At 32.3% G+C, this 69,208-nt stretch overlaps 12 protein-coding genes and 1 non-coding gene across 16 annotated transcripts in view; 10 read left to right on the top strand and 3 right to left on the bottom strand.

Moving 5' to 3' along the window:
• LOC122583588 (casein kinase 1-like protein HD16) overlaps positions 1 to 1,367 on the top strand; it is a 2,815-nt gene extending 1,448 nt beyond the window's left edge. Inside the window, exons 4-6 of the mRNA XM_043755976.1 lie at positions 48 to 205; positions 592 to 780; positions 991 to 1,367. Of these exons, the coding sequence (XP_043611911.1) occupies positions 48 to 205; positions 592 to 780; positions 991 to 1,050 (407 nt within the window). The 3' untranslated portion in view covers positions 1,051 to 1,367. The remainder of the gene's footprint in view (positions 1 to 47; positions 206 to 591; positions 781 to 990) is intronic.
• Positions 1,368 to 2,446: 1,079 nt separating this feature from the next.
• On the top strand, positions 2,447 to 7,642 carry LOC122582400 (norbelladine synthase-like). Of its 2 annotated transcripts, XM_043754788.1 has the most exons (3): positions 2,458 to 2,959; positions 5,980 to 6,129; positions 7,250 to 7,642. In XM_043754788.1, the coding sequence occupies exons 1-3, from the start codon at positions 2,785 to 2,787 to the stop codon at positions 7,543 to 7,545; spliced, it is 621 nt and encodes a 206-aa protein (XP_043610723.1). In that variant the 5' UTR covers positions 2,458 to 2,784; the 3' UTR covers positions 7,546 to 7,642. The 2 variants fall into 2 exon arrangements, with proteins under 2 accessions (XP_043610724.1, XP_043610723.1); XM_043754789.1 differs by lacking the exons at positions 5,980 to 6,129; positions 7,250 to 7,642 and adding an exon at positions 3,906 to 4,412 and having other exon boundaries at positions 2,447 to 2,959.
• A 485-nt stretch (positions 7,643 to 8,127) lies between these two features.
• Positions 8,128 to 9,711, top strand: LOC122580812 (norbelladine synthase-like). The gene is made up of 2 exons (XM_043752975.1): positions 8,128 to 8,337; positions 9,232 to 9,711. Exons 1-2 carry the CDS (start codon positions 8,163 to 8,165, stop codon positions 9,522 to 9,524), a joined length of 468 nt encoding a protein of 155 aa, XP_043608910.1. The 5' UTR covers positions 8,128 to 8,162; the 3' UTR covers positions 9,525 to 9,711.
• A 1,088-nt stretch (positions 9,712 to 10,799) lies between these two features.
• Positions 10,800 to 11,597, top strand: LOC122583587 (norbelladine synthase-like). Its single transcript, XM_043755975.1, has 2 exons — positions 10,800 to 10,974; positions 11,305 to 11,597. Exons 1-2 carry the CDS (start codon positions 10,800 to 10,802, stop codon positions 11,595 to 11,597), a joined length of 468 nt encoding a protein of 155 aa, XP_043611910.1.
• Positions 11,598 to 16,708: 5,111 nt separating this feature from the next.
• Positions 16,709 to 21,125, top strand: LOC122582570. 2 transcript variants are annotated; one of them, XM_043754981.1, is made up of 12 exons: positions 16,709 to 16,877; positions 17,089 to 17,124; positions 17,510 to 17,596; positions 18,514 to 18,612; positions 19,131 to 19,226; positions 19,399 to 19,464; positions 19,877 to 19,967; positions 20,122 to 20,189; positions 20,279 to 20,344; positions 20,463 to 20,513; positions 20,627 to 20,691; positions 20,853 to 21,125. In XM_043754981.1, exons 1-12 carry the CDS (start codon positions 16,848 to 16,850, stop codon positions 20,908 to 20,910), a joined length of 813 nt encoding a protein of 270 aa, XP_043610916.1. In that variant the 5' UTR covers positions 16,709 to 16,847; the 3' UTR covers positions 20,911 to 21,125. The 2 variants fall into 2 exon arrangements, with proteins under 2 accessions (XP_043610916.1, XP_043610917.1); XM_043754982.1 differs by lacking the exon at positions 17,510 to 17,596.
• A 5,687-nt stretch (positions 21,126 to 26,812) lies between these two features.
• LOC122581985 lies at positions 26,813 to 28,665 on the bottom strand. The gene is made up of 4 exons (XM_043754322.1): positions 28,150 to 28,665; positions 27,804 to 28,044; positions 27,587 to 27,664; positions 26,813 to 26,955 (listed from the first exon to the last, which is right to left on the bottom strand). Exons 1-4 carry the CDS (start codon positions 28,401 to 28,403, stop codon positions 26,905 to 26,907), a joined length of 624 nt encoding a protein of 207 aa, XP_043610257.1. The 5' UTR covers positions 28,404 to 28,665; the 3' UTR covers positions 26,813 to 26,904.
• A 4,255-nt stretch (positions 28,666 to 32,920) lies between these two features.
• On the top strand, positions 32,921 to 33,347 carry LOC122582381 (arabinogalactan protein 12-like). The gene has a single exon (XM_043754765.1). It carries the CDS (start codon positions 33,022 to 33,024, stop codon positions 33,205 to 33,207), a length of 186 nt encoding a protein of 61 aa, XP_043610700.1. The 5' UTR covers positions 32,921 to 33,021; the 3' UTR covers positions 33,208 to 33,347.
• A 2,891-nt stretch (positions 33,348 to 36,238) lies between these two features.
• LOC122584094 lies at positions 36,239 to 36,369 on the top strand. Its single transcript, XR_006321444.1, has one exon. It is a non-coding gene; the product is annotated as a small nucleolar RNA snoR138 (small nucleolar RNA).
• A 6,116-nt stretch (positions 36,370 to 42,485) lies between these two features.
• Positions 42,486 to 45,739, top strand: LOC122583819 (tubulin alpha-5 chain-like). The gene is made up of 4 exons (XM_043756198.1): positions 42,486 to 42,683; positions 43,881 to 44,095; positions 44,252 to 44,960; positions 45,198 to 45,739. Exons 1-4 carry the CDS (start codon positions 42,571 to 42,573, stop codon positions 45,505 to 45,507), a joined length of 1,347 nt encoding a protein of 448 aa, XP_043612133.1. The 5' UTR covers positions 42,486 to 42,570; the 3' UTR covers positions 45,508 to 45,739.
• A 773-nt stretch (positions 45,740 to 46,512) lies between these two features.
• On the bottom strand, positions 46,513 to 49,801 carry LOC122581909 (40S ribosomal protein S5-like). The gene is made up of 5 exons (XM_043754226.1): positions 49,691 to 49,801; positions 49,476 to 49,577; positions 47,452 to 47,723; positions 47,165 to 47,368; positions 46,513 to 46,736 (listed from the first exon to the last, which is right to left on the bottom strand). The coding sequence occupies exons 2-5, from the start codon at positions 49,557 to 49,559 to the stop codon at positions 46,682 to 46,684; spliced, it is 615 nt and encodes a 204-aa protein (XP_043610161.1). The 5' UTR covers positions 49,560 to 49,577; positions 49,691 to 49,801; the 3' UTR covers positions 46,513 to 46,681.
• Positions 49,802 to 52,007: 2,206 nt separating this feature from the next.
• LOC122581911 (mediator of RNA polymerase II transcription subunit 7a-like) lies at positions 52,008 to 55,911 on the top strand. Of its 2 annotated transcripts, none has more exons than XM_043754227.1 (6): positions 52,008 to 52,265; positions 53,435 to 53,589; positions 54,402 to 54,471; positions 54,621 to 54,787; positions 54,866 to 54,939; positions 55,729 to 55,911. In XM_043754227.1, exons 2-6 carry the CDS (start codon positions 53,455 to 53,457, stop codon positions 55,787 to 55,789), a joined length of 507 nt encoding a protein of 168 aa, XP_043610162.1. In that variant the 5' UTR covers positions 52,008 to 52,265; positions 53,435 to 53,454; the 3' UTR covers positions 55,790 to 55,911. The 2 variants fall into 2 exon arrangements, with proteins under 2 accessions (XP_043610162.1, XP_043610163.1); XM_043754228.1 differs by having other exon boundaries at positions 52,008 to 52,268; positions 53,436 to 53,589.
• An 861-nt stretch (positions 55,912 to 56,772) lies between these two features.
• LOC122583586 (serine/arginine-rich SC35-like splicing factor SCL30A) lies at positions 56,773 to 59,913 on the top strand. The gene is made up of 6 exons (XM_043755974.1): positions 56,773 to 56,811; positions 56,865 to 56,984; positions 57,787 to 57,923; positions 58,563 to 58,727; positions 59,092 to 59,211; positions 59,564 to 59,913. The coding sequence occupies exons 1-6, from the start codon at positions 56,773 to 56,775 to the stop codon at positions 59,682 to 59,684; spliced, it is 702 nt and encodes a 233-aa protein (XP_043611909.1). The 3' UTR covers positions 59,685 to 59,913.
• A 1,611-nt stretch (positions 59,914 to 61,524) lies between these two features.
• On the bottom strand, positions 61,525 to 62,865 carry LOC122581322 (F-box/kelch-repeat protein At2g44130-like). The gene has a single exon (XM_043753535.1). The coding sequence runs from the start codon at positions 62,770 to 62,772 to the stop codon at positions 61,711 to 61,713; it is 1,062 nt and encodes a 353-aa protein (XP_043609470.1). The 5' UTR covers positions 62,773 to 62,865; the 3' UTR covers positions 61,525 to 61,710.
• Positions 62,866 to 69,208: the final 6,343 nt, after the last annotated feature.

Genomic DNA, 69,208 nt, shown 5'->3' with positions numbered 1-69,208 from the left:
GTGTTTTTTTCTTGAAAACTAAAGGGTGTTGTGTTCTGTTATATCAGGAACACCTTACACCCAACAGTCTTATAAAGTGAGTGAGTCATTTCCATTCAAGTGGATCAGCAAAAAGTGGAAAGAAGGTTTTCATGTCACTTCTATGACGACAGCTGGCAGTCGCTGGGGTGTTGTGATGTCCAGAAACGCTGGATTCTCTGAACAGGTACTACTGCATTTTCATACTTGTAATGTTTTGTCGTTTTGATTCTTAAATGCATAAGTGAGTGCATCTGTAGAGGTCACAATTGTAATCCAGTATTCACAAAGAGTCGATTTGGGTTATATTTTATCTTCAACGAGTCAGATAAATGAAGTTTGCCATAAAAGGAAATTGATCTAGCTGATCAAAACTCGGCCAATATGTTTGTTAAAATATAATCTCCTTTTTTCAAGTAGTTGCGTATTTTCTGTAATACTATATTATTTGTAGTCTTAATTATCAGAATAAACAGATTTATATAGCACAAAAAGTGTTTGTTTTCTACAAAACCATACTATATTCGCCTCCAGTCACCAGAAGTTATAAACATGTCTATGTGATGATCCCAGGTTGTGGAGCTTGATTTTCTGTACCCAAGTGAAGGAATACATCGTCGATGGGAGAGTGGATACAGGATCACATCTATGGCTGCTACACCAGATCAAGCGGCGTTCATACTGAGCATACCCAGGCGCAAGATGATGGATGAGACCCAAGAAACATTGCGAACATCTGCCTTTCCAAGCACCCATGTGAAGGTAAAGTTTTGGTATTTTTAGCTTTTTTTACGTTGTTTGCATCTCAAACTAGACGCTGATCAAGATAAAACAGGGAATCAGTCTAGTGTTATTAGAGTGGGGTAGTTGGGGTGCTTAGGAGTGTTGTAATATTACAAAACGGGTAGTACTTAATTACTTAGTTGTGACTGCCTGTTAGATCTCTTATGAATTTTTTTGCTCATTTTGCAGGATAAGTGGTCAAAGAATCTCTACATTGCATCCATCTGTTATGGCCGAACAGTCTGCTGATTGATGTTGGAAGTGCTCCTTGTTTTGCTGTGAAACTGACGAGAAAGTCACCTGTATTTTGGGCGAGGTGTTTTTTGTTGTATGAGCACATGTGACAATTGTAAATCTTCTAGTTATGATGCTTACAATGGGAAGAGATTTGATTATTGAAAGAACAAAGTGAGACATAGAAGCAAGATAAATGCGTGCCAAGCATGCGTGCTTTAAGTTATGACGCATGACTTGGGACATGTTGTTTCTAGCTAGATTTGGTTCACAAGTATTGTACTCTTTTAAGAATCATGGAATGGGGAAATCAAAATTGTTCGGGTATTTTATACTTTGTGTGCAATTTGATCAGCCTATTCTTATTTTCTATAGCTAGATGACGAGTTTCCCAATTTTGGCTATTTCTTCCACTGTAAATGGTTCATTTCTTATGACAGAATCTCTTGTGTTCGTATAGCGTACGAGGATATATAAATGAACAAAAGTACAAAACACACAAACAAACATTTACGAACATAAACAGAACAAGACATGTTCGTGCTTGTTTGCTCAATTAAAAGAATGGGAAATATTGTTCGTGTTTGTCCATTAAATAAAAAACTTCTCACCGAACAACAAACTGATTCCGAGTTTCGAATTATGTACTTGTTCAATTACTGTGTATGGGCCGATCCTTGTTGCCATATAAATGTAACTAGATTATTACCCGCGTAATACGCGGGAAACATATATAATTAATGACATGTTAAATTTTATAATATCATAAGTTGAAAAATATTTAACCAGGTGAGAATTAAACCATTAAAAAACATGAAGTTGCATTAGTAGTCGTTTGAATTCCGGTTAACAGTGACTATATAGTTGAAAGATGGTTAGATGGATACATCATCTATTAGATGTCTCTCTAAGTAAGGTTTTCGTTTCTTTGGATGTCTTTCATTCATCCGGATATGTCTGCATTGTCATTATACTTGTGCTTTAACGTATTGCTCAAATAAATTAGTTATACACTAAAATTACTAAGCAATTTAATTATCAATCTATATATCGCATGTTGTGTTAATCTAACTTAAAATTATTCATAATATCATTGCAATTTTCACACAATTATTTTTAATAAAAATATTATACAAAGATATAATTTAATAAAAACGTATTACATTAAAAAAATTTTTATTGTAAAAACATTAAAAATTACGAGTAAATTTAAAAATAAAAAAAATGATATAGAATATAAAAATATTAGTTTCCATAATTATATCATTAACTTGGATTCATATTTTCTCAATTATGAATTAAGATATTTCTTCTCTTTTATATATATTTAAAGATACTAAAAAATATCTGTTAAACAATTTGTCTCCACCACACATGGACTATCTTCTTATCTTTAAATTCTCAAATTAGTTATGAATTAATGGTTCATGCCAGGAAACTAAAAGGGAGGGACTCAAGCTCAACTTTCAAAACCCTTTTGAGTAGAGTATGTGTTTTTGGAAAGTTAGGCGTGGAAATGCCAAAATTGATAAAGGAAGTGAAGAGGGTATTATAATTAGAAACGACCTAATTACCATAGTGATAAAAGAAGACGATACTCCACTCCCACCTAATATATGAAAACTTGATTTCCATATATATATATATCCACTTGTTCAACCAAATAAGTTGTCCATTCTCATCACATTTACACAAAAGTAAAAAAACACAACAAAAAAAAAATAAAAATAAAAAAACAAACCAATTAAAATGTTTGGAACGTTGTCGGAAGAAGTTGAAGTCAAGGTTGCAGCAAACAAAGCCTGGCGGCTTTATAACTCACTCGAGCTTGGAAAACTCGTCGCTAAGCATTTCCTTGATAAACTCGAAGTCATTGAAGGTGATGGTGGTGTTGGTACTATTCTCGAGCTTACATATAAACCTGGTATGTACGTACCCTTACAATATGATGAAGTAATCAAGTAGTACCCAATATCATATTTCACGAGTCATAAGACCTCTATTTGCTAAGACGTAAGGATCAAACTTTTGATTTCTGTCTCTAAAGGAAAGGCTTATTCACTTTTTTTAAATCTTGCTTATATAAGATGAAGTGAAACATATATATAAGTTAATAGTATTTAAGTTTATTTTTAAGGGATTAGTTTCCTATAATGTAAGAAACTTTGAATGAATGTCTATAATAGAAAATACCTAAAGTTGTGTGTATTGTATGTAAACAACTCGAAATAATGTTTATTGTATGTTTATAGTAGAAAATACCTAAAGTGGCACCTGTATATGGTTGTCACGTATGTTTTCTTACATACAATAAACATTTTTTTGAGTTGCTTACATACAATATACATAACTTTAGTTTTTTCCTACTATAGACATTCGGTCAAAGATATTTATAGTTACATTCCAGGAAACTAATCCCTGTTTTTAAATAGGGTTTAGTATCTGGAAGTGTAAAAAACTTTTACACTTTTCCTATTGTATGAATATAACTTAAATTTGGTGCATAGCAGGAAATAACTTTATAAAACTGTTCAAATAATGTAAAAGTGTATACGTGACAAATTATATGAGCTAGCACGTGTAATTTTTCGATTGGTGCATGTCAAAATGTTACATTATTTGAACAGTTTTACAAAGTTTTTTCCTACAATGCACCAAATGTAAGTTACATTCATACAATAGAAAAAGTGTAAAAGTTCATTACACTTATAAATTCTAAACCCTTTTAAATATTGTTTATGTCATTCACTGTTTTTTTAGTTGCTTGACTTTAAATTGTGGTATTTTGATATTAATGAATCTTTTTCATTAAGATATGATGATATATTACCACCTAGCTAATTATTAACATGATATTATTACATGTGTAGAGTATGGTCTTTCTCCGTGTAAAGAGAAGTTCATGAAGATCGATAACGAGGAAATGGTGAAAGAAGTAGAGGTTGTGGAAGGAGGGTTTTTTGATATTGGATTTACGCTTTATAGGGTGAGGATCACGATTAAAGCAAATCCAAATGACGAAAATATGGGTGAATCTTGTATTGTGCAATCAACGGTCGAGTATGAGGTAAAAGAAGAGGCAGCTTCAAATGCTTCTTTGGTGACTATGGAGGCACTGATGATCGTTATGAAGGTTGCTAACGAACATCTCATCAATTCTGGTTGAGCTATATATATATAGCAAATAATATCTCTATGTTTTTAAAGTAAGTAGCACTCAATGACGTTTTTACGTGTTTTGAGTCTAATTGGAAGAGGTTGAAATGTAAACAGTCTTACCCCTACTTAAGGTAGAATGAATGATTCAAAGTTTTACCAAAAATTTAAAAGTACATCCAATTATTGGTGTATGTAATATATATAATACAAGTTTAGTTTGACTCGAACAATGTTAAGTCAAATCGAATGATGTTATATCATCTATATATAGATATGTGAAGTACGTAATATATGTACTAACAAACTAATTTGTATAATTAGTCGATTTCATCCTTTATTTAAAAGGCTACACAAAAGATTAATAGATATATTATGGTAAATTATAATCGATCGATTAATTGTGATTTATATAAAATTTATTATGTAACTATGCATTGCTAATGAGTAATGGTGGACCTGAAGTAACATTCCTAATTAATGCTCGATCTGATGAACGAAATGAATGTGTGTTGTTGGCATCTATGTGTCATTTTAATTAGAACGAGATATGTCATCCGGGCGTTGCCTCAGGAGACGTTATACCTCGGGAGACGTTATATTTATTGTATTTTATACGAGGTAAAATTTATAACATGTTTTCAGAAACATTATATAGTTTGAATAACTGAGTTGATATTGATCTTTTAATAAATAAGCTATTATTAAGCAAAGAAATTTGGCAATATAAATCATAAACTAAAATAAATCTAAAACTAATAAGTATTACAAATTAATAGTCGGAGATGCTTACGTGTATATATCTGAAGCGTACCTACTACTGTTACTTATAGTTTATTTATATAGAACGTAATAGTTTACGTCTAATAAGATGAGATAATCTTAAAAATGTAACAAACTAAGAAAAATGATACTCCGTAATATACAATTAAAATAAGTCATCTTTGGAAACAATTTAAAAAATCAAACAAAACATAAGGGCCAAAAAAAACTAAATATGTTCGGCCTAAAATTAAAAAAAACTAAAGGTGGACCCAGATAAAATAAAGTTGGCCAGTTAGTCAAGCCCAAATTTAAAAAACTAAAAACAGACCCAAATAAAATGAAAATGGTCCGTTAAAAAAATGAAACCGGGCCAAAAAAAATAAAAGTGGCCCGATACTATTCTTTACACGCAAATCGATAACTTTGTTTTTAATATATATACTAATGTGAGAAAACTGAGATTAGAAAAGAACAAAAAAAAAGAATAAGGTATAATCGTATGAGAAGCGACCTTACCATTAGAGTATTCACACTACTATTGTTCCTCAATAGTCCTTGACCCGTTCTTCACTAAAGGACGAGTGCACACCACTAGGTGTGACTCGTCCTTGACTTGTCCTTGGCTCATCCGTCCCCGTAGCTAGGGAAAAATCTCGTCCATGATTTTTTTGTCTTTTTCCTTTTAGATAGAAGTTTAAAGTGAAATAAAATGTGAGTCTTAGACTAGTTCTGGTAATCTGGTATTGTGGGTGTTTTGGGGGATTAGTTCTTGGGTTGATATGGAGCTGATGTGGTACTGACATGGACTAATTTTTGAAGGATAAGTGAATGCTTTAATGCTTTGTTATAAACGAAAACAAGATTCTACCTCCGGCCGTCTGTTTAAATTCCTCGTCATAAACAAATATTTATAAAATATAAGAAAACTTGATATCCATAACCAATTATTCAACCAAACTTGATTGCCCGTTCACATGTGCATTGAAAAAACAAACAATATGTTTGGAACATTATCGGAAGAAGTTGAAGTCAAGGTTGCAGCAAGCAAAGCCTGGAAGCTTTATAGCTCACTGGAGCTTGGAAAACTTGTTGCTAAACATTTTCTTGATAAAATAGAACTCGTTGAAGGTGATGGCGGTGTTGGTACTATTCTCAAGCTTACATATAAACCCGGTATGTACCGTTACATTATATTGTTACAGCTTTTAAAGGTGAAACTGCTGGAAAGTATATATGAAGTGATTATATCTCATTAGTTAATTTATATTAATGTTATGTACGTTAAACTTGTAAGCATTCTATTGCTTGCAAAAGTTAGAAAAGTGATCGAGTTGATTAATTATTATGTTTTCTATATATAGGAGAGATAGCGTTAATATCTTGGGTTATCTAGCTAGCTACTTATTCCGATTTAAAGTATGAAAATGATTATATCATCTCTAAATAATCCAATAATATATGTACGTGTAGTTTATTTCATGATTTGTTTGTTTTAGCTATATATTCTTTGACTTTATAAATATTAAGAAAGTACTTTTTTAATTATTAACGATTTTTAACATCAATGATATTTTTTATTGTTTTTTTTTTTTTTCTTGTTTCTAATGGTGTTTGTACACCAAACCGAGATTTGGTTTAGAAGAGGGGAGTGATGGGTGTTTTTGGTTGTTTGTTGGCGATTTCCCAAAGGTAGAGTGAATCTCTTTACGCCACTTGATGCATATGTAACGTGTGACCGATTATGATCGTACTTATTGAACGGGTTTTAAGTCTGGTTGATTGCGTTTAGGATGTATTCTGAATGAACTATAATGTCCTCGTGAGGTCCTATGAATCTCCTTTTATAGGGATAACTTTGGCTTGAGAAATAAGCCAAGATTTAGGGTTTTCCTAAGAGTATAATTTCCATAATTGTCGGCTTCTTTGATAAGAACAAATCCCGAATTTTGTAGAGAAGCGATTCTTATCCTCTTTTATTTTCTATGCGACCTTTGTTACGTACAACCTCCGTAGCGTGCTTCGTACCTCAGGCAGGGTGTTTCATCAAATGGCTAATATTATAAACTAGCTAATGTTTCTATTTAAAACTTAAAAATCAATAAACATAGAGTCTAGTTATCATTATAATAATTATTAAATTTATTATTATAATTATATGTGATTATATGAACATTATGGACATCACGTACTCTTCATGTGAAGCTAATTGTGGCTTCTGTTATTGATTATTATTGTTCTTTCCATTTTGTACAACTATATATGGTCTTAAGCTAACATGGTATTGCATGTGTAGAGTATGGTATTTCGCCGTACAAAGAGAAGTTCACGAAGATCGATAATGATAAAATGGTGAAAGAAGTCGAGATTGTAGAAGGAGGGTTTCTAGATATTGGATTTACACTTTATAGAGTGAGGTTTGCGATTAAAGCAAACCCAAATGACGAATTCACGGATGAATCTTGTATCGTGCAATCAACGATTGAGTATGAGGTAAAAGAAGAGGCACTTTCAAATGTCTCTTTGGTCACCATGGAGCCACTGATGATCGTTATGAACGTTGCTAACCAACATCTCATAAATTCTAGTTAAGCGCTATAGCAATTATATCTATTTTTAATTTTTCTTTTTTATCTAAGTAATATAACGTGACATAAGTGAATGGAGGATCAAACACGTACTTTTGTTAGCTCAAAGCCTCAAATACACAATATATTTTTATTATGATATGATTTGATATATATAAAGGATTTTAGAATCCTATACTTTAAAAGCGTATGAACTTACATAAGCTCGTTTATGAAGTTATAGATTGAATTGTAGGCTCAAATGTGTAAGTTGTGTAAATTTGGTTTACAAGCTTATTCCAATCTGAAACCCCCCAATCTGTTCGTTTAGTTGTTTACCACGCCGGCCTTTAACTTTCTTATTTACAATTTGCATCCTTACAAATAAAATAAACCCACATGGCCGTATGACATCATATCACCATCTGATCAATCAAAACTTCGAATATACAGCCAATTAATTTTGGATTTTTATTTACTAGAAACATAATTACATTACAATTAATTAATCTTGTTTCGAACAAAAGCATATTAAGATGCTCTTCCAAACCCTTGCCATCATCTATTGACTTTGCCTATATTCAATACAAATATATACCCATTTTAGATCAATTTGATCAACCAACATTGTAATCAAACAAAATGTTTGGAACATTGGTGTCGGAAGATGTAGAAATTAAGGTTGAACCAAGCAAAGCATGGAAGTTTTGGAGCTCACTTGACTTTGTCAAAGTCGTGTCTAAAGAAACACTCGATAAACTTGAAGTAGAGGGCGATGGTGGTGTTGGCACCATTCTCAACCTCATCTTTAAACCTGGTATGTGTCGCTACAACTTACGTATATTTATTAGATACTCAAAAAGAAAGTAAAATTATCGTTTCATAATTTCCATGATCCGTACAAAATTTTAGAAAAAAAGCTTAATTAGTTTTGCGAGATCAGTTCCATTCCTTAACTCCAACTATTATTATCGAACATATCCTTAATTACGACTTCCTGGTCATAGGTAATTAGTTTTGCAACACACATCCAATCAACACCATGAAATACATTGGATGGTTGTTGAACCATCTGATCTAAAGTAACTTATAATGTCGTCTTCAACGGTGTGTAGTGGGGTGGTTGAAATGTAGGACAGTTTTACCCCACCAAAGGTAGAGAGACTGTTTTTATGTTCTATCAAAGGTAGAAAAGGACCTCCAGCCTTGTTGGACATGAGGATCGAACTCATAACCTCTGTCTTCAGAGACAAGAGCTCCAACCACGGATCCAACCCAATTAATTTGAAACATCTGATCAAGTTTTGGTATATTTAGCATTCTGTCATTACTCGATTAGTCGATTACCCAACTAAATAAAAGAAACACTCGGACCAAAAAATTGTGAAATAAGCCCCATCTTAACTCTTAACTCTTAAGATACCTTTTTAACCATTTTTGACACATATATATTACATGTATTACACATATCAATAAATGAGTAATGATAAAGAAGTGTGTAATTTATTTCTAAGTTTCTTCCCTTTATATAAATTCAACAAAAATGTTAACTACAGCTATAGGGGCTTTAATTAGCGTGTATAGAAAAAAATATACATTACATAACCAAAGTCCACCCTGAATATCTAAAACGTATAACTATTTTATGCGCTAAAACGACAACCTATATATACACCCTAGATTCAATTGGTGAGTGTTGTTACATGTGTAGGGTTTTGGGTTCCATCGTACAAAGAGAAGTTCGTGAAGGTCGACCATGAGAATATGGTGAAAGAAGCAGAGGTTGTGGAAGGAGGGTTTCTCGATATTGGATTTAGTCTCTATAGAGCGCGGATTGAGATTAAAGTGAACCCAAAGGATGAAACGGGCTCATCATGTGTGGTGAAAGCAACGATTGAGTATGAGGTTAAGGAAGAAGCTGCTTCAAATGTTTCTCTAGTCAACATGGATCGATTGGTTTACGCTATAAAGATTGCCGGCCAACATCTTGAGAATTCTAGTTAATTAGTAAAACATCGGTCATTAATTACGTCGGCCGTTTCTTATATATGTTCTATGTTTGTTTCGATTGTATTTTACTGCTTATGTGAGTACGTGTAGAAGTTAAGAAGCAAGCTTGGTGTGACTCGAATGATCGAGTTCGATATAAATGGATAAATGCCAAGCAATTCAATTTTGTAAAAATGTACCTTTTAACGGTGTAAAACTCCCTATTTTGTAGTAGTGGTATATAAGCTAGCTATAGCAAATATCTAACTTTCTCACTTTTATATATGTTAGATTCCATATACAGGTGTTTTCGAATTATTGTGTCAAATAAATTGAATGGATGTATATAGAAAGAGTATACAATAATCATCTCTAAATAGATGAATTGAAATAATATATAATAAGCAAACTTTGTATTTATAGTCTATTTAATCCATAATTCAAAAGGCTACATATATAGATTTTTTTTTTTTTTTTTTTTTTTTATGAATTTTATTGAGTAACTAAGGATTTGGTTATGGACATATCACTTCGCATGCATATGCTCGAACTCCAGCAATAAGAAAAATATAAACAAACATACACGATACAATGTGTTGGTTAAACTGGCTCATCAATAATTGATATAGACAACAAGAACAATATACAAATCTACAATACGTATAGTGTACTACTATACTGTGAGGTACGATAATAGACCCAAATTCGAATATATAATTATAGAGGATTTTCAGATCCTATTTAGAGCTTATGACTTTATGAGCTGACTAATAAGCTCACTTAAAATTCGGTTAAAAAACTTATTTTTAATTTGAAATTTTTTTTTTGAACAACAAATTTGGATCAGACGGACCACTAGAGTATCATCGTACCACTATGGTACCATCCGATCAAATCCCTACTAAGCAATATAATATCAATACACCAATTCAGTAGGAAATTCATTAAATATAAGAAAACCCTTGTGTAAGTTTTGAACCCCCCGCCCTTTTACCAAACACACACACCAAGAAAAAGAACAAAATCAGGAAAAACCCAATCTGTATAGTTTTTCTTTTTTATTACACCGCCGGCCTTTAACTTACTTATTTGCAATTTTGCATACTTAATCAAACATGAAACATGAATATACAACCAATTATTTTGGAATTTTATTTACTAGAAACAAATTAAATTAAGATGCTCCTACTAACCCTTTGCATCTATTTCAATTGCCTATATATCTCCTTCAATACCAAATATATATCCATTTTACGTCAATTTGATCAACCAACATTGTAATCAAACAAAATGTTTGGAACATTAGTGTCGGAAGACGTAGAAATTAAGGTTGAACCAAGCAAAGCATGGAAGCTTTGGAGCACACTCGACTTTGTCACAGTCGTGTCTAAAGAAATACTCGATAAACTTGAAGTAGAGGGGGATGGTGGTGTTGGTACCGTTCTCAACCTCATCTTTAAACCTGGTATGTGTCGCTACAACTTACATATCTGCTATTAGATATTCAGAAAGAAAGTTTAATTACCGGTTTCAAATTTTCTTATACCACAACATATAAGTTTTGAAATTAGAACTCGTAATTTTAAGAAAAAAAAAGTTGTTATAACATTATAATTAAATAAATGAAAAGGAATTACTGTAATTTTTAAGAGAATATTTGGATGTGTCATGTAAGTAATTTCTATAAAATGTTTACATGTTTTAGCATGTCAATAGTTTTTACTTAAATGAGTGATAGAAGTGTGTAGTGTAAATTAATTATTTGTAAAGTTAATTCCCTCTGGTACATGTGTAGGGTTTTGGGTTTCATCGTACAAGGAAAAGTTCGTGAAGATCGACCATGAGAATATGACGAAAGAAGCAGAGGTTGTGGAAGGTGGGTTTCTCGATATTGGATTTAGCCTCTACAGATGTCGGTTTGAGATTAAAGAGAACCCAAAGGACAAAACGGGCTCATCATGTGTGGTGAAAGCAACAATTGAGTATGAGGTCAAGGAGGAAGCGACTTCGAACGTTTCTCTAGTCAACATGGATCAATTGGTTTACGCTATCAAGGTTGCCGGCCAACATCTTGAGAATTCTAGTTAAGTAATTAAGACGTCGATTAATTGGTCATTACATCGGGTATTCCTATGTTCTATGTTTGGTTCGATTGTGTATTTCACTGCTTATGCGACTACTTGTATAAGTTAATTAAGAAGCAAGTTTGGTGTGACTCAACTTTGGTGTGAATTGAATGATTTTCGATAATTCAAATGGATAAATGCCTAGCAATTCAAGATGCATATACATTTCTGAGTTTGCATACTGACTTCTTTGTCCCTAATTACAGTAAAATGACATCTTTTTATTTCATATTTACCTTTTCGTATTTACGTTAGGACTTACAGGTTTATCGATCATAAATATGGGTATTTGTTGAAACAAGCCCATACTAGGTATTAATGTTATGATCGGTGACCCGCACAATACAGCTACGGGCCGGCGGTGGTGGTGCGTGGTGGTGGGTGGCGGCAATGGAGATGACGGGTGGCGACAACGGCGTTGGTGGCGGCAACGTGGTTATTAATGTAAAAGTAATTGACATAAAAATAAGGGTAGTTACTTAAAAAATTCATAAAAAAATAACCTATTTACATGAATTTCCTATTAAAGGTAACCTATTTTGTTTTCGTCTATTTAAAGGATCATATTTTCTAAAAGTTCCTAATAAAGGGTATCACGTTAATTTTTGACAGACGGGGCTCGTTAAGTGCTACGTCATCGATGCCACATCATCAGTTTTGCTGACGTGGCACTTTGACTTTGACGTGACACTTGACTTGACTTGACTTGACTTAAAGTCAAGTGTCACGTCAGAAAAACTGATGACGTGACATCGATGATGTGACACTTAACGAGTTCCGTCTGTCAAAAACTAACGAGATACCCTTTATTATGAATTTTTTGAAAATAGGATCCTTATACGAAAACAAAATATGTTACCTTTAATAAGAAATTCGTGTAAATAGGTTATCTTTTTATGGATTTAACCCTTATTTTAAAGGTTAAGATGTATACAAATAACATCATTAATGTTATTATATTTATATCACGGGAGATATTTAAATTATTGAATTAAAAAAAATAGTTTAGTTATTTCAAAGACTAAAAGTTTAAAAAAAAAATAAATAGTTTGTTTTCTTTAAGAATAAAAATATGAGGTTAATTGCAAATGATCATAAATGTCTAAAATGTTTGCTTAAGAATAATTGTAAGATTTATATCAAGATAAATCTCAAGATTAAAAATCATTTAAAAATCAACACTTATTTTGAGACAAACTAAGGTAGAAAAGTGAACACGTATTAGTTATTACCTTTATGATCTTCATTTTTTTTAAAAGCTAGTTTCGATTCAGATGTGTTAGAGACAATTTTAACCAGCGATTTGTTGGCCCTCTAACTCTCTATTCATAAAAAATACCTTGAGATGAGAAACCCAAGGCTCGAACCTGAGGCCTTGGGAAAAACTCACCTCTAGAGCCTACGTAGTGGATTTAAAAGATACATCTGGCCAACTCACTTAAGTAGACGTATTAGTGATTACATTTATGATCTTCATGAAACATGTTTTATTACTGTTAAGCTTTAACTAATGTTTTCTTTTCGACTAACTAGCACGGTATCTAAATAATGCGGCAGTGGTTGCGATAGTGATAATGTGGTTGTGTGGGCGACTTATGGTAGTGGATAATGTTTCGAGTGGTATTGATAATTGATACAAAAGGTTAATTGAGATATATTAAAAGATAAAAGATTAATAGTGTAATTTAATCATTAATGATAAAAGGTACGTGTTGGTAAAAATATTTTAAGTGGTGAGAGGTAATATTATTATTTATTTTCAACACTTCTAATTTCTAAATATAGGGTGGTGTTCTTTTTATAAGATAGAATAGATAGATATGATCGTAAACGGCATGAAAGATGTTACTTGTTTATAAAATGGATTCTCTCAGAGAAAAAACAGGCATGACCATACAAAAGATGGCATCATGAAAGTTTAGCATCAAATTTTCAACTATTTTACATTTGAAAATCCTATGTCTATGACAGAGAAATAGTCCTTAACTGATTATTTGTAACTTGTACGCTCAACCGTATATTAAATTTTACCGTTACTCAAACAATTCTGAAAAATAAAGTTTGATATGCTAAAATCAAAGACAACATAACTAAAAATGTCAGAAATGTATTTTATTTTGTTATTGTTTTTAGGGAAAATTCATAAAAAGATAATGTTTTACTTAAAATTTCTAATCTAAGGAAACTATTTAGTTTTCGTCTATCAAAAGTATTTCTTTTTAAAAAATTTCTCAATAAAAATAATATCGTTAGTTTTTAACGCTAGACTTACGTTAAGTGTCACGTCGTCTTGTCACGTTATTAAAAAAATCTAACGTGGACATCTGACCCGACAATTATCATTATCCTCACCAATTTTTTTCCGACAAAAATTCTAATAAAGCATGTACAAATAATACACACGAGTTACATACTTATGTTTAAAGGATTATCACAAAATAGCCAACAAAGTTGCAATATTCTGTAAAAATCGCAATGATATTTGTGTTCAAGTCTTGGGATGGACATGAGAAGTATCTCTATGAATGTTGGCTTAGGTATAACTCAAGTTCAAGTCTGAGGGGCAGAGAGATTAATCGTCATGTATTCGGACGGATTAGTAGGTGGTTTTCCCCTCATCGGGTACTTGAAATAGACATTTTAACTTCGAAGAAGCTCTCTAGCACGAACTGGTTAAAACAACATATGTTATATCTTACGCTGTCAAATCACGACACGAAATTTCAGACAGATTTCATTTTAAAAAAAAATTATTTTCAAATGGGTAATGATATATATGCCTAAATTTAGACCTAAAAACATGCCTAATACATTTATTAACACTATGTTCTTGAGTTTTTTTTAGGTAGGAATAGAAATGAATCCAAATGATTTTTGTGTGAATTGAGTTCTTGAGTTTTTTTTAATGATAGAAAAGAAATGAAGTGATATGATTTGAAAGGATTTTTTAGTTGTTTTTGTTTTAAAAATCTTCCTCTCATATTTGGGATGATTTGAAAGGATTATATCTTTTCTTTTCTCATCTCATCATTTCAATTATTTTCCTTTAAAATGGAACTCAAGAACATAGTGTAAATGACATGTAGATGATACTCATTTTTTTTCTTAATCTATATCTTTAATCATGTCACAAATCAACTCTAAGTTAAGACATTTTACGCATATAAATCGTTTTCCTTTTCAAATACTTTTGTAAACGGTTAAGCCAGGCAACATAAAACACGTAATCGGTGGGCGTGTGTGTGCGACTATAAAACACCCACCAATAGCATCATGTTCCGAAATCATTTCATTTCAATTGAATTCAACTAAATTGAAAACCGTTTTTCAAACACACGTCACCCCACTTTCCCAAATTTATCAAACCCTAATCAAAACCAAATCTCAAAATTAAAAATTAATCATCATCATCATATCATATCAATAATAAATAAGAAATTGAAGAAGGAAGGAAGAAGAAGATGGTGATGAACAGTCCATTAGTAGTATCTGTAGCGAACATATCAGCAGATATATGTCAATACATAGCTTGTAATCCTGAAAGATTAGACAGCCAACATGTTTTACATCTCATTTTTGTTTTTCCTTTTCAACAGTTTCGCAGGTTCACACTTTGTCTGTGGACCTTTTTCTGTTTTCCTGTTGTTGATTCTGATCATCCTTTTTCGTCTTCAGACGATGACGATTCGCACTCTGATTAATTGTCTATTCATTCATCAATGAATTTGCCTGTAGTGTAATGTCATCTCATTTTGTGCAAATTATAAAATGTGCACTACTTTGATGTAATTAGCTCTTTTCGTTATAATGCCTTGTTTAGATTTTGATTATTTTGTCCTGCTGTCTTGTTTAGATTTTGATGTAATTAGCTCTTTTCGTTATATTGTTTTTTTTTTTTTTTGTACTGCTGCTTGTTTTCAGAGTATTTTGTTTTAGTTTCAACACATGACCTGTTGTCATTTTTTATTTTTATCTCGAACAATGTTTTTGTATGTAGCAGTCGAGTATTACTCTTCAACATTATGTTATTACAAAGTCGCATGATTAATTCAAAGACCTAGGGGTATGTACTTCTATGTATAATCATTAAGGTCGTTCACAACCCAGCTTGTCGGTAGTGTATTCATGGTCGTCTATAATCATAAGGTCGTTTACAACCCCATGTACTCTAGGAGAGTACTAGTATGTGATCGAATTTTCTAATTATCCATATGAAGATAGATATGTAGGTCTTTAAGTTGATTCAGGTTGTTGAAGAGTCATGCTAGAGTGAGTCAAGACCGTGGAACCCATGATATCGTGTGTGGTTCCTGAATATGATATAGGTAGCAATTGATAGCGTATGAGAGGACACCTTGTGATGCATACAGGACGCATACAGAACAATCAATCCGTGTAACCTATGAAAAAGTTTTGAATATGTCGGTTTCAAAAGTTAGCCCTTGTTGCAATCCTGTATCGGTACTAACAGTTAGATCAAATTGAATATTTCATATGGCGATGCGTTGGCACTGATCACGCTCGGAATATTTGTAAGTAGCTTTCGACCTTGGTGTATCAGCAAAGCTGGATGCTCATGGAAGTTGTTGCTTATAGTCGCACTTGCGAATTATTCATGTTGATATCTAAACTAAAGTTCTTGCCTTTTGGAGATATTAAGAGTTGCAATACAGATATAAGCACATAAAGTTGCAATGCAGCAATAAAAGACGTACGATAATTGCATTGAATTATTAAAAAGGAAAATAATCAACCTAAAACCCTAAAAAATTAATATATAATTAGATTGATTTTTAGGTACATAAATCTTATACTTACAACTTACTTTATTAATATATTTTCTTTTTTTTAAACAACAATATATTTTTCTTCTAGTCAAGTGATTGAATAATTCACACATTTTAACATATTACTCGATTAACAGATTATCACACGAATCACAAAATGGTAGTTACACAATGAGAAAACAAATTCTGTAATCATTTTGTTATAATACAAAGTCTTGTCAATTGATATTTTTCTTTTTTCTTTTTTCTTTCTTTCAACATACAAAAAAAAAAAGTCGTATATAATAAGTTGACAAATTTTGATGTTAGTCAATTCCGGAGTATTCACTTTAATTTAAAAATATTTCAGAAATTGTAGTTGTTGCTTCATTCAACAACCATTTTCATTTCTACTCTTTCCCCACCAATCGCCACCCTCTTCCGCCATGGCTTCATCAGCCCAAGCCCCTTCTCAGGTAGTCACTCATTTTCTAAAATCATTTTTCATTATTTTTTAAAATTTTTATCAATTTAATATATTTCAAGTTACAAATGATCACCCATAATAATAAAAATATACCACTAGGATAATTATTTTATATGGGTCTTAATATTTTTGTTAGTTTTGTATATAATATCTGCTATGAAAATAATGAGATTCTTTTTTGTTGATATTTATTTTAATAGAGTGATGAAGTATATCAGCTGATCAAAGCTCATCAGGTACTCTTTTTTTTTTTTGGTTTTTAACATATAAATTAGTTTCTACTATGTGTTTGTGTTATATATATAATTTTTAAAAATTACATTATATGTTATACGGGTTAGGTGCCTGGAAACGTATGAAACTATAATTCGATATCTATGTATCAAACTATACCTGTTGCTACCCGATGGTACTTTTTTTGACGTGGCAACTTATTTGGATGTCACGTCAGTAAAAGTACCATTGAATATGTACAAAAACAATATTTGAAAGTTGGATGCAGATAATAGACTTTAAGTTAGATAGAAAGGTTTTAAGTTAGATACAGATAATAGACTTTGGCATTAATGGATAATAATCCGTATATCTATCGTGTTGTGTCAACTTTGTTTATTTATGTAGGAAAAGGCTGCTAGACTGCCTCCCATAGAAGAAATAAAAACTATCCTTGTTCATAGTATTCGTGGCATGATTTCTACCTTCTCTCAGGTTCGTTTTTTAATCATTTGCAATTACATTGTTTTTTGTTTGGAAACATGTCATGGATTTTCTTTTTCTGATGCATAATATTGATGGTTTGGATCTTGAGGTTCTTATGATGTATCCAATACAAACAAGAAGTTTGGATTTGGGATATAGTGCTTGGTTAAGTTAAATTTAGGATGTACGGGTTATGATTAACTTAAGTATTCGGTATTACCAAACAAATAATCACTGCATTGCAGTCATTACAGAATTAGGCTGAAAGATTACACCTTTATTGTTGAATGGTGTTGGGCCAGTAATGGGTGATTAGTTATACATTTTAGAACTGATTGTTGTGGATTTAATAGTAAGAAACTAAGAATGATAACCAGGTAATAGATCTGATTAAAGATAGAGATACAAGGCTATTCTCAAACCACCACTAAGGTGGCCTAGTGGTAAAGAGGCCTATTTCCTTACCATGTTTTATCTTAATTTTCGCCGTCTAATTGCATGGATACAAGGCTAGTCTCAATTATCAGATTTCCTAAAACAATTGCTTCACTTCTTGAAATCTAGTTATTATAATCATATTAAACTTTATCTAAATATCACATTTATCTGCTGCAAATTCCGTCGGGTCATGAGCATTTGAAGAAAAAATAGTGTCGATTTACTTATGTACTTGGTTTCTTCTTAGTAAAAACATGGTGCCAAAATTGAGGCTTTGCAATGATAATCAGACAATCACATACTTGCCTATAAAGTTCCCAAATGTGTGCCCACTTTTAGAGCATAAGTAATATGATGACTTGATTATATGTTCTCTTGGCCTAAAAGATTTATTCATGTTTCAATGGAGATGGTTTTACTTATTTGTCTAATGTTTGTTTTTTTATAGTAAATAGAGGGCCATTATTATTACTTCCTCTATTGTGCAGAAGCATGAGGGTTATCCCTCAGGATCAATGGTCGATTTTGCTTGTGATGCCAATGGTTCTCCAATATTAGCAGTCAGTAATTTGGCAATTCATACAAAGGTTCGTAAAGTTTGATTCTAAAAATATGCTTAATGTTTTGGGCAAATGACTTAAAATGCAACAATGGTTCTTTTTCTTACCAACTTATGCAGCAAAGTGGGTATTTGTGCCTTTTTGTTCTTTCGTGTTTCAACTTATTACTATTTATGAACACACAAAAAAATGACTGGGGCAGAAGGTTGCGATTAGATGTAATATAACAAATTTACTTCGTTGCGTAAGTTTTTATAAAAGATGGTAACAACTTGATTTCTTGAAACTTGAACACATAATATGGTAAAAAGAAAATTTAAAAGAAAAAACCAAGAGGGAAAGAAAAGAATCCAAATTATTGCATACCAATCCCGCCGCTGAGATAATCAGTTGACTCCTTAACCTTGATAGGAAGATGGCTTATTCAATAACTTATGCATGAGGGTAAACAACTTTGGATGGACTAATGCTGATAGGTGTAATTTGCCCATGTCTCTTTAAACAAAGATAATTTGCAGGCTCATAGAAAAGTTGGTATTCTGCAGGATCTCTTGGCTAATCCCAAATGTTCTTTGCTTGTTGCTAAAGATCCAGAGGATAGAACAGATTTAATTATAACTCTACATGGCGATGTTGTTTCTGTAAGCCATTACTTTCTGCGCCTTAGAAAACTAGGAACTTTTTTCTGCCTAATATCTATTTGAAAATTAGCATTTCGTTTTCAACTAGTCGTATTTCATCTAATTTGTAATGCATGATGACATTTTTTCCATTTTAATACCGAGACATCCATAATTCTGATCAATTCTGTAGGTTCCTGAAATGCAGAGAGGAGATGTTCGTGCGTCATATTTGGCGAAGCATCCTGATGCAGTTTGGGTAAAATTTACTTTTGACTTACATTTCACATTGGAGGGGGCAAATTGGGTTGTTCATTGGTCAGTATCATGTAAAATATGATAAGAATTCAGGTCGAAATGGCGGGTCGTTGGTCCTGTTGACCGGTTCTCTTTGTATATGTTAATAAGTATTCAATATGCTCGTTATGATACAAAAACATTCTTATTATAAGTATAATCTGAAGTTTTGAAGAGCATAAATGATTTGGGAGATTCTATGCATTAGATTTAGGCATTCAAAGAATTTTAATGTCTAATTAAGTTGTTTGAGTCTTAAGATAAAAACGCAGCCTAAATCGGCCAATTAAAGTAAATGGGTCAAAATGGCCTTCTCTACTTCAAGTCTGTATTCTTACACTTCCAATCTGATGATAAACTTGCATATGATGAAGGTTGACTTTGATGACTTCCAATTTTTACGCATTGAACCAAAATTTGTATGCTTTGTTTCTGGTGTTGCAACAGCTCTGTTGCGAACAGAAGGTTTGGTTTTTTTTTTTTTTTTTCAGAACTAGCAGTAATCAATCAACAAAGATAGTTTATGTTGAAAAAATGTTGTCAAGCAAGAATTAAGAAGGCCTTGAAAATGGTATGGTGACATTTCTCAGAGTTTCTTGTATTTCCTTGTTCTCTACAGAATTTACTAACAAGGAGTTTAAAGAAGCAAATGTAGATCAAATATATCAGTTTTCAAAGCCTATATCGGTATTATTTATCACCTTTTTTTCAACTGCTATATACTTGATACACATTGTTGATGTTACTATTAAACAACCTATTATGTTTTCTTGCAGTCTCACATGAATAAAGACCATTTAAATGACACAAAGCTCATAGTTCAACACTCAACATCAGTTCTGGTAATCTATAATCTTTAGTTACTTGTGTTCTATATATTTTTTGTTCTTTTGCCAGAGATAGATCGTTTCTTTGTCTGAGAGTTTTGTGTTGACATGTGAACATAACTCAAATTTACAGGTAGACTCTGCATACATGTTAGATGTTGACAGCCTTGGCTTCAATGTAAAGGTGAATGCCAGTTTCTATTCTGTTTAACTCCTCTTTGTTGTTAAATATACTTCCCTTCAAATACATGCTGAAATTGTGATTCTTGCCATTTTCCTTTTTCATTTTTATGGTAGGCTGGTTATCAAGATAACTACTTAAAGCTTCGCATTCCATTCCCTAGACGTGCAGAAGAAAGAAAGTAAGTCATCAAAAACGTCTCTTGTGTTCATTACGGCCTACCATGTTCATCTTATGGAACTATTTTTTTTTGATACCAAGAAATTACGACTCCCATCACATATGACAATTGGGAGTTATTCCAGTTCATGAGCTTTTACCTTTGTTTTATCATTCTTGTAGGGATGTAAAGACACTTATAATTGAAATGCTTCAAGCCGCCAAGTCTCGAGCTGATTGATTGTGCCAACAAGCGGCACACAAACAGATAAATACTGTCTTTAACCCTTTCCGACCGGTGCTTGTGCTAGTATATACTGGTTGTAAACATTGTGCAACATACAAAGAGTTAAATGCTTTCTTACATACACATTACCCTATATATTTCTTCCCAACATACACATTACTCTATGTATCTATACTATATTATAAAGCAGATTCCTTCCAGATTTTCAACATTGAGTTGAAATTTTCAATATTGATTTTAAGTTCATTCCCAAAATACCTCTCTCATCTATTCTATATTTATCTAAAATAACCATGATACCCTTTCTCTCTCCTCAAATCTCAACCAATCATCTTTTTTCTCTCTCCTCCATAAATCATTTATTCCTCCAATTCATTCAAAATCTTTTATCTCAAAAATCATATGTCGATAAATTATAAAAATTGTATGGATGTTCTTAAAATTTCATGCTTTTTCATTAGAGATGTCATTCGATATACTTTCGACAAATTTTTAAATCCGAGGGCGGAGGCCGTAGGCATTTGACTATCACACTCTCTGACCTAGCTATCACCCCCACCATCTCACCGCCGCAACGCGCGGGTACTTACTCTCGTTTCTTCCCAAAGTAAAACATACAAAAATGTGAGTTGCTTTACGCTAACATTGGTATATTAATGTACGCCATTGGCAAGCATGGACAAGAAATCTAAGAAATAAAAGAAAGGGGCCACTGTAGTATATATAAAAATGTCATTTGCCATTATGTTAAAGGTACTATCATAGTCGTTTCAGAATAAAGAATAATATTAAATGGAATTATTTTACGAACTGGAGCTAAACCAAGCTCTTTAAAAAGTGATCAAATAATATTACTTGATATGATTATTGTTATTATTAATACAATTTGTTCATTTATTAACATATTGGGTTTTTAATTAAAAATGGCAATTAAATGTGATGGGTTAGCGATAAAAAGATAGGTTAAGTGTGATAGAACATGACGTGATAATAATTTTTTCAGTATAATGGAGTTTAAGATTAGGCTATTTAGTTATTTGATAGACAAAATATAAATTATTAATTGCGTCTGAATGCACTCAACTAATCACAAAAAATTATTGTGTGCACGAATTTTAAGGTTGTTTTATTGTATTTAGTAAACTTAAAAAGATGGTTATATTAAACATGGAACCAGTTTCCTACTTATAATATGTAAATCATTATTTTTATTGTGTGCATAAACTAATCCCAAAAAGTTATTGTGTGCATGTCACGTAAGCAGTCAACGTGGAAGTGGTGACCGACTAACTTCTTACCCGGTAACTTTTGTTTATTATGAGACTCTTGAACAAGTTTCTTGAATACAATAAAACAAATCTAAAGTTTGTGCACACAATAACGTTTTGGGATTAGTTAACTGCATTCCGACTAACCCTTCTTTTTAATATTTGTCATCTCAAAAAGAATCCGGTACCATGCATTTTTTTCACGGTTTGAAGGTGTTGATCCCAATAAATAATCGTATGTCCATAAAACGTTAGCCACACGCCCACACTCGAGCCAGCACATAAATTAGGTGTTATGCAAGACAAATTAGGTGTTAAGCAAGATAATTAGGTGTTAAGCAAGAGAAAATGTTGACATAGCTTTTTATTTTTTAAACCTTTCAACTTTGATATATACACTATTATTATTATTATTTTTTTATTATTATTATAAAAAATCACTTTTATTAGAAATTTGTGGGTTTACAAGAAATTTGTGGGAAGCCGAGATACTATTTGGGCTCTCACCCCTCTAACAATAGCAAAACTAATCCTACTAAATATATGAGTTGTAACACGTGCACCAATGTCTTGAGCCACAAAGAACCTTCGGATTCGCTTTAGTAAGGTTATTGCATCCTTCTCAAGTTCCCAAAGGAAGAGAATGAGAATGAGAGAAACTCATATACAATATTCGAGCATGGTTCCCATAAATATCCCCTGCAAATACCTTCAAACAAACATTATTATTATTATTATTATTATTATTATTATTATTATTATTATTATTATTTCTCGCTTATTACCCATGTAATAAAAGGTATTGTATAAACACATTTTCTTTGGAAATAGTTATTAGTACAAATACTTAATATACGTATGTTAAGCTTAAACAAATTATCAGTATAAATAATTTAAGTCAATTTGAGAAAAGTCGTCTAATAAGAAAAACAAACAAATAAATAAATAATGGTAAAGAAAGTTCAAAAAAAATTCAAATAAAAACATGATCTTATATCTTACACGTAAAAATATAAGGGTTAAAGGCATGACAGTGTAACCAACTATGACCAAAAGGTTATGTAATGTACCCATCTACTCGACTTGCTATCTAGTATAACCAATTTTGTTTTTTGAGTTATACAATGTAAGCAACCGGCTACAAAAGGTTTCCATCCGGTTATATGTAATGTATTTGTATCTATATGACTATATCATCATCATCACCCTTACTAAAATCGTCGGAAAAATTAAAATCACAATAACTTTGCTGTTTCTTTGAATTAAGACTTGAAACTACCACCAATCGACTCAAAATTTGATCCCGCACAAACCCTTACCAAAAGTTTTCGAATCCAACACTCGCCGGAAAAAATGGTGATTCGCCGTAAAACACCTCCGCAGTGGTGCTTAGCGGCTGAGTTTCTCGACAATACCATGGAATCTTGGCTTCCTTTATCTATGCTTGATCCGTCAATATCAATCACTCCACTAACGGAAAATACCCCCGCGGTGGCCATTGGTATTTGCACATCGGAAACTTTGGAAACAATTTTAGTGGTATGCTTAAAATTCAAAGGGGGAAAAAACATCAGGGTTTTGATCAGAGTGTTTCGAAGAAGATCTAAGGAAGTATTTTGAAGCATGAGTCGGTTCATCGACTGAATCGCCGGAGGAAGCAACTACCGGATTTTTCACTCCTTTCCCTCGATCTTTAGGTGGAATTGAGTACATGAGTTTGTAGAATACCTTTGTTATATGGTTTGAGGTTTGATCAACAAATTTCGTATCTAAGGTAAAAAAAAAAAAAATTGAAAGTGGTAACTTGCAACTTGTTTCTTAGCCGGTTGCTTACATTGTATAACCCAAAAAACAAAGTTGGTTACGCTAAATAGCAAGTCGAGTAGATAGGTACATTACATAGTCTTTTGGTCATAGTTGGTTACACTCCAATGCCTTTAACCAAAAATATAAAATAATATGAAACTAATAAACTTGAAAAGAAATAAAGATAAATGTACATCATCAAACACATTCTTTATTATTTTTTTTTTTTTTGTAAAAGGTGAATTTCACTTGAAAGTTTGTATCACGATTTGACAGCGAGAGATTTAACATACGTTGTATTAACTAGGTCTGCACTGGAGAGTTTCCCTTACAAACCATTCTCAAGTTTTAAACAAATAGAAAGGAAAGGAGATGATTAGATAGTGATAGAAAATAAAAATAATAATAGTAGATAAAATACATTCTTGAGTTTATAGGGAAAGAAGGAAAAAAGAGATATATTTACAAAAATATCTTATATCTTTTTGATAATATTTATATTACTTTGTTGAATGCTAATGTTGAGGCTAGAATGGTAATTGCACACAAAAGTTCTTTCCTTTCCTTCCAAATCCGGTCAATTTGACTAGAAAAATTTTGGGGTTAAAACCTTTAATTTATTCTATCATTCCTTTTCCTTTCTTTGATTAAAAAAACTCAAGAATAAAAAAATATGATATTTTCTTATTATTCCCTTTCTTATCCTTTAAAAATAAACCCAAGAATGTAGTGTTAAAGTAAAAATGTCTATTTCAAATACCCAATAGAGTGAAAACCCTCTATTAATCCGCCAGAAAGTACAACGATTAATAAGGGTTAACTATGCCCCCTCAGACTTGAACCTGAGTATATGGGAGATAGCAAAAAAAAAAAAAAAAAACCCGATGGGGAAACCCAAAACCCAATTTTGATGTCGGGTTCGTGTCCGGGTACCTGGGTCTCGGGACAGGTATGGGATGATTTAATATATTTTCTCTGGGTTCGGGTCCGAGGCCGGTTTTGGATCCCCGTATACTCCGCCCATATACCCGTAACCCGCCCCGAACCTATATACCTGGCCCGTATATATTACAAAACATATTACGAGTAATATTATTTCTAATTTCAATATTGTTATTAAAACTTATAAAGTAGCTAATCCACGAATCTAATAGAAAATTACTATTAACAAAAATAAAAACACAGTTAGAAGGACATGTAATTAACTACTGATTAGTTCCTAAGATACTGGCAGCCTAACCATAGAACTTTTAGCTCAATTATGGGTTGCAAATGAGTTTAGTGGTAATTGAAAAAAAAAAGCAATCTAAAGGCCTGTATTGTTAATGGCAGGCTATTAGTAGCAAGTGATTTTAAAAATTAAAAACAATGATAAGAAATAAAATTAAACGGATTCCCGATTATCCGTGTAAAAACTTGTTATCCGACGATCACTAAGTAAACAAGAGCCCGTTGGGTCTGGGTCCGAGTTTGGGATGAGGATTTCTAATAGGGGTCTGGGTCCGGGAATACTTAAACCCGGACCATACCCGGCCCGTTGTCATCCTTACGGCCAAGTTAAGTCCTCATAAAAAGATTAAACTATATTTCAAAGTTGGCTAAATAAGAATTTAAACCTGGAACCAATAAGTCACCAAAGATTTATCATGTGTAAATATCTTTAGGGTTTAAGAAACCATTCATATTACATCATTTTTAACTCACTATAGTTGGATAAAATAGCTTTGTTAGTAGATGCCAACTACATATTATACGCCAACGCATCCAGTATTTTCTCATGCCAGCAATGTTAATGTCAAACGACTGGCAAGTAACAAAACAAGTTCTACATACGTATTTGTTCCACACTTCCATCTTTAAAAGTGATGTCACTTGTATATCTTGTTTCCCAAGCTTCACAACTTTGTCATATATAAAGTATTTATAAAACTAAGAAAAAAAGAAAAAGAAAACTAAGACAAATGCCTGATGGTCCCGATTGATGTGATTGGGATGATAATAGCAACGATAGTGTGGTGATAGAGTACCGGTGGTGGTGTCGGTTGCAGCAAATAATATATGTTATTGATATAAAGATAATTGATTTAAAAGGAACAACGCATTCAATCGAGAGATAAACGTTGTTATTTAATTCGCTAAGGATATTTTCCATAGAGCAAACTTGTTAATGATGTGTTGATTGTACAAGGGTATTTTCAACATTTCAAAATTTGAGTGGTTAAACTCTAAAGTTGAATCAACTTTAGAGATGAAGTTGAAGAATTTTTTAGATTGAAATCAACAACAGAAATTCAAAAATCAAGTTTGTATCTATTAATGAACGAACACAAACTAACAAACATAAACAAACCGATTCTATTAATGAACGAACATGTTTTGATAAAGCCACATCTTAATTAAAAACTATGTCATAAGTTAAAATATAAATAATACTTCCTTAAAACCATGTCATCAATTGAACAAAGAACAAGAGTATTTTCCTTATAAGCAATGTTTTTAACTGAAGAAAAAACGAGTGTTTCACTTAATTAATAGAAAGACTCCAACAATCATTCAAGCTCAAATGGTTGTGTTGACAAGTTCAAAAATCAAAACTACAAGTGGTAATGTTCTCGAGTTGAAATGGTCATGTGTCCAACTTCAAGCATGTGTTGAAAAATATATAGCAACTCCAAGGTTTTACACAGGTAGATGTTTCAATTAGATTCAAGGTAACTTCAAAAATCAATATTTTTTAGTTTTTGTTGTATTTGTTTCAAACTTCTAATTACTAGTTTGACACAATGAGAAGGGTTATTTGACGGTTTGACCCACCTACCTTGTAAACAAAAAAGTTCCATTTTCATTAAAATTGAGAAATGAAATAGATGATTTACAAAATTTAAATAAACAAAAAAGATGGGGTATACATTCATCATTCTGAATCACTCTCCATGCTTCCCATGGCCTTTAATCCTGCTGGTCTCTACAAAACAACAAAAAAACAAAACATGTTTTTAACTAGTAATATATTCAACATTTTCACCATGTACAATATGTCAATATGTATAAATAAGTTACACAACTACCAATTGTATTGCTTGTTAAGTGTTAACATTAGAAACCAACCCATATGTAGCCAAAAACAATTTGTAAAAAATTATCTATATAAAGTGCAAACATACACTTTAAAGTTTAAAAATCACAAGTTACATGTCATTAAATTGAAACATGATTCAATAACAATGACCCCTAAAATTCTACCATTATACTATACTTGTCACATAAAACAGAATTGGTGAAAAGGTACAACTCTTAAGAAAATGTTACAAGTCATTCAAGGATGTTCTCTTAACCCATAAAAAATGTACAGTACATTTTTTAAAGCAGAACTTACAAGTTATCAAACCATGACCCAAAGATCTAACACCAAAAACCAATTGCCTCCACACACAAAAAATAATAATTAACCTTAAGACCCAAAAGGCCAAAAATGAAACAAAAACATTTTTATTTATTTATTTTTTTTTGCATTTATACGTTTGTGACCAAAAAATAAAGTACAACTATTAAAACACATGTTACAAGTCAACTAAGCATAAAATTAACAAACATACCTTTTTTGTACTCTTCTTTTCTACAACTTCATATCTATCTTGACATATATCAGTCAACCATCCTCCTGGACACACCAACTAAGAAGGAAAACACATAGTCAAGGTGTGTTTAGTATGTGTTTTAATTTAATTAAAAGTAAAAAATATATATATATATATTTTTAATTAATATAGATGTAAATAAATACAAATATAAAAAGTATATATATATACTTACAAGTAAACTTCTTTGAATAAGTTTAGGTCTTTTCTTAGGTCTATGTGCAGGCTTACATCCTTTCATTGCCATGAAATCCTCTTCTTTTTCTTTATTTGTTAATCCAATGTTTAACTTTGGCCATACATATTTGACTTTTTGACTTCCACTACATCCGCCGCCGATATTGACCGCCGGTTTCTCCACCACCTCCTTTTCCGGCGACAATTTCCGGCTTGTCTCCGATCTCACATCAGAATTCCTATATACCAAAATCATCAAACAAAAACAAAAATATTTGATAAGTTTAATAAAATATTAGTATTTTAATGTAGTTGGTTTTTTTTGCTCAAAAAAGATGGCATACCTTGTAAGACGAGTAGAATGTTTACTATTGTTGTTGTTAGTAAGATTGTTGTTGGTCTGGTTGTCGGAAGGAAAGGCGGCGAACCGGGAGTTGATTCTCCGGCGAATTCTACGGCGGTCGGAGACGGAGAAAGGTGGATCGGACACTGGGTCATCTGGATCTTTGGTCCGTGCACATCTAAGTCTTTTTTTATTTCCCCATTTTAGAAATAAATCATCAGTTGGTGATTCACTTTGTTGTTGCAATTTATCCATTTAGCTTATGAAAATATATCTATTTTTAGTAAGAAATTCATCAACCAACAAATGAAATTGTGTTAAAGAAGCTCAAAATTGTAGTAATGAACTTTTTTTGAAGGGTATAAAAATGATGAAGATTTAGATCTGATTTGTGTGATTATGAAAAATGAAGTAGTGAAGTTTAAGAGAATTGATATAGGAAGATGTAAATGGGAATTAAATTTACTTTTATTAAAAAAAATAAAAATTTCTTTTTGTTGTGAGTAGAGTGTGTGAAGAAGAAAAAGAAATTGAAGAGAGAATGGTGATGTTTTTATGAGTTTATATATATATAGGTTTAAGATAAGTTGTAATGAAATTTGACCCTTGGATTGTTGATCAACGGTGGATGATGGTTTGCCATGGGAAATAAAAAGGATATTCTTTCTTTATATCTATTTATTTATTTATTATCGGGTGTTACTTTGGATTTTTCGTTTTATGGACAAAAAAAAGTCATTAGCCATTGTTGCGAGCCAAAAAACGGTACAAAATACTAACCATGAATGACGAAGCATATATTATAGCTCGCAAATCACAACTACTTAACTATGAAACCGTTTATTGAAAGGCATGTCATACAAACTATAACCTCTAGGTGCAAATACACCTCATATACTAGTGATTTAGAGCGTGTTTAATTCATAAAATCTGATAAAATTAAAATTGAATTTCATTTCGTGGTATATTTGGTTATCAAAAGATGATAAAATTTCATTCTATTGGAATGTAAACATTCCATCAAATGATAAAATCTACATTCCCTAGGGTTATTAGATGGAATTTGATTCCTAATTTTAAGAAAACAAAAAATATTTCATTAAATTCCATTCATTCGGAATCGAATTCTGTTGACAGATTTCAATCCTTCTAAAAACATTATGTGAAACAAACGTGCCCTAATACCTTAGTAGACTTCTAATAGACTAATATGTTTGCATGTTATCGACCGAATCCATTGCATTATAACAATTAGTAGCAAAGCTATGATTGTAACCCGAATATGGATGGCAAACCTTTAACCCTCGACTCACGAATGTAATGGCTCACCTTGAGCGAATGGCTCAATTGGGTCATTTTGATCTTGAAAACTTTATATTAAAAACCTTTTTGGTGTTTCTAATGAGGTAGACCATGTTTCGTGTGATTAGATCTCCTAATATGGGCGTGGATGAAGTAAATAAAACTGGGTTGTTCCAAGTAACCGGCACATTTGTGATATTTAAAGAGGTTGGATGGGTGATCGTTAGAGATAGAGATGACAATAGATATCGGATTCTTTAGATATCTGTCTCACCTAATCTCTTCTCGATGGTTTCATCCATGCATTGTATATTTATCCACCAAACTAGACATTTACACACATATTAAACTTATATACTTATTAAGTATTTATGATAAAAATGAAATTTTAAGTTAATTTATGATATTAAAATCAAATAATCATTTTTTCATAAAATGTAGATGATCTTAACACACATAACTACTATTATTGGTTATATTGGATGTTGTTTAAATTTCATTTAATGCAATGGATATTCATGTATACCAATAAGGAGTTCACCTAGTAATAAGGTAAGCATTCCATGACCTTAAAATACTAAGTTTGATCCCCTGACACAAAAACAATTTTTTTTAAGATACATGTTACTAATTAAATATTGATCCTGACATAAATCGTCTTTGACAAACCACGACCTAAATGAACCTTGTAACTGTAGTTCCCACATAAGAAAAGATAGATGATCATTATTTCAACGATGCTAAGCATTGGTTAAATTTATTTAAAATAAATATAGAAAAAGCAAAACTATCCTAGTAGAATTGTAGAAGTTCTTATACAGTAGCTTATTGGACTTGTTTCATCGATAAAGTTAGAAGGTTCAACACTTAAATGGGCTTTTATAAATTGGTTTTTTAGTCCTGGTCATATTTCGATAACTTACATTTGGGCTTCCTAGTATAGAAGTCCAATAAATCTTGTTCAATACTTAAATGTCTCTTAGTGGCACATAAAAGAGTGTAATCGGAGTCAATGATCCAAAAATGAGTAAAGAAGGTTAAGAAGCATTCAAGTTTCATCCACAAAGCGTATGTGTAATCTCCGGCTTTGTTTTTTTGAGAAGTTTTAGGAGTTAGAGCCACATGGTGGGCTTAGACTTGCTAGAGCTGTCTGTGTTCACGGATGTATGAGGTCGTCTTTCGCTATTGAGTTATCCCGAATAACCATACTTTATTTATTGGTAGTTGAAAAGAACTAAAAAATGCAATTAGTGTATCAATACTCTTTTTGAAAAAATAAAAAAATATCAATGTTATTCTTAAAAATTGTATTTTTTATTTTTTCAAAAAAAATATTGATACATTAGTTGCACCCTTATGAGCGTTTTTAGGATACAAGTGATACAATCTCTTTTTTGAAATACCTTTGAAGAGTAGTATTGTTATCCTCCTTATATATTTATGATAGATGATAAATTTGTTACTAATAATAATGAGCTTTATGCTAATGAACTGTTCGCGAAAGTCCTGTTTGTTTAAAGCAATGCCCCTTGGTGCGGCTTACGAAAAAGTCTTCGCCATTACGCATGTTGAACAAAATACGAAATTCACAAGTTCGATTTTAAGCTTGCTCAACTTGGAATTCCTAATTTATAACTCTAGACTCAATTCATGAATTTTGAATCTTGACCTTTGATTTCAATCCAAAGGTCAAGATGTTTCTAACTTTACCAATAAAGTTGAGGATCTCAATCCATTTTTTTTCCATATATATATAGAGGTTATACAACCCACACATATTTACCGACGGCCTTCATCGCTAAATATAACATACAGAGTATTATTACATAATTCGATCATTGTCATCAAAGTTGAGAAAAAGCTATGGCATGTGGGAGCCATCCACATTCCGACATAAGTTTCTCATCCTTGCTTAAGTAAGTGGGGAATGATTAATCCTCCTAATTCATTAGTCTAAAAATCCTCTTAATTTATTGGATAGTGACATGTGGAAATTCAAGGAGAAGATTAAAAAAGAGATTAAGTGGAATACACTTGTCTATATAAATCTGTATATATTTGGTAATACATCATAAATTTATATTTTTACATTCTAGCTTGAAAACAATATTTTGGATCTTTTCTTGATCTCAATGATGGCAATTTCAAAGTATAATAGCTGTCGTATGAGTAATATCTTTAAAATACAAGCACCATTGATATCTTGCTGTGATTTATATATCTATACCAAACCCCCACAAACTACAATGAGCTAATGAGATTAGGCTAGAGGATGTTCAACCCCTCAAAGTAATACAACTTCTTTTTTTTTTTTTTTTGAAGTTTTCTTTTTGAAGGTAAATCAACATTATCGGTTTCTCTCAATTAACCAAGCAACTGACAACCCTTAATGTCAAATCTTAATTCCGTAACTAAGTCCATCCTACAAGTACTTCCCAAAAACTTTTAAAAAGATAACCATGTTGAAAGGGCTACTTTATGTTCAAATGAGTTGTCATGCCTATGTTTTGATATAGTTTTGATGTTTGTTAAATAGTTCATAAAGTTCTATCGAAAACAAGTAGAAGGCAATAAATTAAAGAAAAAGATAACTATGAATAATCCTATATCAATATCAAGAGTAGTACAACTTTGTGTTTATCTCTACGTCCTTACCATTTACAGTATAACTTTCTATATGTTTTGCACTTAATCTTTTATACATAAAGAATCACCTAAGTAAATGATGTACGCATCTCATGATGTTATGCGTATCAAATAGAGAAATCAGAGATCGGTATTAATCAAAGAATATACGAACAATACAATTTGATGTCAACAACAACCATAGTACACAATTATACCAAAATCAAGATTTGGAAACTCTCATATACGAGTCAAAGTTATTTATAAGTTTTATTTTTTAAATTTGATTTATGATCGAATTTATTTTCTTTAAAAAAACAATATCCATCATTTTGAAATCGACTATACGAATACAATTCTAGTAAAATTCATGATGATGATGACCATTATCAACACTTTCACTGTGGTTTAATAACATATAATTTTTCTAAAAGGCTGCTAGTGTCAACCTTTAAATTAAAATGATTTTGGGATGTGAATTGGGATCTACTCTACTTACATCGATGATAATAACAAAACAGATTTTCTGTTTACCACAAATCTTCCACCGAATTAAGTTTTCTATAGAAACCACAAAATTATTTATGTTTCTTGTTTTTTCCAAATACAATCGAAAATAAGAAAGAATGCCATAGTTTGAAACCACATATGACAGACAAAAATGGAACCCACTAAAACGGCAATCCAATCGTTGGCCACAGCTGTTTTAACAACCCCACAATTTTACATATCACACACACCTGTCTTAACAACATTCGGGCAGTTCGGTCAGCCCATTTCTATAGACAAAAAAAATAAAATAAAATCTCCTTTCACCACGCCTATATTAATCCCTTAACTTCCACAACTTATTTCACAACTCAAAACTATCAAAACAAATTCTATTCTTTTCACTCCCTTTTGATATTCAATTTTCATATCCAAATTCCATATATTGCTAACACAAATGGCATCAATTAACATGAAACTATTCGCGGCAGTCCTAGTTATGTTGATGACAATATCTACTATTAGCAATGTAGCTGCTCAAGAAGCCCCGGCTCCGGCCCCTGGTCCTACTTCAGACGCTAGCGTTTTTGTTCCAACGGCTGTTGCATCTCTCGTTGCGCTATCTTTTGGATTCTTATTTTAAACCGATATGACGAGAAATTAATATGTTTTGTTTTGTTTTGTGACGAGTTGAGTTGATATGTTATGCAAGTGACCGTGCTTTGCCTATGTATCATATTGTTTCTATTTTATTTTTCTATGTGAAATCATTCTTTATGAGAATCGGCACGTAATTGTTTGATAATATTCTTTATATATACACGCATAATTAAAATTGATTGTGATATCAAAACTTTGTTTAGCCATCCACAAATATATATGTGTTAAATAGTTGTACTTTGCAATATCATGTATACATTTTTTTGTGTGGAAGATGGTAAAATGTGTGGATATATCACCACCCTATTTATGAGTGAGGATTGACTAGTTAAGTTAAAAAAAAATCTTAACCCTTCAATTAAAATCAAAGGTCAAGATTAAATTATTAATTTTAAACTTTAACGTTTGATTTTCATCCAATGGTTAGAGATTTTTTAACTTGACCCCTCAAGTTAATTTCAATTTGAAGGAATTTTCACCCGATGTATATATATATACTCTCTTTCTACGTGTTGTTAATCATGTTTGACTTTAGCGAATGTTATTTGTTACATCAATACTTGATGATTCTTATGAATTACGAATATTAGCATAAATAAAGGCACAAGATTAGATAAGAACAAATAACATTTCTCATAACTACTTTACAAACTACAAAGTGATTAAATTTTGATGTATGTGTGGTTTACATTGTGAATTTTATGATATTTTTGACGTGTATTTCTCGAATCATATAATCATAGTGGGAGACTGGGAGATATTTTGGTCTGTGATCACATGGTATTTTCTGTAAATATTTTATGATGTGTAGCTGGAAAGGGGCCGTATATGTGATCCATATTATTGTTTACTCCATTATTTATGCTAGTGAAAGGAGAAAAAACACGTATCCTTTAAAAAAAAAATTGAAGGTTGAAATGTACACAAATCCGTTCACAAAACTACTTGTGGAGAGTATCATATGAACATGTGATGTTTACAATTTTTCTATATGTCAAAAGATTTTGTATATATGTGATGCATACAATTTTGCCGTAATGGTTCTGGTTGTGTCGTCCCACTATTCTCAATCTCATCGTTGCAATTAGTATATTTCTGGCGAAAAAAATCAACGAGTTAACCTTCCATCTATCTTGAGGCAGTGGTAATTTAGATCCAATTTTGAGATAGATGTTTATGATGATCCCTATCTGAGACTAGTTTTAGAAATAATCCGTAATTTGGCGGTGTAAAATCAAGGATGGTCACTTTTGCATCCTTTAATAAATAGCACCTATGTTGAATTATCCGTAACTTGTTACAAACATATCCGAGCCTCGTTTTTTTTTTTTTTTTTTTTTTTATAAATTATGTTTGTTAATGCATATGTTTGATATATTTTTGTGTTAATTAATTATTAAAAAAATGACGAGGTATTGTTAATAATGATATACTCGTACTAATTTGGAAATCAGTTTGAAATTGTTGAACTAGCGTTGAAGTGATCAATATGATGAGTCGTGGCGTATGTTTTGAAAGAGTCTTAAAAGTTCAAACAATTAACTAATTTGCAAATGAACCATATCACTAAAACCATTTGCAAGGATGGGTGAAATGAGTTTGGTGAAATGAGTTTGGTGAAATAATTAAGTTTGATGAAGATTGTTAAGTATCATAGGTGAAAGCTTAGTAAATGAACCATATCACCTAGGTGAATAAGAAAATAGCGGGTCCAAATCCTATTGTTTTATTATGTATTTTATTTTGGTTGGGTATATATGTGAGCATTGTAGGGTATAGTCGGGTATTAAACTTGCAGGTGAAAACGTTATGAAGAAAAAAAGGATATGATGGTGATAAAAAGGTGAAATGTACATGACTAAATTATGTATGTGAAAAAAATTAATGGTTACGAATGGTCTTAGAGTATCAAAAAAATCAGCTTGTTAATGCTTGGTGTGTCATGCTCCGCCTTTCGTTGTATTCAATGTTAAATATCGTTTGGAGTTTCACGAATTGTCGAGAAAAAACCTAAACGAGAATCTGGAACTTAAAGGTATCATTATGATTTACTGTCAGTGTATCTAGAAGTCAAAGGACTAGAAAAAGTTTGACAATCCTGATCTGGTTTTTTTAGAACGAGTTAATATTTAAATTCGAGATATCACAATAATATCCAATTCGACAATATACCGAGCTTGAACAATGCATGTCTGGGATGAAACTTATGATTTTCATAAACCTCAAAAATAATCCATTATTATAAAATGTTTAGGAAATGAGATTCGAACAATTATTTCAAGGTCAAAATTTTTACCAATGTAAATGTTAATAAGATTATTTAAAACATCATGACTCTGGGTTTCTTTGGTATGAAAATAAAATAAAGAATTATTGTAATTTTATTTGATGTACGTTCCCGTGTTAAATAAAATTATACATTTAACGGTTTAACGCTGTATTAAAATTAGCGATGGGCTTCTTTCTTTTGGGTCTTGAAGAGCCCATAAACCGCCATTCAAACCCTAAATTATTTGGCAGCCTCCTTAAAAGTTAAATCTCCATCATCACTTTCCCCTACAAGCTGCTATTATTTCTTTATCTCCTTTCAAGTCTCAAAAAAATCAGAGCTCTTTTCTTTCACAATCTCAACAAGTTTATGCTCTGATTTCATAATAACCTTATTATTTTAACAAATTCATAATAACCTTATTATTATTCTCAAATCAAATAATTGAACGCCTTAAAGAGTAGCCATATGAACGCTTTTACAGGATTTCATATGTGCTTAGTTAAAAGGCTGATATTAAATCTGTTTTTATTATTTTTACATATTTATAAAAAGTTTTTTTTTTTTTATCTTTTTTTTATCTTAATTGATAAAAGAAGACTTTTTAAAACTTGTATCTAAAAAAAAAGCTACCTAGACATTTTGAGAAGATTATCTGCTTTACCATCGGTTTTCTTTCAAACAGTCTAGGACATACATACACACATGTTTATTTATAATTTTTTATGTTTGTTTTTTTAAAACATTTGCCCTCGAATAACCGAATGTTTGAGATTGATCTCTGTTTGGTTCAGACAGGGGCATATAGCCAATGGTTTCAAACTTATTATAATCAGATTGTTTGTAATTATAAATCTGAATTTAGTTTGAAGTTAAGGGAACTTTTTTGAATTTATATTCAGCTGGTTTCCTCAACCTACATTCGTTAAACTGTCTTACTTAATAATTATTATATAGTGTACATATATGGCGAATTCTATTAAATTTTTTCCGGTATATAAATGGCTTTGTCAACAAACATATGTATAGTAAAATAGGGTTTAGTGGTTAATAATAACATAATATTAAAGTTACAAGGAATGTATGAGGACTGAAAGGTTTACCTAACTTTGTTCAAATTAATGAGAGTTCAAATTGTTTTGGACTTTGGTTGGAAATTACGAATTTACGGTGTATCTAGATACCGGAGCTGGTTTTCTTCATTACCTTTTTTAACTTTTAACAAATCTTAAAGGTTAATTAAATGGGAAAAGTGAGTATGAGGTTGTTATGCACCTAACTTGGGTGAAAAACCCTTACATACTAATATTTTAATATTTTAAATAAATACATTGTTTTCATGATTTTTATCTTTTAAAAAAAAGTATATGAGGGGTTTTTCACTTAACTTAGGTGTCTAACAGCCTCATATTCCCTTCCCCCTAATTAAATTAGAAGATGACAAAGAGGCAATTCCTGCTTTTACTCTCGTATCACAAGAAAGATTTTTAAAATTGTTATGCTATTTAATCGTATTGAAGTAGGTATTATTTTCCCATTAAATTAATTTTCTCTTTTAATAATTAAACATTACTCTGATATTCATATATACTCATACTAGGTCTTTTATCCGCGCGATGCGCGGTTGTTTAAAAATGTTGATTGAAGTGTTGACCTAGATGAATGCTAAACAACCATGCAAACTCTTTTGATGTAATATCATAAAACTATATGTTTATATACTTTAAGAGATGCTATGATAGTATTACATATATTTGTAACGATAATTAGGAACCCTTCATTCATTACATCATACATGTCAAAACAATTATATGAAAACAACAAAATGTTGAAATGTTTGTTGGATGAGAGACTTTTACAAATTAGTATCAATTTCAAGAAAGATAATTATCAATTCATTAACCTCAACTAAACCTAAGATATTAATGGAGTCGATGGTACATGTCTTGGGTTACATCATGTCAGCATCTCTTTGTGTTCTAAAAAGACCATCTGTTTACAAAAACATATATAAAATAAATAAATTCTCAAGCTAAAAAGAAGAATAATAGGTCTATTATTGTATTCTTCTTCTCGTTGCTACTCTTAAACTGAAACACCTTTAAAAGCATTATATGTGGTTTTGGATTGTAACAATTAGTTTTAAACTCCCGTTTGCATTAGTGACGTTTTAGTAGCTACTGCACGTGTGTGTTATGTTGGGCAAAGACTTTATGTGTCACGTTTGTCTACCGTAGTTGTCCGTTTGGTTAAGCGTGGGTTCACTTTTGCTTCGGCTTTGCATGTTTATAACCACTGTTGTGCATTAACACATCTAACTAACCTTATGTGTTTCAAGAGTCATTAAAACTAACTGAATTGGTAGCAACAAATATGGATAAAAGTCCACAACAACCATCAAGAAGGTCACTGTACAAAAAAGATTATGGAGTAAAACATAGAACATAATACATTTACAACAAAAAAGGCAAAAGCATCATCATCGCGGATTGTGAGAGCATGCCTCAAGAGCAAAAAAGCCATCAACTGCCCAACAATGATGCAAAGCACGTGAAATTCTTGAATATGCCAATTATTGTTAGTGCCAATGCCATACATATAACCATCAAATGAAAATTGTTATTACAATCTTACAATGAGAACAGTTGAGCAACGAAATGAAGTCCCATTGGCACTGATGTCCTCATATTCAACATGCAAAAGAGTCTCTTTGACAGCAACCATAGTTAAAATTGGGGGATCATTCGGGTCTACAGGAGTTCTATTAAGTGTCCAACTTTATAGTTGACTATATAACAAAATAAATAGTTTGGTATCCTCGAGGTCTTCTACAAAAATCAACAAAATAGAAAATTGATTCAGTTGTAAGATAGCACTATAACTAAAAACAAAAGGGATTATAATTAATACCTTATCAAAGATTAAACAACCTTCAGTTTTCAAAGTCTACCTTTTTTATTCAATGACATCTGAATCATACTCCTAATAACAGAGTATTGATGTGTAAACTCAATGAACTCAATGCGTTATTCGAAAGGAAAAGGAAAATGCATAGGTAGACTGCAATTCTCACCTCCTATTCAAGTTTAAAGAGATGGCGACTGAATTCACTAAGCTATTGTACCATAAACCAAACAACACATTTTCCTTAATCAATCTTGTATTCACTAAAAAGTTCACTACTTATAGTTTTGATTAATATCTAAACCATTATATCATTAAAAGACTTAAATTTACATATCATTAAAAGACTGAAATTTACATATCTTAAATCAACATGTAGAACTTTTCGAGTGCGAATCCTACTGTACTTAGTAACAATAAATAATAATATCTTGAATTCTAACAATCACAAGCAAATATAGTAATGGTTCCGCAGATATGACAACAAACAAAATAAAAGCAAGAAACAGGAGAATTCTTCTAACCCGGGGTACACCATAAGCATCATCGTAACCATTTTGGCAACCGGATAACGGACAAAAGCTTCTTTCTTATTATGCCCAGGAAAGCGAGCATAAGGCCCAAGTGCAGCTGCTATATTAGTGAGTAAAAATAAATGTCGTTACAAAATACTGTCAGAAATAAGATAATTCAACAGAAGGAAGCAAAATGCAGAAAAGGAGCAAATACACTTAGAGTATATGAGTATATCTAATCATACACCTTATGCAATGTGGAGTGAGGTCGTTACTCGTTATCACTTGTTGCATGAAATTTAATGTCATGACGTACTCTAAAACTCAAATAAGTTAAAAATATCCAAAGCACACAGATACTTAACAACTGAATTAATTAGTTAGTAAAAGATAAATTTGTCACACCAACCACATACCTTAGGCGCCATCCAACGGTCTCCAATAGTCCAATGGTAAGTAACAGTCTTCACCATCATCATCTCTGTAACAGTTTCTTCCCTTGTAAGACCAAAATCTGCAAGCTTCACTTCTGATTTGTAGTGAGCAATAAGCAATAAGTTATCTGCATCAATATTTCAGATATTTTTACAAAATACTCATAGATAGATGAACCCAATCATTCAAAATATAAAGAATCAAAATTTTATCCTTTACTAAATAATTGAAACTGAAAATATTAACGATTGAAAACGGAACAAAGACATATATACCCGTCATTAAATGTCTGAGTATCAATGTATCATCATAAAAAAAATCCAAAAATCAAGCTAAAAAAGTTAAAAAAACAACTATGAAAAAATCCTACAAATTCCAATTGAATAACTGTTGTTGTTATACAATCAAAGAAAAGTATTAATTGAACAATTGTTGCTATGAAGATGAGAAAAGTAATAATTGAATTGAAAGATATTTAACAGGGACTAAGAGAAATAAGATTTGATATAACATTTATTTACCTTATTGTGTATTTGTGTGTGTCGATAGAAAAACAAAAAGAACCTAGGGTTTGGTTTAACACCGATACGGGGATAACCGAAGGGAGGAATATGATATGGTTTAGGAACCGGGTTAGGTCCGCGCATTTTAAAGTTTTTTTCTAATTTTATAATTCAAATTAATTAGGAGGATGACACATATGATTAGATATGATGTGGCACAGCTAGAGGCTAGCTCTAAATTAATGATGCTTTAAAATCATTGGGTTAACTACTGTTTTAATAATTATATAGATATATTTAAACTAGTCTATTTTTTATCATAAAGAAATCTAAATTGTGATTAAAGTAACCGATGATTGAAGTTAAATTATAATAAACAGTAATGATAAATATAATATATGTTTAGTTAGATTTGAATATACTTTAAATTTTTACAATCACATTAAATTTGGAACTTGTAAGCATGGTGGATGACGATAAGTTATAATGTATTCTTTAATTTATAAGCCAAGAGTTAAAGTTTAGTTTAAGGAATTTGAATATATATATACAATTAGAAAAGCTAATTTAATAAAATAAATAAAGTAAAATGACACATGTCGATCAAGGATTACGCCACGTGTCGTTTAAAGAACATCTTAATCTTGTTTTAGTTTATTGGTAGATTATAAACGTTCTATTTTTTTAAAATAATCGAAAAATTGTACGGATAATAACGAATCGTGTTTCAAGTATCTTTACCTAATAAGTTTGTAAAATAAGGAAGTTTGGTGTTATGGACACCGGATTTTGAAAAAACATCAAACGCCGGTAGTAGGATGGTCGCTCTTTTCTTATGTGGCTGCCTAAAGGTGAACACTGACGGTCAAAATATTGATTTTCTTTCTTTAAAAAATAGTATATGTTTTTCCATATAAAGTAAAGCTGTAAATATCTATGACTAACAAAGATATATACTATGGCTTTAAAGAGAAAACTAAGATCGATGTTTTGATTACCAGTGTTCACTTTTAAGCAGCCACGTAAGGAAATAGTGGCCTTTCCATTGCCGACCTTTGATATTTTTTTCAAAAATCGATGTTCGTGACACCGTATTTCCTTATTCTATAAAATTATTTGGTAGAGATACTTAAAACACCATTAGCCTCAAAATAAGCATCATTCATGTAGTGTTTTTAAAATATCTTTTTCTTTTTGTTTACTATTTTAAAAATCTACACTTGACATACATATACTATCTATTTAAAATATCTATAATACCTTTAATAATTTAATTTACATCATATAGTCTTAAATGGTAAACAATTACATTCTTTTACATCAAAGGCCACACCGCTACCGTCACTGCAACATGTCACCTATCACACTCACTACCGTTGTTGCCACTACACATCACATTGCATAGACACATGACTAGTATATATATAGCAACTTGTCTATTATGTTATTTTTGCCAATTGTTCCTTAACTCAGTTTTATTTATTTCTCTTGAAAATTAAGAATAGATTGACTTTCCTTAGGCCTGCTATTTTTTTTTAACATCATAGGCCCAGGTATATTAGCATGAGTTATAACTAATTTAGCCATGGCTTGACCGTCGGTTGTAAAACTTGTATATTTAGATGTATTACCACCTATATGGATTTTGGGATTAAAATGGTGTATGTTATTGATCTACACACTCTCTTTTAACGGGATTGTTGTTGATGGTGGTGTATACAGATTGAATGCGTTTTGTTGGAAAGGAAGGTTTGTGCTTTGGTTATGCAAAGAATGTTACCAACAAAGATGTAAAAGTTTACGTTCATGCTCAAGTCCAATATTGTTTGTTAAATATAGTGTTTTGTCATGTTTTGATTTTACATTAAGAAAGCTATAATCAATAAATTGGTATAAAAAAGCTTGGCATAACACATCTAAACTATGTGAAGTTAATATATAGATTTGATTTCTTTTTTATAATTTAAGCAAGTTATATCATTGTAACGACAATATATTTGATATGTTATCCACAATTGTGTGAAAAGAAAATAAGATAACACCAGTGACGACAATACATTAACTAGAGTATTATCATAACTCCAACACCTATGAGACAAACACCTCCTTTTAAAATTGTAAAATACATTAATTAGAGTACGGAGTATTATCATATAATTCATCAGTTGATATCCTAGACAGGTTTTATTTAACCCTTGGCACATTAACCGGATATCAACACTTAAATATTCAAATAATTTTTCATTTTCAATGTAAAGTATCATTTATATTAAACTGATCAATCAAGAATACCAATTCGAATCAAGTTTTGAAACTGATATACTGTATTGGACTTGCTATATATACCGGATTAAGTTAACTATGTTTACATTGACTTAATACCTTACATTCTCGATAAGTGTATTGATGAAAATATCAAAATATATAAAGTCATTCAAAATGTTCTAATATCATTGTTTCAACCTAAATGTATATATACATTGTACATGTAACATTTGGACCTAAATTTAGAAACATTTTGATGTTAATAACTATAGCTAGAGATAGCCCGAAACAACCTCTTATCCAGACAACATTTGATGTTCCATTTGTTTTTCATTATTTTCCAAATTTGATCCATTCAAACTCACGTAAACCTTCTTCATTTAATCATTTCTTCTTCATACGTCCTTCCACGAACACACCTTTAGTAAATAGTTTTTTAGATCGCACAATCGAAGATGAGAGAAATCGTAAGCATTCATATTGGCCAAGCCGGAATCCAAGTCGGGAATTCCTGTTGGGAACTTTACTGCCTCGAACATGGAATTCAACCCGATGGCTTCATGTCTAGGTTTGTGTATATGAATGTATCTTCTTATATAACCGTTTGGATTTTAATTCATGATCAAATATATATACTGAGAGTTTTGTTTTTGTTCATCGTGGAGACGAGCAGGGGCGGTTTTCTTTGGGGACAAGTGGGACCCGGGTCACCGCCGTTTTTTCGCTTAGTGGCACTAATATATTTGTATTTCGTCCAAAAAATCTATATCTATTAAGTCGGCTCCCAAGGATTATTTTTTTAAAAACTTTTGATATGTTTAATAAACTTAATAGTCCAATAAAATTTACCTTTTTAGTTCTTATAACCCTCAAATCACTTAATCCATTCATAATTTTAAGTTTTAGCCCACAATTCACAACCCATGTAATAAGGTCTTCCTCCCCTTTTTGAGTTTTAGGCTCCAACAAAAAACAAAATTTACTTTTTTTAGTTTTTATAACCCACAAAAAAAAAGGTAAATGGGTGAGAACCCTCTGGTCCCATGTACCGAATAGATACCCTGAGTCACTACCGCATAAACTACAGCCCAGTGACTCCCCAGAGAAATAGGTGGGAGGGAATCTACTTAGCAAGGATTCGGACCCGCACCTTTTAGTTGCCTAGGACTCTTTGTTAGGGAGCGGTAATTTACTTAGTTCATTAATAATTCTATGTTTTAGCCCACAATCAACATAACAAGGTCTTCTTCCCACAATCCACGCCTTTTCTTTTGGTATTTTCGTTAGTCTTTGTAGTTTTTTGTTGGTTAGAAACTATGTTTTGGTAATTTGAATAGAAAACTTAGATTATTAGTGTTATTTTTGTTTGACCCGACCCGATTTAGTGTATTGCATAACCATAATATAATACCCGGAACATAAAGATGACAAAAAAAATAAAATAAAATAAAAATATGGCCCACCGTTAAAACTTTTCTAAGAGATAAAACATCACACTACATTTATTACGATATCAATAATGTGTCTTAAAAGGAAATAGAGAACAAATAATAAAAAAATGAATGATATTGTGTTGTAATTTTGTGTTGTTACGTTGAGATGCGATTTGTCTAGTAATACAGAGTGTGTCATGGAATAGCAATGCAACTTGTCTACATTAATAGATTTTAAGCACATCATTTTTGTCACATATATTTTGATTATATTTTAGGTAGTCCTGTTGGACAAACAAATTAACATGGTTATGTTGTGAATTTGTTTGCAGTGGTGATTCACAAGGTTCGGGTGACGACTCATTCAATACGTTCTTTAGCGATACGAGTTCTGGAAAGAATGTGCCAAGGGCGGTTTTTGTTGATCTCGAACCAACTGTCATTGATGAGGTTCGAACCGGTGCCTATAGACAACTCTTCCACCCCGAACAACTCATTTCCGGAAAGGAAGATGCTGCCAATAACTTTGCAAGAGGACATTACACCGGTAAACATTTCTATTCCGAAAAAAACATACAAGTTAGAGACGGCCCATTTACTTATGAATTGGTCAGTTTTAGTTCTGTTTTATCTGTCAAATGGGTAGAAAAAACACTAACTATATAAAGTGTTAAATAATCAAATGTCAAAAACTTGTGTGCAGTGGGGAAAGAAATTGTTGATATGTGTCTTGACCGAGTCCGAAAGTTAGCAGACAATTGCACTGGTTTGCAAGGCTTTATGGTCTTTAACGCGGTTGGTGGTGGCACTGGCTCAGGTTTAGGTTCTTTGATACTAGAACGCCTTTCTGTAGAATACGGAAAGAAACCAAAACTTGGGTTTTCTATCTTTCCATCTCCACAGATTTCTACTGCAGTTGTGGAGCCTTATAATAGTGTTTTATCAACTCACTCACTTCTTGAACACACGGATGTGGTGGCGTTACTTGACAATGAAGCAATATATGATATATGTAGGCGGGCATTGGACATAGATAGGCCAACTTACACAAACTTGAACCGTTTGATATCTCAGATAATATCATCTTTGACGACTTCATTGAGGTTTGATGGAGCAATCAATGTTGATATTACTGAGTTCCAAACGAATTTAGTTCCTTACCCTCGGATTCATTTCATGCTTTCATCGTATGCACCTGTGATATCATCGGTTAGAGCTCATCATGAGCAGAACTCGGTGTCTGAGATCACGACTGCTGTGTTTGAGCCATCAAACATGATGGCTAAATGTGACCCGAGACATGGAAAGTATATGGCTTGTTGTTTGATGTATCGTGGTGATGTTGTTCCAAAGGATGTTAACACTGCTGTTGGTTCTATCAAGACTAAACGAACAGTTCAGTTTGTTGACTGGTAAGCTTGTCTTTTAACAATCGATACATTAATTTTTGTTGTTCAATTATAATATGAGACCTGATCAGAACCAAGAAACAGACAGATCTAAACCGGCATGGTTCATATCTAGAACTGGGCGTGTCTGTGATTATTTAAAGAACTCAGCAAAACCATCAAGTTCTTTGTTAGCTAATTATGTGCTAGCTACAAATATGAAACAGCATTGTTTCAAGCTTGTCCCTGATTGTCTTTTAGGTGTCCTACGGGTTTCAAGTGTGGAATTAACTACCAGCCTCCAACGGTGGTCCCTGGCGGTGATCTAGCAAAAACAAGGCGTGCAGTATGCATGATAAGCAACAACACAGCAGTGTCCGAGGTTTTCAACAGGATTGACCATAAGTTTGATCTGATGTATGCAAAACGAGCATTTGTACATTGGTATGTTGGTGAGGGAATGGAAGAAGGGGAGTTCTCAGAAGCCAGGGAGGATCTTGCTGCACTCGAGAAAGACTATGAGGAGGTTGGGCAAGATGCTGAGGAGGAAGAGGAGCAAGAAGAGGAGTAGAGTATCAGGTCTCTCTCACTATAGTCTCAGCATTTATGTTTAAAACTGCGAACCTTTAGTCTTTAGTCACTGTATTTTTGTAGTAATACATCCTCTTTAAGAAAGCTATTTGCTAACTATTTGTTTATCTGATCAAACTCATATGGAGGATGAAGAACTTTGAAATGTTTAATCGTTTTGAGGTACAATTTATATTAATATAATCCTATTGTTTCAAATTGTCGTTGCCAAAAGAATTGATGTTATTAGATCTGAATACGAACTTGGTATCTTTCATTTCTTCATATGAATGGATCAATCATTTGCTTTATTGGGTCACACGTTTGCAGCTGCAAATTTGATACTGGGTTAGCCATCTTCATTAATGCTTTCCAGAGTCTGAACTCTGAAGTACTATTGCTCTAGATCTATAAATAGAATTCAAGATTAAACACGAGAATTAGAGTCGAGTTTCATTATCATTTTTAAAGGTTCACTCAGTTGGCAGAGTCGTGGCAATTTTACTTGCGCAGGCACATCTGATATTTAAGGCCTTTCACTAAAGTACTAAACCATTTCCAGTTCATTTGATAAATTTTGCACAGGAAATAAACTAGTTGTAATTCTATCGGTGTATTGATCAAGAAGTTCAACAAAGATCTCAAACCCACAAAGATAAAAAAACTATTAGCCGTTTTATACGCTAAAATGTGACTAATTGTACATTTTATACTCATCTTTTTGGGAGATTTTGTACTTAGCAACAGTTACAATTGCATGATTTAAGACCTCTAAGCCTCTTAATGTCTAGAACAGCAACATCACAAAGCTTAAAAGACCAGACAGATGACTAAAATAACCTTAAGAGGTATTCTCAGATCTTAAAAGATGCTTTTTAAGGCACCATTTAGATGAAAGAGCAATTACTACGAAATTGAATAACTTTTCAAGTGTGATTATGAAGCAGAAACTTTCTTTTTTAACAAACGCCAACAAGAGCATGTTTGAAAGTAAAAGAACCAAAGATCGACAACAAAATCTCTTAACATATAGTAATTAAAGAGAATAACAGCTTAAAGTACCAAAAGCAGTACATAAAATCTAAACTCACAATCCATCATGAGACAATTGTTTTCATAACTGTTTCTCACAAAAGCCAAGATAACCCACTAGAAACAAATACCATAAACCTTCTTCAACGATTTGCCTTGGCAACTCGTTCAATCTCGTCCTTCTTCTTAATAGCATAACTGCAACACGAACACAAATATATTAAAATGATATAGCAACAGAATCGATAACACATCAAAAAACAGGCCAAGAACTAATGTTTATAATCCAATATACCTCGAACAATAATTCTGGAACTTACATACATCTAGTTAATTCAAGTGATGTCTTGTTATTAAATGATCATCATACAATAAAAGAAAAGAGAAATGACATAAATAGTACCAAGGTGATTTTATTCATTCTATATCATAAATCCTATATATAAACTGATCCAGAAGTGTTCTACATCAACCCAGCTCATACAAAACTTTTTCCCTATATAATCATATATATTTCACATAACTTTTAAGAATGAAAGCCAATCCAGGCTCCAATGTATCCACAATCAAAACACCCCCACCACACTTCATTTTGGTATGTCTAAATGAAGTCAAGTTATGTATACCTGTTAGACGAACCCTTGGCAGCATTGATTAGCTCATCAGCAAGGCACTCTGCTATTGTCTTGACATTTCTGAATGCACTTTCACGTGCACCAGTTGTAAGAAGAAAGATAGCCTGGTTGACACGCCTTAGAGGCGAGATATCAACTGCCTGACGCCTGACAACACCAGCAGACCCAATTCTGGTTGCATCTTCTCTTGGTCCACTGCCAGATGACAAAAACATTATCTCTTAAGCACCTGTCTTAAACAAAACTATATAATAATGTAACATCCTTTAGGAGTTTACCTGTTAATAACGGCATCGACAATGATCTGGATGGGGTTGGCATCAGTCAACAGATGGATGATCTCCATGGCATGCTTGACAATGCGAACAGCCATCAGTTTCTTACCATTGTTTCTCCCGTGCATCATGAGGGAGTTAGTCAAACGCTCTACAATTGGGCACTGAGCCTTCCTGAATCTCTTTGCTTGGTACCTCCCAGCTGAATGAGGCATAAACTTCGGGTGTTTTGAAGCGGTAGCAGTGATGTAGTCTTCCACTGATAGATCGGGAACCTGTTAAACAAAACCATAATTCAAAATAACCATTACATACTATACAATAATATAAACAACAATCCTTCAAATGAAATTGCAAGAGAACAAAAAGAACACTACAAAAGTCCAAAGACATTAAAATAATCCTAAGTAGTTAAGGACCGAAATTTCGGTGTTTCGGTCAAGGAACGGTAAGCGAAATACCGGTTTTTTAGGTGGTATACCAGTGGTATTTCGGTAATTTTATTATAATGTAAAATATTATATATATACCAAAAAATCACAATTATACACAAATAGCAGTTATATTAATTAAATACTTAATCTAAATATCAAAAGCCAAGCTTAAAAGTGTCAATACTTGATAGATTAGTGTTAATACTTGCAAAAATTAGTTTTTCTAATGTCGTATTTTAAGTTTGGACAAAAATAAAAAATTATAAAAAAAAAACTGAAAAACTGGTACACCACTGAAATACCACCGAAATTTGGACCGAAAATTGACCAATTTCACCAAAATTTGACCGAAAATCCCGGTAACGAAATTCTGGACAGAAATCTTAACTGGTATATACCAGTGGAGGACCGAAAACTGGTATACCACCGAAATTAACTACTTAGAATTAATCAAATAACTTGAAATGTTCAATCACTCAACACACAAATTCATATATAATTTCCTGCCATAATGATTTTGGTCATAATTTAAGGGTGCATTTAGTTGGAGAAAACATCCACTGTTTTCCATTTTTGTTTTCCAAAAAAACATGGAAAACAGAAAACGCGTTCAAATCATAGTTTTTCAAAAATGTTTTCCATGAAAGCAGAAAACACTGTTTTTCACTTTTCCATGGAAAATTAGAAAACACTTTTTTATTGTTTTCAACTTTTCATTTTCTATTTTCTAAATTTTGAAAACCTCAAAGTGTTTTTCTCATTTTCTAGTTTTAAACGTGTTTTCAAAATTTTCAATTTGTTTTCTAGAGATGGAAAACACTTTTCATTTTCTAGAAAATTAGAAATAGAGAACCAAAAAACATTTTCCACGACTAAACGTGCCCTACATTTTGTAGCTCATGAAAGTTATCATATAAACCACATTTTATATCAGTACAAAAATATGCACATCAAACAGAGACAAGCATGTTCTATATCTTATAGAGCTCTTAAATATGCTTGTTTAGGTAAACTAAACAGATAAGAAATTCCAATGACCCTTGAGAAAAACGATTATCCAGTTGACTAAAACAGAACAGCCATTTTCATAAAAAAAACCTCAAAACACTCTATAACCACTTAAGCCAAAAATAATCGACAACCAACACAAAGGGCATATTCTAAACATCAAAGCAATTATCATATGAATACATTCAACCAGCATTCACATATTTTAAAAACATAAAAACCCCAGATAAAATTTCAACTAAAGATCACAAAACAACATTCTGCATATGATGCTAATCACTCAATAAATGTACTTAACAGCTACTATTCATTTATAAACATATGCAAGTAATATGAAATTACACACATATCCATATATATATATATATATATATTAAATCATCACAGACAAAAAACATATAAAAACTATACATACAGTATACATTCATAATGTAAAATAAATATATCGAGTGAAATATTTAGCATAAAAAAATACTGAAAACATGTTTAAGCTAAAGTATTTCAATCTAAAATGTAAAATAGAATAAATTATTTAGAAATAAATAAACATTAATAAAAATGAAAGAAAATAGTAATAAAAAGGACCTGAACGTCATCATAAGTCCATCGGTTGAAAAGCAAGATATCGCTGTGAGTCTTTCCGTCTTCAGCAATAGGTACGGCCTCCATGCTTACAGTTTTCTGTATCTATATGTCAAATTAAAAAAGCAATTATGATTATTAACATGTAAAAATGTTGTAAATATATATAGATTTGATTATATATGTAAATGATGATGATGATGTAGGGAAAAACAGACCTTGAATCTGCAGGAGAGTGGGGGAGCAAGTGAGGGGGCTGGCTGCTTGTTATGAGCTTCGGTTGAGAGAAGGGGGCTGATAAAACCCTAATTGGAACTATATAGTCTGCAGAATCAGGGCTTACTGTATTTTGTTTGGTTATTGTTGGGTTTTGGGCTTTGTCTTGGGTTTGGGCTTAAACTAGTGAGTAGTAGTAGTATGTCTATCAGTCTATGGTTTTATTTCTTTTTTACTTAATAAATTTAATAGTTCAAACTTAATCATTCAGTCAAATTTTATGTTTTTTTATTTAATAAACAAAAATAACTGTCAATTATTTATATTTTACTTAATACATATAGACATTCTTAATGCATTCAGTCATTTAATACACTCAACATTTAATTACTAAAAGTAACATGCCTAGTTTAGTGACTTTAGTTACTAGGTAAAAAAATGTGATATAATATTATCATAACTAGCTATGGATGTAATACAACATGATTAAATATTTTTATTAGTGGTGTTCAATGATTTCTAATGGATGTAATACAATATGATTAAATATTTTTATTACTGGTATTTTAATTAACAATACAAAATCGAGAATGGAAAAAAAATCTTTTCTTATGATAATATTACATGTATTGATATTGTTTGTTAATTAAAATTTTGTATTTCTCTTATATCTATTATTTAATTTGTACTAAATGATATAATCTTTTTTCTTTTCAAAACTCATTTTTTCCCACTATTTTCATTCTCCATTACATTTTCATTTCTTATGATTTTCTCCTACCAAAAACTCCCTTAACAACAAGTGAGTAATTTTGCATGCCTTTTCTTGAAGAAATTTTTTTTTCACCCAAACCCTTTGAAATAATTACACCATCATCTTTTATATAAACTAGAGTTATACCCGGTCGTTGGTCGGGGATAAGTCGATAACAATTGAACATAAACTTGAATGTGGGTAATTAATTCTAACATGTCAACCGTTACCATTAGACAAAAACACACGTCGTTAAACAATAGACCATTATTCTTAAAACATAAAACTTTGATGGCGAAATATAAGCTTGCAATGTTTTTGAAAGATAAAAATAAGAAACTAGAAACTTTGATTGTGAAAATTAAAATAGACTAAAGTTTTATCACATGAATCGTTAAACATAAAACTTTAATGATAATATAAAAAGTCTTAAAAGAATATAGTGGTTAAAGTGTGAAGGACTAAGATATTACCACCCTAAATAAATAAAATAAAAAATAAAAAAACCAAGAAGTTAAGCTAATATCTACACAACATGCTTAAAACACTAAAATTGAAGAAAAAAAAAAACAAACCTAAGCAGGCTGCTGAGCAATTGCAACCAACATGCTTCACTATTCAAGCGAATTTAGTTTAAACAGTATTAAAGTGTGAAAGACTAAAATATTAACATCTTAAATAAATAAAATGAAAAATAAAAAAACTCAAGAAGTAACACATACACAACATATTAACTTAAACACTAAATTTGAAAAAAAAAAACAAAAAACTAAGCAGGCAAACTACTGAGCAGCTGCAAACCAGTCTGCTACATAGTATATAACTACTATTTTTACTGAAAAACAAAAATTGTATGACAAAAGTTAAGAAAACAAAAGTTGTGGTCAAAAGTAAAAAAAATAAAACTTTGGTGACAAAATTTATAAACCAAAAGTTTTGTGGTAAAAGCACTTAAAAGAAATTTTTCGGAGCGAGATTAAAAAAAAAGTTATGTGGAAAAAATTACAAAAGTTAAGAAAGTTTCCATGGCAAAAGTTTAATAAGTAAATGTTATGTGGTATAAATAGGAGTGGAAAAATTTTAAAAAGAAAAGTTATTTTGGAAAAATATAAATAAAGCAAAACGTTGGTGACAAAAGTTTAAAAAATTAAACTTGAAAACAAACTCCATTAAATACCCTTTTATAGCTACCGTTAGTTATTAACAGCCGTTAAGACCATTAATTAATTTGGGTATGCAATAACTAATTGTACCTTATGCATTAGAGGAGTACTTTTAGCTACAGTACTCTTCCTCACACACCGACCTTGAAATTTAGATAATTACTTTTAAGTTATTAACCAAGTCATTGGAGTGTTAATCTAGTGATTTGGGTGTTTTTCACAAAGTGGTTTCCTCTTTGGGGTCTCATGTTCGAATTATGTCATATGCAAATATGGTGAGAGAGTATTAATAATAATATACTCATGTAACACATGGGGTGCAAACTTCTCATCCGCGTATCCGTTGTGTGTGGAAAAAAAAAAGTTACTAACCAGATACCATCACCCGCTGTCTTGTTCGCCAATTGTGCGTGTAACAAAAAAAAAGAATCAATACCTTATAATGGGGTTTCAAAGTCTGACTGAAAAAGAGGTTTTCAGAAGATTATACTCTGATTGAAAACAAACGCTTAAACTCTGGAATCCACACAACATCAAGTAAAAAACATCAGAGGTTGTTAAGAGTTTTGTAGAAAAACAAACAAGGCCAGCTTTTTTTGGTAACTGCCCACCCCGAAGGCGCCAGAAACTAACTGTGGTGCTTTGTTAATTCCTTTTCCGGTAATTTCACTATTAAATCCTCTGAACAGTAGACACTACAACTCTTAACAACCTTGGATTATATTTGAATCACTATTTAATTATTACAGTCAGTTATCTAATTAAATGGATTTGTAATTTGATATAGCATGTTGCTGTGAACCTAAATTTGTATATTGAAATTTGAAACCCTAGAATTAGATCAGTGTGTCTGAATCCCTCGTTGTGTTACTATTTGTTACATCGAATCGAATAACAATGTGTTTGATTTAATTCAAGGTGTCATGATTCATGAATATAATGGCTTGTAGCAATGGGGATTCGATACGATGTGTAAAACTTAGTTTAAAGCGCACACGAAACAATAAAAACGAGTCAACGGACGTTTATTTGAATGGAAATGAAAAATAAACACGCACATAGTTAGGTGGTTGGGCAGAACAATTTGATCTTTGCTTGGTCTATGGCCGAACTAGAGAGAATTTGTTCATTTTGATTTCGGTATGAAGTTTTCACTTTTCAGTTGCGTTGAGGTCGTATGTGTAGAGTCTAGTTACTTGCTCCCTAGGTGAGCTACAGTTGGCTTGCTCATTGAGGGTTCTGTCAACCAATATACTGCTAGAATAGTAGAATTTCTGTGTAAAATCCAACAAGGGTGGCGACTCGGTCGTCCTCAGCTTCCTGTTAATCTTTATGAACATCAGACTTCACAACTCAAAATATAGTTGGGCCAAATAGGTGAGATAAGCGTGGTTATTTGAAAAACAATTCCATTTACTTCAAATCATACTAAAAGATGCATCTTTTGTGATCCGTTTAAAAGAACATTTATTTAGTTTTGAGAAAACAATTTTCGTGTTTACCATATCCCATTAATCATTACTAAACTCTAATACAGTCAGTGATACAGACTCTTTTTTTTATTGTTTTTAAAAAAAGTCTTTAATATTCTTATTACCTTATGTGGTTTCGCCAATACCCAAACACACATTAATGTCAACTACATGTTTGTGGATTTGAGATGTTAACATCTTGCTCTTATGGTTGAGTTTCTGGCTAAAGATGAAGTACGAATGAAGTTGTGTTTTTTAATACTCGAAGCAAATACATGAATCAGTCTATTTATGTGTGATAACAATAGGCCTTTATCTACGGTTAATTTAAGTCTTGACTGGCATTGTCGTTTTCAGGAAAAAAAAAACTATCATAAATGGCGACTGCTACTTATCCACCTCCACTGCCGTATTACAGGTTGTACAAGGATTATGAAAAAGATCCTAGCTCTGCTCCAGAACCTCCCCCTCCTATTGAAGGGAGTTACCTCCTATTTGGCTCTAAATACACTGTAAGGGTTTTCATAAGGACACTTTTGTTTACTTGAATAACTTATTTGACGTAATTTGCTATAATTGGATCACATAGTGTTCTATTCTGGTGAATAATTTTTTGTCATGCTTATGTTGTTGCATTGAATATATTCTAAGGAGTTGTTTCAATATTCTTATGACCCGTAACCAAAAAATGGTGTTACACTTTAATGAATTGCCAATGGTAAAGTCAGCTCATGTGGTTGGTTTTGAACATATGGGTTTAATACTCTTTCCTAAATGCAAGTCACTTTTAATGTTGCGAGGCTAAGGTTTCACATCAACGTTTCATGCAGAAAGTTAGAACCAAGATAAAATCATTAGGGACTGGGATATTTGAAGAGCTTCTTTTCATCATGTTTCATTTCCATTTCACATATACGATAATAAGCTGATCTTAAATTTAGTTTTTGAGCAATGTATATCTAAATGATGTCAGCAAAATATCTAACGTATATGTAGATCTTTCCTGCTTGTGCTTTAAATAGCATTTCTGTTGCATTTCTGCAATCATGATTGTGCTCATATGTTTTATCTTGTCATATTTAAATTCTTACAAGGCTTATTACGAAATGTTTTTGCATCATTTATTGGTTTTATTCTGGCTACTTTATGCATATATAAGCACTCCATTATTGTTAATTTACATGATTGTGATTATATGTTTTTTTTGATATTTTACATCTGCTTCATGGTTATAATGAAATGCAATTGCGTCATTTTTTATTGCTCATTCTAGTGCTCATTTATGCATCTATAACCAGTCTATCATTGCTAATTTTGTTTGTAGACTGATGATGTATTGCCAGGCTTAGAAGATCAGGATGTTCGTCAATTGTACCCAAAAGGCCCAAATCTTGGTTTGTGATCCTTCCTGTCCCCGTTAAACCTCTCCGTATCCATAATTAGCAACGTTTTCTAGTTAATTATTATGTTATAAATTCCTTCCATTAATTGTTTGATTTTTCGTTACTTGTGCATATACTAACATCGTCTTCACATCTTTCAGATTTCAAGAAAGAATTGAGGTCACTAAACAGGGGACTTCAGCTGCAAATTTTAGAGCTAGCTGATGTTTTGATAGAACGGCCATCACAATATGCAAGAAGAGTGGCAGACATTTCTCTTATATTCAAGAATTTGCATCACCTTCTCAATTCGTTACGTCCACACCAGGCACAACTCTCTATCTTATATTTATTATTTTCCGTATACATCTTTATCTCAAGATGCTTTCTAACACTTTGTTTTCAGGCCAGGGCAACACTTATTCACATACTCAAACTTCAGATACAAAAACGAAAACAAGCTGTAGAGGACATTAAGAGGTAGGTGTTATATGCTCAAAAACTAAGGTTTAAAACTTTCTAGCGCAATCCAAATGAATTTATTTTGGCATGATGTCATCCACTGTTCACATCATTTTTTAAGTGTCAGCTCCTTTATGCAATATGGTCCATTGTACAGTGAGCATTTTAAGACATTGATATTTTAGCTAAATTATTTAACATGTAAATATATAGGATACTTAATAATGATAGAATTGGGGTTATATTTGCTGTTATTACTCACGAAAGTAAATGATCTCAAGCCCTATAGCAGCTTGTGTACCCAAGATCTGTGGACAGTGCCTTAGGGTTTGACGTTAGTCAGAGTCAAAACAACATATGAATTTCCCACATTCTAAGTTATTTTCTTGTGCATTGAAATTGCAACATTTGATCAAATGTCTCAACAATACATTTAATGACTATACGGAAAAGCTTTTACGGGAACTCATATTTGTTTCTGTGGTCCTTAGTGTAGCTGGTTAACATTGAAACACACGCACCTAAATATTTTCACCCTAAGGTACATTTTGTGTTGACCTGCTACAGTATATATATTTGACCCAAGTAGTTTCATGTGTCCGAAGAGCATCTTTACCAGAACAAATAGTATTACATTGATAAGATATTTCCTAAATTCTTCTGGTATGTCATTTTTGTAATGTTGACAATGGTCATATACGTAATTTTCTGAAATACGGCGTTGCAATGATTTTGTAGCACCAACAAATGAGTTGCGATAAAGTGGGGTTATATTGTTGCATGATACTTTGTTTGTTTGCTTATTAGGAGGAGAGAAGAAGCACAAAAACTTCTCAAGGAGGCACTTGGGACATTGGAGGGACAATAGACCAGTGAATGTCGATATATGAACCGAACTAAGGTAACGACGACTAGAGTGATTGCTTTTTAGTGTGAGTTTTGTGGACTAGCAAGTGAGATATCAATAGCTGGGTAATCTATTATATAACCATAGTTCACGTGAAGTACTTCCTTGTACATGTTGGAATGATGCTTCAGACACAGTAGACATAATGAGCATACGTATATGGGCATCATTAGATAACCAAATCGGATGATTCGGGTTTGGTTGTGAAGTGGAAGCAACGTCTTTGTCTTTGTCATTGTCTTTTTCTTGTATTGTTGGAGACGGACACGGAATTGTGCCATTTATGTACCCAAAAAGACCATGTGTGGTGAAGAAAGCTTCAAGCATGGATTTCCAATATCCATAATTAGTTGGAGATAGTTTGAAGGCAAATTTGTGGGAATTGTGAATTGCTTTGTCTTGTGTGGAGATAGGATTTAGCATTGCCATTAGAAAATCAAGTTAATTTTCTGTAAAAAAAAAAAAAAAAAAAAACCTTATATCTTAATACCATCAATGTTTTAAGAACCCATCTATCAGGAGTACTTATCAGAAGACGAACCAAGATTCGATGAAGACGGGATTGAACCTGATAAGGAAGAGTGTTTGTTTGTGTACTAAGTTTTAACAGAGTTACTGTTAAAGTGGGCGAACACATGGAAGATAAATGTGATATTATTGACAGTTTTTTAAGTGAGGATGGGGATCGTTCATGATTTTTATGGAGATTGTGGTAGATAACGGTGATGATACAATACAAACGGGTGATATTTTGCTTCCAATTTTTGAGTGAAGATCGCACATGCTTGGAAGCCTTTGCACAATTGCCAATTTTTGAGGTTGATTTGAATAATTCATCAAATAATTCGTTTGTTTCCAAATCTCAAATTGAGGAAATTATCTTTAAGGATCCTTTTTCTAAATATAAAAAGATCAGTGGAGATATTAGTGACATGCTAAATGATATGGAGCCCTTTAATTATGGTGAAATCGCCATGAACAAAGTATGCATAAGATTATATCTGTTTTCAACATTGCTATGTGTAATAATATGAAGGAAAATTCTAATGGAATTCACGTATCGTATATTTATAACCCTGGTAATGTTCGCCAATTGGGTTTAAAGAATAAGGGTCGTTGTCAATGGTTGCACCTTAAGCTTAATGGCCAACTTAGAGTATTCAACTACGTGTATGATCCGGGTGGTGGATTTTCGAAGTATCAAAACTCGAGGACGAGTTTTTCTTAAGAGGGAGAGAATGATGCAAGAAGATCAATATATTGTCAATATTTTTATTTATTTGAATTTCCTAGTTTATTTTATTTAGTTTCCAAAATTATATTGTTTCCTTGTTATCATTCCCAACTATAAAATGGGATCTTAGGCTAATTGTCTAGGGAGTTTTTTTGATTATTGAAATAGAAGAACAATGTTCTTGAACCTTTTGGTTTGTTTTTATAGTCTTGATTATTCATTACGTTCTTGAGCCATTTGATCGCTTCCAATCTGCATCAGGTTATTTGTTTTTTCTTTTGATTGAAAGTCATATTTGGGACTCTAAATCTTGTGTAAGAAAAGTAACAACACTGTATCCTGCAACTTGCTGCTTCAGCGTCATACTAAGAAAACTGAATACTTAAAATTTTAAATGCAAGATTTTATTTTAGTTTAACCGTTTTTTCTGCATTTTCATTCTAATAGCAGCTCCAATCTATGCTTGCCGAGATTAAAAAGATTTAAACTTATTTCCGTAGGAGGGTCTTATCGTACTTCTGAAGTGGAGCGGAATTTAAATAATTAGACTAATTAATGGAATGTTGAAAATGTGGGAAATCATTGAAGCATGTGTTTTAATTTTCTTATTTTAATAGTTTTCTATAATATGAAGTTTATGTTTCTAGATAGATAGCATTAGAGATCTAGTTGGCAAACAAACAAGGTTGCTAGTTAGTGGGTTGTTGATCACATCTTATGGTAGGTTTATTTATTGTTTGTTGAACATCGAGTTCTCATCATTTTAAGAACTCTTGTTTTCAGAACTGAAGATCTCCGTGTGCCATTTGGAGAGTTTGGCCCTCTGAAGGATGTTTACTTGCCACGAGACTATTATACCGGGTGAGCATAGTTGTAGCTGTATAAAGAAATCTGCAGTGTTGCATGTTTGATATGTTTAGCAGTTGTGTATGGCACTCCCTTTTCCTCTCAAATACATGATACATGGCATTCTCATTTACACATCCTGACATCCATCTGTTTGTATTATATGGCGGTAGGCTGTGGCACTATTCATCATTATAGTTTTTTTACTCAAATTGATTTGTTTATTAGAAATGCCGAAGACAAGTGAAGTAAAAGAGTTAACAAGATGATTTTATGTACATGAAGACCGGGTGAAGTTGGTTATAATACATCATTGTGAAGAAGTCCCTCTGTTGAAGAACTTCACATAAAAATCTTGACTATGTAAAGGTTAGCATCTGTATTTGTTGAATATATTTGGAGTGGGCTCTTTTAGGATATCGGTTTTACCTTTTTCTTTCTTTGCTAGAAGAAAGGATGCATAGTGACCTTCATGTATATCTGTGAGTCTCTGACCTTCAAAGAGAGATGTATCATTTGTGTAGGATATTTGTGACCTTCATGTATATCTTTGTGATAAATATGCATTTACTCCTTGGCAAATGACCCTGCATTAGTGAATTCTATTGTCTTTATATACCTATATCCGTGTCTTGAATCATTTATATGTTGCAGAGAACCCCGTGGTTTTGGTTTTGTTCAATATCTTGACCCAGATGATGCTGCTGAAGCCAAATATCAGATGGATGGACAAATTCTTCTTGGTAGGGAGCTGACAGTTGTTTTTGCAGAGGAAAATAGGAAGAAGCCTTCGGATATGCGAGCAAGAGAACGTTCTAGGTAAGTCTTTTATGTGTGCAAAGACTTGCGCTTTTCCGTGTCATCATAAGAGGCAACAATTATAACCTATTTTACTTATGAATGGGTCGATTTTGGTATGTTTACTCTAACTGGTAGAATGCTTTTATAAATAAATAAATAGCTTGAAAGGAAACCAGTCGACTGGATTAAAAGTTGCCACCGGTGTTAATTTTGAATGCAATTACACAATTTATTGATTCACCTAACATACTCGGGAAGAGGTTGACCCGACCCCAATCAAAAGTTTCCTGTTTATCCATTTACCTAACATATTCAAGAAGCAGTTGTTGAATAGCTTTTTAGAAACTTTGATGGCTTGACTGTGTGTATGAATTCGTGGCAGGGGTCGTTCCTATGATCCTAGAGGGTCATCCATTCGTTATTCTCGTTCACCCCCACGTGGAAGATCATATCAGCGTAGTCCAAGATATCGTTCTCCTCCTAGACGCTATCGTTACTCGAGGTATGTGACAACCTATTTAGTGGATTTAGATAGTGTTTTAGCTCAAATGGGCTGAATAAAATTTTGCCACACAAGAAACATGTAAACCGTGATTACAATTTTTAACTGTATCCTAATACAACCTTCTACATCATTTCTGTTTAAAGACTTGGATTACTTTTGTAATACTGCTGTTTTGGTTATGGGCAAAAAATTGTTTGATAATTGGACCGGACGCTGCCTGCTTTAACCTCCACTAAAAGATGACGCATTCATTTCAATACAAACCCATTCTATTGCAGTTTATGGAATCTCATGAACATTTGATCCCTTACAAGAGAATACTGATATAATCTGTGGCGACATGGAGCAGGTCCATTTCACCTCGAGACCGAAGGTACAGACAGAGAGATAGGTCTTATTCCAGGTCTCCATATGTTTCCAGGAGCAGGAGCCCCACCCCATTCAGGAGCAGGAATCCCCAAGGTTATTAGGTGACTTGCGCCGTAATGACCAAATATTTCCCAACCAATTGAACTCCGTTCACGATATTGCTGTGCTTTAAAACTACATATTAGTCTACTACTACAATTCTAAACCGAGATCAAAACTCTACATTTAGTGGACTCCTCCTCTAGCTTGATGATGCATTATAGCATATTCACTACAATGTATTAGATTTCATTTGTGATGTGAACTCGTGATCTGCTGGCTTCATGTTCATTTTGGGCTTCGTATGCCTCATTCACACCGTTTACGGTTTACCCCGTCGAGCAAGTCTGTTAGTACCATTTGGCCATATTGACCCTTGCCACACAGATAATAATACCCTGGCCCTGTCGAGTGACCGAGATGTGCAGAGTCATCTTTTCAGTCATAGATATTAAATAATTTAAATCTTACTATTCTAGAATTTTTTGGCTCTTCAAAAATTTGAAGGACATGCAGGGATATGTCACAAGCAAAATATCGACATCTAGTTTTTGGAATTTTCTGATAACTAATTTTATAATATTTTACCCCAATAGAAGATCTTTAAAGTCGGATTTTTTTTATTATTTGGTTGATTGTTCTTTAAAGAGCAACAATAGTGGTGTAGGCTATACAGTGAAAGCTACTTTTTAATTTGTTGGTTTCTTAGGCCAAATTTTACTAAACCTTCTACACACATTTTAGTTAGCTCGCCTAAATAGGCATAATATATGAAGATCACTTTCTACACTTCCATACTTCATCGATTCTTTTAATTTAATTTCTATAATACATTGAGTATGACCTCCTTTGGTGCGAAAATTATTGCAATAAACTAGTTATCTTACTATATAGAATTCCATATTATATGCATTGAGAAAGCGACACAATCTTGTCCTTGCGTGATTTATTTAATATAGTTATAGTTATAACATACTCTTGAGCTTTTAATATTCACTCATCACATAGTAAGATAAGATTCCCGAAGACATATGTTTTCATTAAAGTATTTATTGGCCAATTTTTGGCTAGATAATTGAGTTGTCAATTCGTTGTGCCCACCTTATCTTCATCCGTGTTATATTACTATTTGTGTTACTTATAAATTGAATGCAAATATAATAATTTCAAATATATGTGATCCTTTTTCGACAATTGCAACGTCTTGTTATAGATATCTTATACGGTATGTGATTTTAAATTGTGATTAAGGCGATATATGACAATGATTTGAACAAATCAAATATACGAGGCGAGTTGCTTCCGATAGCAACGTGCTCATAACATTCTACAGCGAGCGCTTATCGACTCAACAACCAATTTAATTTAATGAAGGTATAAAGAGAGAAAGTGAATGCGGAAACTGACTAGTTAACCAGTTGATGTCTTATATAATTGACAGAAAAAGATTGAATTTTTAAGTGTCTGACTTAAAACACGATCTTGTGTTATATTTCATGGCCAATGTAGGGGTCACAAAAATGTATATATCTAAATATTAAGTGAGGTCAACATCATCCGGTATCCGACCTGTTTCTTTTCCCCAAAAGAAACCGGCAACGATCTATCATCTGTCATTAACATTAAAAACGAAACCTAATTGGACACTTTTCATTTCAAAACTAACATGAACGAGGAAAATATGCATAATTCGTCAATAATAGCCTTCCTTATTGAATGCCCCATAAACAGATAAATATGATATACCAAAAATAGCATCAATCAAATCAACACTTATCCTCATCATCAAAGAAATTCCCAAAACTTTGTACATTAATAAGATATCATATCATAGATTGTAGTATTGTACATTCAAAAATAAAACTAAAACCAAAAGGAGTAGCAAATAAACACAATATAACGTTACTAAAAATACATAATATTGCGCATTGACATTGCATTCTATACATTCAATCGGGCATGTTTCATTAATTCGTCCATGCCGATCGATACAAACTTCATAGCTCATATATATACATATATACTTATTTTAAACAAGTACATCTTTTAAACAACAAAAAGAGCAAAAAGTAAAATACTCGTGAAAATTTAAATCTCGACTAGGCAACCAGATTGCACAAAGCCAGAAAACTCATCAGGAACATCGACTTTTACAAATTTACCATTTTGTCCTTGGTTCGTTTTTTCCATTACATAAACCGCTTGCGGTGCACCCTGGTAGGCTGAACCGGTGACCAACACCCGGTCCCCAAGGTCAACCCCACATGTCCCTACTTGAACCGCCGGCAGATACTGATCCCAAGATGTTAAATTACCATCTTGCCCTACTGCCACACAAGACCTGGGACACCGGCTAACCCCCCAAACGTCATCCACGCGCCTCCACGCGCCGGTTACAATATCGTAAACATCCGCACTGTTCTTAAACCGGCCTTGGCTATCGGTGTCATACCCGCTTACTACCCAAAACTCCGACCCGATTACTACCCCTTCACACTCGTCTCGCTCTTCACTCATTTGAGCTAACTCGGTCCACTCATCCGAACCGACATCATACACCCACGCGCTCCTAAGCGCGTTCTTGTTTTCATCGTGTCCCCCAGCTACGTATACTTTACCCTTACACGCGCCGACAGCAAAAAATGAGCGAGTTGACGGCATGTCTACTCGCTTTGTCCACCTCTGAGTTGGGAACTCGTACACAAACACATCGCGTAACGGTTCCCAACTCACTGGGTTCCACCCGCCCATAACAATTAATTTCCCTTCTGTACTCGCCACCTGACAAAACAAAGGTAATCCATCTGGGTATTTCGGAACCGGATCAATTTGTTCCCAAATACCATTAATCGGGTCAAAAACCGATAACCCGTATTTGGTTTGTTTTTCTGGTTTTATATTTTCCCCTCTCGGTCCAGTCTGTTCCTGGACCGGGAGTGATTGGACAAAACAAGCTCTTTTTTTAGTAAACCCGGATTTTTGTCTATGATAATAAAAATCCGGGTTTAATAAAAGACTTCGCCACCTATGACAAACATGAGATGCCACGGCATGCCCGATGTAATGTAAACGAGTTAAACACTCGAGTGCGATTTCATCGGGCAAGCCCGGTATCAATTCAGTGAAATTGGTATCGATTTGTGGTTCCATTTTTTTTGTTTTTGTTTTTTTCAAATACAAGTGTCCTCTGATTTTTGGTTATACTATGAAAAAGATATGAAGAAGTGAGAAGTGAGGAACAGGGAAAACTGCTTACAAAGGAAAGTGTTGTGACTTTGGATATTTATAGAAGAAGTTTGGAATCAGATGTGGATGCTTGTCACAAAATTATCTTGTGGATGAGCACTTAGATTATGACACGTGGCACATGCAGATTGATGCTTATTTAATGTCATTTTTTTAATTCGGATAAACTCCATTCCAGTGGATATATCATGGAGCATGTTATGTTACTCCCTTTGATACTCAATATATGTAAACCCTCTGTTGTGAAAAGATTACTTCACAGTCACATAACATGAAATCTGCAACATAATTTATCAATGTATATCTCATAGGCAAGGGTATAGTATCAAAAGATTGGTAAATTAACAAGTTTAAGCCAATGACAAATCGACACGTGGCGTTGCCAAAAACTAGCCAAAAATAGTGGTGTAGCAAACAAAAATAGCCAAAACTTACTAATTTGATAACATAGCAAAGGTAATCGGAATATAATCAAACTTGCCTGAAAAATAAAAAAGTGACCGTTTTTTGTATTTAAAAAAAACTTGGGCTCAGAATTTGGGGGTCGGGATTTCAGAAGTCGGAGACACCATGGCTGCTAACCCGAAGGTTTACCCCGACAAGATACGTCTCGGATCATCCGAGTCCCATTTTTACGAACATTTGTATCATCATCGCCCATTTAACCGGCAACATAAAACTGTTCAACGATATCATCATCGGCTAAAAACTACTTTTTCCGACTACCTATTGCTTTAATGGAACAAAATCCGGCAATGCTACCGCTAAGTTAACACTACCAAGCTATTTCCAAACATGCAATTAACGGCAATGTAAAAAGATAAATATACATAAATATACATATAAGCAGCAGCAGTCTAACCGGAAACCCAAGAAAGGGCTCGTCTGAAAACAAACCGCCGTAAGCAGTAGCAGCAGCATTTAGCCATAAACCCAAGAAAGGGCTCGCCGGAAAACCACATCCGCCGTAGCAGCAGTAACAGCAGTCTCACCGGAAAACCGATGCAACATGCAGCAACACCAGCAGTTCACCGGAAACCCAATAAAGGGCTTGTCGGAAAACCGAACCAACAAAGCAACAGTTAACTATATCGATTAAACCGGAAACCCCAAAAAAAGGGTCGCTGGAAAACCGACCAACAAGTAGTCAATAGCCAACTACACCCTTGCACAAGCCAAACAAAGTTTTGGCCGTAATAAAAGTGAACGTTTTTTGCCGGCAACGACCGGAAACCCGAAAAAGGGGTTTCAGATCTTACTGGAAAAGGGTGATATATAACGTTAGGAGCATCGACAAGTTTTATCGGCACATATTCCGACAATATAAGCTAAGAAAAACATAGTTTTAGCCTCAAAATCGAAAACCTCCAAAAAAAACAATTTTAGGTTCCCGACAAGGTATAGAAGATTGGCACAAGAACAAAAAAAAACGGTCACAAGTATACGCTCCTAACGTTCACAAGGATCGGTCAAAACATGCCAATATATATAGCCAAAACTAGCCGATTAAACTTGTCAAAATTAGCCGATACATGTGCTATTGGTTAGCCGATGCTTGCCGATGATTTTTGCCGATAAAACAAGCCGATTACACCTTTGCCCCTTATATACGTATAATGTATAAAAAGTTTGCATGTGTTAAACTTAAAACTTGTATATTGAGAGACTGCTATGTCAAAACGAATATAAATTACATATTTTTTTTTAATGTTGATTAATTTTCAATCAAAAAAGAAACATTTTTAAAAATATATAAGAGCTGCGATATCTAACATGATTTTGTCGTACTACACTACTACTTGGTTATGTCATGTAAAACTTGTTTTTTATATAAATGTGTACAAGAAATATTATGTGTGGCTAATAACTTCGTATAAGTTAAAAGATAGAATATATAATATAATTACAAGCGGGGTTGGGAGTACACTTATACCCTAATTTCCCCTAATTCCCTCTCCTAATTAATTCTCTATTTTTTAAATATTTTTTTAATAATTAAATCTAACAAAACGAACAGAAAGAAACCAAAACATTATTTATGCTAATCAGATAGTCTAGTAAATAATAATAGTTTTGGATTGGTTGTGAGCTTTGTTCGACAGAAACAATATACATTTGTTTCCTACTTGCTATTTATTATTATTATTATTATTATTATATATATTTTTTAATTTAGTTTGTTCTCCATTATAGGTTCATTATGATTTATTTTTCAACAATAAAAAAATAAGACCACATTAGTTCATCTTGATGATATTAAGCCAACACATGTTAACCATTATCTACGACTCCGTGTTGTGCATGTATGGACTGTTTCGGAGTAGAACAACTCGAAGAAAATCAAAATTGTTGTTTATGTTTGCAGTAAGTTTAGATATAATAACTTGCAAATTTGTTATTTAACTATAGTTGTAAAAAAAGGGGTAAACTGGAATCAATATTTATATGAAGTTAATTTTCATATGTTTCCTTCTTTATTTTTCGTATTGATTAAATTGTGATATTGGTGATAGGGATTTAATATACTTGAATTCCAATTTTATATCTTTGTTGAGACTACCCGTCGAGCACTAGTTAATTATATAAAACAAAGTTTAGAATTTGTTTACACAGAATTTATATTAACAAAACAAACTTTACACGTGAGTATTGTGTATCAAGATTTCGCACCTAATATACGAAAATTTATATTACAAAATTTATATACGAAAAGAACTTGCACCTATAATATGGTTTATCAGAATGAATTAACACAACTATGTTACTATACTAAGTAAAAAGAATGCAAATAATCAAATAAGAAACAAATGAAAATGAAATGGAAGTTTGAATCAATACGTTCCTCATGACCTAGTCGTTTCAAAGTTTGTACAACATTTTTTTGTGTAAGGTACCACATGCACATATTCTTTTGAATGCGTATTATTTTCAACTAGAGCTACAAATAACATGTTTCTTGCGGCTAAATCATCCAATTTTGTAAAAAGGCTAAAAAATGGTAAACAATAAGGCTTTTTCTAGAAGATGAAGGGTTTTTTTACTCGAATGTCACGATCTAAATGCCATATCCCGTAGTCATTTTTGAATCCTATCATGACCCTTCAAGATGGTATCTAGCAATATTTTAACCTGAAATTTTTTTGGAAAGATAACAAGATATTAACCGCGCCAACTTAAGTGTAATTAACTTTGAATTGATGTCATTTTAATGTATGGGTTCAAATCCTATTATCCCTTGTCTAGTTACTTAAAAAATAAAAATGTATGAAAACACTGAGTTGGATAGATTGCAATATATTACTCTCCCACCCAACTTAAATGTTCAAGTTTGATTGTCTAAGTCTTTTCTTTTCCCGCAACTTTAGCTATTAATATTATTGTTTGTGTTTTAAAATACTTGGCAAAAGTTATATCATTATAAAATACATTTAAAATTTAATCAATTCATATATATTACATCAAGTATTACATAACACAAATAGAATTCTAGATGGTCAAAGTTAACCATGAAACACTTTAGCTAGCCAACATATACTAACACGCTATTCACACGATACAGCGGTAGTCGTGACAACGACAACTCTTGGTATTGATGGTGATGTCAAGTGGTATAAATTAATATAATTATAAGTGATATAAAAGTGCTGTTACAAATATTTTAAAAGATAAGAGTGTTGGGTGTACATTTGTTTATCATGGACAAATTGGATAATTCTACCAACTCTTTTAATAGGAGGTGGTTCATTAAATGCAATTGAGTCAATTCTAAATTAACTTCTTTTATAGACAAGGGTGTAGTGTCAAATCCTTGTCAAAGTGGCAAGTTTTGACAAGTTTTAAGCCAATGAGAAATGGACAAGTGGTTTAGCAAAAAACAAGCCAAAAGTAGCCAAATCTTGTCAAAACTAGTAGTGTAGTAGTAAACTTGCTAATTTTTTGGCTAAAAAATACTTACCAAATATAAAAACAAATACACGCTCCCATATGCCCTTTGTCAGCCAAAAATGGCCACGTGTCCTTGCCCAACGTTCACTTTCATCGGCCAAAATTAGCCGATGTATCTTGCCAATACTTGCCGATATAAGCCGATGCATATGCTATAGGATAGCAAATCACCCGATGCTTGCCGATGGTTTTTGCCGATAAAACAAGCCGACTACACCCTTGCCACTTAGGTCGGTTTCTATAATAACGTCTGCCCTCTGTCCTTGTTTTCGAAGACGCAAGACGCTATTGCCACGGATCGTCCAAATAGCTGCTTCCCTGGTTTCAGTCCTCACAAGGACTCTTGAAGACGCGTGTGTGGGACCGTGAGCAACGGGTAGTTTTGAATTCAAAGGGTTTTTTTTGTTTTTTTCTTTTCAAACGGCTATTTCTTTTTTTTTTTCCTATTTAATCACACCAACTTATTCTCATTTTAACACACAACATTTTATCACATGCCATTTAATTCATCAAACACCACCAAAATCATGTCTAATTCATCATCAAGTGACGATTTCAAATTTTAAACTCCACCGTTACGCAAATGAATACCCTATTTAATGCAGAGATCGCAGGCGCCATTTTTGATGTTTGTAACGAAGAGGAAACAAACGATGTCGAGTCAAGTTCACGTGTACCTCGAACCAGAACAGTTTTATCATGAGATCATGCTGGACCCACAGAAAAATCATGTGTAAGTTAACTTACACATGATTTTTTGGTGGGCCCGTTGACGGAAAGTCTTAGTGTTTTTACAAAAAAGTCTTGTATATCGTAGTAGATGATGATGGTGTACAAAAATCAATGGTCTTAGTTGATCCTAAAATAAGAGGTGGTCTCAAAATATCTCACCCATATATATATATATATATATATATATATATATAATATATATATATATATATTTATAACATTACGCTTTCATTGGAAAAAAGGATCATATTGTCGAATACTTTTGCATTAAATCCATTGAATTGATTCAACCTTACGCATAGAAACCAAACTTGTAGTTGCATCTTTTGTCTATAATAGCCTATTATTTAGGTGTTTTATTTTATTACAATCGTGTGAAGTTCTATCAATACTCAAGAGATTATATTTATTATCTGGTCATCTATTTACAGGCTTTGGTTTATTTTTCTAATTACGTCTTGGTCTAAACGAAGAACGTCCATAATAATCTGAATTTCAATCATTTTTAGAAACCTTTTGTTGTCTTTTTACCAGTAAATCACAAAATAGAATTTGTTTATCGCAAGAATCATTTGTGATTTTTTACTTTAAGGTTTTGATTATTCGCTTATAAACTGGAATTGTTAACTTATAAACGGTTATCTTCAAAATTGTGAGGATAATCACAAAATATAGTGTGATAATCAGATCACATACAAATACATGTGATTATGATTATGATGTTATTATACGATTATAAGAGGATTTTTGGCTTTAATAAAAGTTTCTAAAAGTTGTTTAAATTAAATGAGATAAACACAAAATATAATTAGATAATCGCATAAAAAGGAAGTGATTATGGTCATACGTACGATAAACGATTTAACATTGAGCATATCGAAAGGTTGTTTTAAACAAATTATAAAAAAAAGTTTTTGAGATAAAGAAAATCCTTTTTAATGTACTATCCAAATGCGGAATGCCCGCTCGATGCGGCGACTGTTGGTGGTGACGATGATGATGGTGGCGGCAACAGGTGGTGGTGGTGATGGTGACGGCAGTGGCAGTGTAGTTGTTAATCTAAACTAATTGATATTAAAGTGATAGTGTATTTATTTTCATAGTTGAATAATGTATGTTGTAATAATTTTATTAAGATAGAGTTATTTAAATGAATGAATAAAGGAGAAGGATAATTTAGTTAAATTAATTTTTTTTAAAAAGAAATTTAGAAGGGTAAATGCTTTTATAAGGTAAAAAATTTAGATTAGATTTAGAAAAAACACAATTTAAGTATTCTTATGTTCTTACATATACGCATGTAGAGCTATTTATAACATGTTTTATGTTTAATTCTAATAAAATTCATAAGATATTGTTTTTATATAACTTTCAAAATTTGTTAAAGGGTAATGATCAATCCTCCTAAGTGGTTAGCCTACAAATCTTTCTAATTAATAGGATTGTGACATGTGGAAAATCAGTGGCTGATATTAGGAAAGAAAATTAGTTGATTACATGTGTTAACAAGTGGATATATTGGGAGGATTTTTAGAATGATTGGTCCAAAGGATTTATCATTTTTCTTTGTTAAAACAAAGAAAGAAAATAACGAGAAGCTGGAGAGTACGAACGATTAAAAGTTAAAATACACCATGTCTATACTAGTATACTATATTATAAA

This window comes from Erigeron canadensis, chromosome 9 (genome assembly GCF_010389155.1).
Source record: "Erigeron canadensis isolate Cc75 chromosome 9, C_canadensis_v1, whole genome shotgun sequence".
Lineage (NCBI taxonomy): Eukaryota > Viridiplantae > Streptophyta > Magnoliopsida > Asterales > Asteraceae > Erigeron > Erigeron canadensis.
Note: the sequence above shows the minus strand (reverse complement) of the source record. Positions and strands in the feature narration are given on the sequence as shown.

Bases quoted from the DNA above. Each gene is read 5' to 3' on its own strand.
- LOC122581911 (XM_043754227.1), top strand. From the start codon at position 53,455: ATGGCGACTGCTACTTATCCACCTCCACTGCCGTATTACAGGTTGTAC. The intron at 53,590-54,401 runs GTAAGGGTTTTC...TTTTGTTTGTAG, and splicing joins TATTTGGCTCTAAATACACT to ACTGATGATGTATTGCCAGG. The intron at 54,940-55,728 runs GTAGGTGTTATA...TTTGCTTATTAG, and splicing joins GCTGTAGAGGACATTAAGAG to GAGGAGAGAAGAAGCACAAA.
- LOC122583586 (XM_043755974.1), top strand. From the start codon at position 56,773: ATGGAGCCCTTTAATTATGGTGAAATCGCCATGAACAAA. The intron at 56,985-57,786 runs GTATTCAACTAC...ATCTTATGGTAG, and splicing joins AGCTTAATGGCCAACTTAGA to GTTTATTTATTGTTTGTTGA. The intron at 59,212-59,563 runs GTATGTGACAAC...GACATGGAGCAG, and splicing joins AGACGCTATCGTTACTCGAG to GTCCATTTCACCTCGAGACC.
- LOC122581909 (XM_043754226.1), bottom strand. From the start codon at position 49,559: ATGGAGGCCGTACCTATTGCTGAAGACGGAAAGACTCACAGCGATATC. The intron at 47,724-49,475 runs GTCCTTTTTATT...TTTGTTTAACAG, and splicing joins GGACTTATGATGACGTTCAG to GTTCCCGATCTATCAGTGGA. The intron at 47,369-47,451 runs GTAAACTCCTAA...GTCATCTGGCAG, and splicing joins GTCGATGCCGTTATTAACAG to TGGACCAAGAGAAGATGCAA.
- LOC122583587 (XM_043755975.1), top strand. From the start codon at position 10,800: ATGTTTGGAACATTAGTGTCGGAAGACGTAGAAATTAAGGTTGAACCA. The intron at 10,975-11,304 runs GTATGTGTCGCT...GTACATGTGTAG, and splicing joins CAACCTCATCTTTAAACCTG to GGTTTTGGGTTTCATCGTAC.
- LOC122581985 (XM_043754322.1), bottom strand. From the start codon at position 28,403: ATGGATAAATTGCAACAACAAAGTGAATCACCAACTGATGATTTATTT. The intron at 27,665-27,803 runs GTAAGTATATAT...TTTCCTTCTTAG, and splicing joins TTATTCAAAGAAGTTTACTT to TTGGTGTGTCCAGGAGGATG. The intron at 26,956-27,586 runs GTATGTTTGTTA...GTTGTTTTGTAG, and splicing joins AAAAGAAGAGTACAAAAAAG to AGACCAGCAGGATTAAAGGC.
- LOC122582381 (XM_043754765.1), top strand. From the start codon at position 33,022: ATGGCATCAATTAACATGAAACTATTCGCGGCAGTCCTAGTTATGTTG.
- LOC122582400 (XM_043754788.1), top strand. From the start codon at position 2,785: ATGTTTGGAACGTTGTCGGAAGAAGTTGAAGTCAAGGTTGCAGCAAAC. The intron at 2,960-5,979 runs GTATGTACGTAC...TATCGGAAGAAG, and splicing joins CGAGCTTACATATAAACCTG to TTGAAGTCAAGGTTGCAGCA. The intron at 6,130-7,249 runs GTATGTACCGTT...TTGCATGTGTAG, and splicing joins CAAGCTTACATATAAACCCG to AGTATGGTATTTCGCCGTAC.
- LOC122582570 (XM_043754981.1), top strand. From the start codon at position 16,848: ATGGCTTCATCAGCCCAAGCCCCTTCTCAG. The intron at 20,190-20,278 runs GTATTATTTATC...GTTTTCTTGCAG, and splicing joins AGTTTTCAAAGCCTATATCG to TCTCACATGAATAAAGACCA. The intron at 20,345-20,462 runs GTAATCTATAAT...TCAAATTTACAG, and splicing joins AACACTCAACATCAGTTCTG to GTAGACTCTGCATACATGTT.
- LOC122583819 (XM_043756198.1), top strand. From the start codon at position 42,571: ATGAGAGAAATCGTAAGCATTCATATTGGCCAAGCCGGAATCCAAGTC. The intron at 44,096-44,251 runs GTAAACATTTCT...ACTTGTGTGCAG, and splicing joins TGCAAGAGGACATTACACCG to TGGGGAAAGAAATTGTTGAT. The intron at 44,961-45,197 runs GTAAGCTTGTCT...ATTGTCTTTTAG, and splicing joins ACAGTTCAGTTTGTTGACTG to GTGTCCTACGGGTTTCAAGT.
- LOC122580812 (XM_043752975.1), top strand. From the start codon at position 8,163: ATGTTTGGAACATTGGTGTCGGAAGATGTAGAAATTAAGGTTGAACCA. The intron at 8,338-9,231 runs GTATGTGTCGCT...TTACATGTGTAG, and splicing joins CAACCTCATCTTTAAACCTG to GGTTTTGGGTTCCATCGTAC.
- LOC122581322 (XM_043753535.1), bottom strand. From the start codon at position 62,772: ATGGAACCACAAATCGATACCAATTTCACTGAATTGATACCGGGCTTG.